The sequence below is a fragment of the Tursiops truncatus genome, chromosome 19 (genome assembly GCF_011762595.2).
Source record: "Tursiops truncatus isolate mTurTru1 chromosome 19, mTurTru1.mat.Y, whole genome shotgun sequence".
In the NCBI taxonomy this organism is placed as follows: Eukaryota; Metazoa; Chordata; class Mammalia; order Artiodactyla; family Delphinidae; genus Tursiops; species Tursiops truncatus.
The window spans coordinates 37205423-37277511 of NC_047052.1; positions in this window are offsets into that span (position 1 = coordinate 37205423).

The window sequence follows — 72089 nt, forward strand, 5'->3', positions numbered from 1 at the left end:
TGTTTTCACATTTAAGGGCTGGTGTGGCTTTCAGAAAGTCACTTAAACTCTCAATTCCTCAGTTGCCTTAATTATAAAATGAAGAGAGTCAACTCTTAGATAGTTATTTGCCAATCAAATAAGATGGTGCATTTGAAAGTTGTAAGTGTTATGTTTAAGATCACAGATTAACAATGGTAACATTAAAAGCCACAACAACCTATTATTTTTACACAATAAAAATATTGAAGAAAATTTAAATTGTTTTTATAATGAAGAAAATTGCCTTCAATCAGAGGACATTTTTTTAAAAAATTCATTTTGGCCCCAAGAATGGAAGGAAGATAGGAAGTGAGAAGAAAGTAAAAAGTTTATTAAGGAAATTGTGATTTTTGTTTTTGTTTTTTGCAACAGCAACAGAGTGGGGGGTTTGACCCTTTCCTATTAACAAGCAAAACAAATTATTGAGCAGGGACAACTGACATGGGAGCCTGATATAGACTTTTGCCACTGCAGTGTGTTTACAGCATTCTGGTTGTCAACCTGTCAACCTGACAATCCTTGGTTACTGGCAACTTATTATTCAAGCAAATAAATGAGAGTGTGTGTAATCTCAGAATACGTATAAAATTCCATGGATCCTAAAAGAAATTCGACTCTGGGTGAGGGAGAATGTCAGCATTCAAAGAAATGGATGACAGTGTTGCTGGTTTTGTTTCATCTATTAGAACAAATGATATAAAATTGTCATTTCTGTAAGTAAAAGATGACAGAATATTGGCAATAGCATATGATTCCAACTTGTTTTAGTCTGTTTAGGTTGCTATAATAGAATACGACAAACTGTGTGTCTTTTAAACAATATCTATTTATCTTTTACAGTTCTAGAGCCTGGCCAATTTATTGGCTAGTGAGAACCCACTTCCTGTTTCGTAGTGGTCATCTTCTTGCTATTCCCTCACATGGTGGAAGGGGTAAGGGATCCCTCTGGGGCCTTTTTCACAAGGGCACTAATCCCATTTATGAGGAGTCCACCTTCATGGCCTAATCATTTCCCAAAGGTCACCACTTCCTAATACCATTACACTGGGAGTTAGGATTCCAACTTATGAATTTGGGGGAACACAAACATTTAGTCTATAGCACAATGAATATTAAAACAAAAACTATTAATTTTGTATCCTGCAACTTTACTGAATTTATTGATGAACTCTGGTAGTTTTCTGGTGGCATCTTTAAGATTTTCTATGTATAGTGTCATGCCACTTACAAACAGTGACAGTTTTACTTCTTCCTTTCCAACTTGGATTCCTGTTATTTATTTTCCTTGTCTGATGCTGTGGCTAGGACTTCCAATACTATGTTGAATAAAAGTGATGAGAGTGGGCATCCTTTTCTTGTTCCTGATCTTAGAGGAAATGTTTTCAGCTTTTCACCATTGAGTATTATGTGGGTTTGTCATATATGGCCTTTATTATGTTGAGATATGTTCCCAATATGTTCATTTTCTGGAGAGTTTTTTTTAAATACCATAAATGGATATTGAATTTTGTCAAAAGCTTTTTTTGCATCTATTGAGATGATCCTATCGTTTTTATTCTTCAATTTGTTAATGTGGTGTATCACACTGATTGATTTGCAGATATTGAAAAATCTTTGCATCCCTGGGATAAATCTCACTTGATCATGGTGTATGATTCTTTTAATGTATTTTTGGAGTCAGTTTGCTAGTACTTTGTTGATAATTTTTGTATCTATGTTCATTAGTAATATTGGCCTGTGATTTTCTCTCATTCTTTCCTTTTGTTTTTTGGTATCTTTGTCTAGTTTTGGTATCAGGGTGGTGGTGTCTTCATAGAACGGGTTTGGGAGTGTTCCTTCCTCTGAAATTTTTTGGAATAGTTTGAGAAGGGTAGGTGTTAACTCTTCTCTAAATGTTTGGTAGAATTCACCTGTGAAACTATCTGGTCCTGGACATTTGTTTGTTAGTTTTTAAATTACTTATTCAATTTCATTATGGTAATTAGTCTGTTAATTTCTATTTTTTCCTGGTTCAGTCTTGGCAGATTTCTAAGAATTTGTCCATTTCTTCTAGGTTGTCCATTTTATTGACATATAGTTGTGCAATTCCACTCCTGGGTATATGTTCAAAAAAACCAAAAATAATAATTTGAAAAGATACATGTATCTCAATGTTCATAGCAGCATTATTTACAGTTGCCAAGATATGGAAGCAACCTAAGTGTCCATCAACAGATGAATGGATGAAGAAGATGTGAGATGCACATTGGAATACTACTCAGCCATAAACAATGGAATTTTGCCATTTGTAACAACATGGGTGGATTTGGAGAGTATTATGCCAAATGAAATAAGTCAGACAGAGGAAGACAAATACTGTATGACATCACTTATATGTGGAATCCAAAAAATAAAACAAACTAGTGAATATATAAAAAAGAAGCCAACTCACAGATATAGAGCACAAACTAGCGGTTAGCAGTCGGGAGAAAGAAGCGGGGAGGGACAATATAAGGGTAGGAGATTAGGAGGTACAAAGTATTATATATAAAATAAAGTACAAAGACATATTGTACCACACAGGGAATATAGACAATATTTTATAATAACTATAAATGGAGTATAAACTTAAAAATTGTGAATCACTATATTGTGCACCTGCAACTTATATAATATTGTACATCAACTATACTTCAATAAAGATTTAATTAATTAATTTACTATTAAAAAAATTACTAAAATAACTAAGAGCTGACTTTGCCCTATTGGACTAGGGTGACATGTGAAGAAACAAGGCTGAATCAGATCTGGACTCTTCCCTCCAGAAACAGCCCTGTTTATGGCCAACCAGGAGAAGGCCCATGGCCGAGCTCAGCAATTACAGTGACAGAGAAGCTAATCTTGTCTGGGGCAATCTGGGAGAGCCTGCTGGAGAGAGTGAACTGTGAACTGGTTCTTGAAAGAAGAGCAAGAGTGTGGAGTAGGGCTGGGTGATGGTGGTGATGGAAAACATGAGTTTCTCCTTTAAATCCTGTTATTAGCTCATAAAAACACTTATTTCTAGCAACTGGCACGGCAATACCTAAGCCCACAGAGTCTGGGAACATCTGGAAGAAAAGAAAGATGGTTTCAACCAACTCTCCCAGATCCTAAGTCTGTAGAAGAGCATCTGTATGTTAGTCAACATATGAATATTAATATTAAAGTAAAAATTAAGGTCCAATATAGTGACCAGGAAAGGGGTGCAGATTTATTGAGAAATAACTCAGTCCCTGCATTGGTCAGAGAAATGTGTACAGAGCACATAGTACAAACACATTCACATTTCTATTTGCTCCCCTTCCCCCCCCCCCCAAGATTTAATCTTTCAGCACTGACAGCATAGAAAGGAACTTAGATTTATTTTTATCTTATAGTCTGAGATGTGGGTACAACTTAACTTTTTCATTCTGACTTAAATAAAAATAACTCATGTGCATTTCCATCTCAGCAGCCAGGATCACTCTGATAGTATCTTCATTTTTTTTTTGGTACCATTTTCCACTGGGGGTTGTTGCCAGAACTCTAATAAGAACAGTAATCATGAAAAAAATGTATATAAATCCTTAGGGACTTGTCATATTAGAAAGAATTTAACTTCACGGTATGAGCAAAACTTTGTAGAATCAATGATAATAGTAAATAAGAAATAGCAGGTGGTTTAAATTGATATTGACATTGTACAATGCCAGCTATCTCTACCCCATTACACCTGCCCTAACCCTGGAGGGATGCCTAGGATCACTTATACTGTGTCAAGAGAAGAGAGTTTGAAGAGCATCAGTTTTGAATATGTTATATTTTAGTTCTTTTGTGCACCTAAGGGGGACGCTATAATTCATATTTTAACTTCAAGTCTCTTAAAGATGTAGAGATTGTCACTGCTTGAAAACAGATGGGGATTTCAGACAAAGCTAGGTATCCTTGAAAATGTGCTTAGTGTCAGTCAGAATAAATCTGTGGTTGGAATTCTAGGCAGATTGACTTTTTCTTTAAAAGATTAAAATTTCCAGGTGGAAAGAAAGAATGATGGTGTAAAGGACCTGATGAAGGATTCCCCTGCTATTTCTAGAAAGGAAAGTATATTTCTAGTAATTAAGAATTTCTGAAATGAAATCCCTGCCCAGACCTGCATGGGAGGATGTTGAATAGGGATTTCTGGAACCTCTAGGGCTGGCTATGAAACTGGTGTGAAATGCACAAATCCAGCATGGTGAGGTGTGGCTGTGAGCCAGTGTTTCTGCTTTCACATGTTTAATTGAGGAGTAAACTGACAGAGGGGCAAAAGTTTAGCTTGGTCATTTGGAAGTTAGAAAGTATGTTCTTTATTATTTTTTCTTGGAGTACAATTGCTTATAATGTTGTGTTATATTCTGCTGTACAACAAAATGAATGTGCTATGTGTATACATATATACCCTCCCTCTTGAACCTCCCTCCTACCCAACCCTTCCCACCCATCTAGGTCATCAGAGAGCTCCTTGTGCTATACCGCAGGTTCCCACTAGCTATTTATTTTACATACGGTAGTGTATATATGTTAATCCTAATTTCCCAATTGATCCCATGCTCTCCTTCCCCCTACTGTGTCCACACATCAATTACCTACATCTATGTCTCTATTCCTGCCCTGGAACTAGGTTCATCTGTAACATTTTTCTACATTCCACATACATGTGTTAATATTTGATTTTTTTTTCTATTTCTGACTTACTTCCCTCAGTTTATTTTTCTTATGTCAATGTTACTCTCTCACTTCGTCCTAGCTTACGCTTCCCCTTCCCTGTGTCCTCAAGTCCATTCTCTACGTCTGCATCTTTATTCCTGTCCTGCCCCTAGGTTCATTAGAACCATTTTTTTAGATTTCATATTATGTGTTAGCATACAGTATTTGTCTTTCTATTTCTGACTTACTTCACTCTGTATGACAGACTCTAGGTCCATCCACCTCACTACAAATAACTCATTTTCGTTTTCTTTTATGGCTGAATAATATTCCATTGTACATATGTACCAAATCTTCTTTATCCATTCATTTGTCAATGGACACTTAGGTTGCTTGCATGTCCTGGCTATTGTAAATAGTGCTGCAATGAACATTGTGGTACATGACTGTTTTTGAATTATGGTTTTCTCAGGGTATATGCCCAGTAGTGGGATTTCTGGGTCACATGGTAGTTCTATTTTTTGTTCTTTAAGGAATCTCCATACTGTTCTCCATAGTTGCTGTATCAATTTAAAACCCCACCAACAGTGCAAGAGTGTTCCCTTTTCGCGACACCCTCTCCAGCATTTATTGTTTGTAGATTTTTTGATGATGGCCATTCTGACTGGTGTGAGGTGATACCTCACTGGAGTTTTGATTTGCGTTTCTCTAATAATTAGTGATGTTGAGCACCTTTTCATGTGCCTCTTGGCCATCTGTATGTCCTCTTTGGGGAAATGTCTATTTATGTCTTCTGCCCATGTTTTGTTTTGGTTTTTTCTTTTTTTGTTATTGAGCTGCATGAGCTGTTTATATATTTTGGAGATTAATCCTTTGTCCATTGCTTCATTTGCAAATACTTCCTCCCATTCTGAGGGTTGTCTTTTCATCTTGTTTATGGTTTCCTTTGTTGTGCAAAACCTTTTAAGTTTAATTAGGTCCCATGTGTTTATTTTTGTTTTTATTTTCATTATTCTAGGAAGTGGGTCAAAAAAGACCTTGCTGTGATTTATGTCAAAGAGTGTTTTTCCTATGTTTTCCTCTAACAGTTTTATAGTGTCCGGTCTTACTTTTAGGTCTTTAATCCATTTTGTGTTTATTTTTCTGAATGGTGTTAAGTAGTGTTCTAATTTCATTCTTCTACATGTACCTGTCCAGTTTTCTCAGCACCAGCTATTGAAGAGACTGTCTTTTCTACATTGTATGTTCTTGCCTCCTTTGTCATAGATTAGGTGACCATAGGTGTGTGGGTTTATCTCTGTGCTTTCTATCCTGTACCATTGATCTATATTTTTGTTTTTGTGCAAATGCCATACTGTCTTGATTACTGTAGCTTTGTAGTATAGTATGAAGTCAGGAAGACTGATTCCTCCAGCTCAGTTTTTCTTTCTCAAGAATGATTTAGTTTTTCAGGGTCTTTTGTGTTTCCATACAAATTGTAAAATCTTTTGTTCAAATTCTGTGAAAAAAATATCATTGGTAATTTGATAGGGATTGCATTGAATCTATAGATTGCTTTGGGTAATATAGTCATTTTGACAATATTGATTCTTCCAATCCAAGAACATGGTATATCTCTGTTTGTGTCACCTTTGATTTCTTTCATCAGTGTTTTACAGTTTTCTGAGAACAGATATTTTGCCTTCTTAGGTAGGTTTATTCTTAGGTATTTTATTCTTTTTGTTGTGATGGTAAAGGGGATTGTTTCCTTAATCTCTCTTTCTGATCTTTAGTTGTTAGTGTATAGGAATGCAAGAGATTTCTGTGCATTAACTGTGTATTGTGCCACTTTACCAAATTCATTGATGAACTCTAGTAGTTATCTGGTGACATCTTTAAGATTTTCTATATATAGTGTCATGTCATCTGCAAACCATGACAGTTTTACTTCTTCTTTTCCAATTTGGATTTTTTATTCCTTTTTCTTCTCTGATTTCCATGCCTAGGAATTCCAAAACTATGCTGAATAACAGTGGCGAGACTGGACACCCTTGTCTTGTTCCTGATCTTAGAGGATACACTTTTAGGTTTTCACCATTGAGAATGAGTTTGCTGTGGGTTTATCTTATTTGACCTTCATTATGCTGAGCTAAGTTCCCTCTGAGCCCACTCTGGAAAGTTTTTATCATAAATGGGTGTTGAATTTTGTCAAAAGTTTTTCTGCATCTACTGAGATGATCATATGGTTTTTATTCTTTAATTTTTTAATATAGTGTATCACATTGATTGATTTGCATATATTGAAGAATCCTTGCTTCCCTGGGATAAATCCCACTTTATAATGATGTATGATCCTTTTAATGTGTTGTTGGATTCTGTTTGCTAGTATTTTGTTGAGGATTTTTGCATCTATCTTCCTCAGTGATACTGGTCTGTAACTTCTTTTTTGTGATCTCTTTGTCTGGTTGGGTATAACGGTGATGGTGGCTTTGTAGAATGAGTATGGGAGTTTTCCTCCTTCTGCAATGTTTTGGAAGAATTTGAGAAGGATGGGTGTTAGTTCTCCTCTAAATGTTTGATAGAATTCACTTGTGAAGGTATCTGGTCCTAGACATTTTTTTGTTGGAAGATTTTAGATTACAGTTTCAATTTCATTACTTGTTATTTGTCTGTTTCTATTTTCTAATTCTTCCTGGTTCAGTCTTGGAAAGTTTTATCTTGCCAAGAGTTTGTCCATTTCTTCCAGGTTGCCCATTTTATTGTCATATAGTTGCTTGTAGTAGTCTCTTATGATCCTTTATATTTCTGTGGTGTCAGTTGTAATTTCTCTTTTTTCATTTCTAATTTTATTGATTTGAGTCTTCACCTTTTTCCTTGATGATTCTGGCTAAAGGTTTATCAATTTTATCTATCTTCTCAAAGAATCAGCTTTCATTTTTTTGATCTTTGCTATTATTTTCTTCATTTCTATTTCAGTTATTTCAGTTCTAATCTTTATGATTTCTTTCCTTCTACCAACTTTGGGTTTTGTTTGTTCTTCTTTCTCTAGTTCCTTCAGGTATAATGTTAGATTGTTTATTTTAGATTCTTCTTGTTTCTTGAGGCACGCTTGTATTGCTATAAACTTCCCTCTTAGAACTGCTTTTGCTACATCCCATAGGTTTTGTATCATCGTGTTTTCTTTGTAATTTGTCTCTAGGTATTTTTTTTATTTCACCTTTGGTTTCTTCAGTGATCTTTTGGTTATTTAGTAATGTATTGTTTAGCCTCCATGTGTTTGTGTTTTATACTTTTTTTTCCCTGTAATTGATTTCTAATCTCATAACGTTGTGGTTGGAAAAGATGCTTGATATGATTTCAATTTTCTTAAATTTACCAAGGCTTGATTTGTAACCCAAGATGTGATCTATCCTGGAGAATGTTCTGTGCACACTTCAGAAGAAAGTGTAATCTGCTGGTTTTGGATGGAATGTCCTATAAATATCAATTAAATCTATCTGGTCTATTATGTCATTTAAAGCTTGTGTTTCCTTATTAATTTTCTGTTTGGATGATCTGTCCATTGGTTTAAGTGAGGAGTTAAAGTCTCCCACTATTATTGTGTTACTGTTGATTTCCCCTTTTTTAGCTGTTAGCAGTTGCCTTATGTATTGAGGTGCTCCTATGTTGGGTGCATATATATTTATAATTGTTATGTCTTCTTCTTGGATTGATCCCTTGATCATTATGTAGTGTCATTCCTTGTCTCTTGTAACAGTCTTTATTTTAAAGTCTATTTTATCTGATATGAGTATTGCTACTCCAGCTTTCATTTGATTTCCATTTGCATGGAATATCTTTTTCCATCCCCTCACTTTCAGTCTGTATGTGTCCCTAGGTCTGAAGTGGGTCTCTTGTAGACAACATATATGGGTCTTGTTTTTGTATCCATTCAGCGAGCCTGTGTCTTTTGGTTGGAGCATTTAATCCATTCACGTTTAAGGTAATTATCGATATGTATGTTCCTATGACCATTTTCTTAATTGTTTTGGGTTTCTTTTTGTAGGTCCTTTTCTTCTCTTGCGTTTCCCACTTAGAGAAGTTCTTTTAGCATTTGTTGTAGATCTGGTTTGATGGTGCTGAATCCTCTTAGCTTTTGCTTGTCTGTAAAGCTTTTTTTTCTCCATTGAATCTGAATGAGATTCTTGCTGGGTAGAGTAATCTTGGCTGTAGATTTTTCCCTTTCATCACTTTAAATATATCCTGTATTCCCTTCTGGTCTGAAAATTTTCTGCTGAAAAATCAGCTAATAATGTTATGGGGATTACCTTTTATGTTATTTGTTTCCTTGTTGCTTTTAATATTTTTCTTTGTATTTAATTTTTGTTAGTTTGATTAATACATGCCTTATTGTGTTTCTCCTTGAGTTTATCCTCTGTGTGACTCTCTTCGCTTTCTGTACTTCAGTGACTATTTCCTTTCCCATGTTAGGGAACTTTCCTACTATAATCTCTTCAAATCTTTTCTCAGGCCATTTCTCTTTCTCTTCTTCTTCTGGGACCCCTTCAATTCGAATGTTGGTGTGTTTAATATTGTTCCACAAGTCTCTGAGACTGTCCTCAATACTTTTCATTGTTTTTTTTTTATTCTGCTTCTCAGCAGTTATTTTCACCATTCTATCTTCCAGTTCACTTATTCATTCTTCTGCTTCAGTTATTCTGCTATTGATTCCTTCTTGTGTATTTTTTCATTTCAGTTATGTTTTTGTTCATCACTCTTTGTTCTGTAGTTCTTTTAGGTTCTTGTTAAATATCTCTTGTATTTTCTCAATCCATACCTACATTCCATTTCCGAGATTCTGGATCATCTTTACTATCATTACTCTGAATTCTTTTTCAGGTAGGTTGCCTATTTCCTCTTGATTTATTTGGTCTTGTAGGTTTTTTATCTTACTCCTTCATCTGTAACATATTTTTTTGTCATCTCATTTTTTTATTGTGTGGGGCTGTTTTCCCATCTTACTGGTTATTTGACCTGAGGTGTCCAGCAGTGGAGTTTGCAGGTAAGTATGTAGAGCAAGGTCTTGGTGCTGAAATGAGAACCTCTGTAAGACCTCACTCTGATTAATATTCCCTGGGGTCTGAGATTCTCTGTTAGTCCAGTAGTTTGGACTCAGCACTCTCACTATAGGAGCTCAGACCTGACTCTCAGCTTGGGAACCAAGATTCTGCAAACCAAGTGGCACTGAAAAAAAGCAGAACAGTAACAAAGAATAAAAAATAAAATAAAATTAGAAAAATAAAAAATATTATATATTAGAAAAAATAAAACTATTAATGAAAAACAACAAGAAGGCAAAACAGAACCACAACAGCAAAAAAACCACAAGGGGCCAGAAAAGGTCTGGCTGTGGGGGATGGGGCCTAGTTCAGGACCAGCATATCAGGTAAAGGTCCTGGGTGTGTGGTGGGCATGGGGCTTAGTCTCAGTGTGACCATAGGGGCCCTCGGAGTGTGAAGGTTTAGGCCCAGGACACCACAAGGCTTGCTGGTGACCGTGTAGGCAGGAGAAATGCTGGCTGCATTCCCCTCTGATCCCCTAATTGCCCAAATGTCTCTCACCTTCCATGCTGATCCCCTCACCGTAAGTGGGCCCCTCCAGAGCATGGGAACCCCTCACCTCCCCCTGCTACCCCTTAGGGGCACTGGTCCATCTTACCTCTTCTTTTCCTCCCCTCTTCCCTCCTTCCATGCCCCTAGGACTGCACAGACAGATGGGGCCTCGGAAGTTGGAGGCTCAGTTCTGGGACCCCAACACACTCCTCAGGGCCTGAGCAGGTGGGGAAACACTGTCCACATTCCCTTCCAATCCTCTGATTCCCCTGAAGGTCTCTCCCTGTCCCTGCTGATCCCCTTGCCGTGAGTGTGCCTCTCCAAGCATGGGAACCCCTCCCCTCCCCCAGCTGCCCCTCAGGGGTGCTGGTCCCATCCTGCCTCCACTTATCCTCCCTCTCTCAGCCCCCCTTCTACCCAGTCACACAGGGGTTCCTTCCATACCCTTAGGTGTCTGAGGTCCCCCAGCAGTTCCTGGTAGGTGCCCTAGTTGTGAGGAGATGCAAACTCTGTGTCCCCCTACTCTGCCATCTTGTAGAAAGTATTTTCATTTCTCTGACGTCCCTCAATCCTGATCTCTTTTGTTGTCTGTTCAGTTGTAAAACAGACCATTCCATATACCAGGAGCTGGAAACAAACCTGTCTGTCACATTTAATAGCAGTTTGAAACTAGTGGTGAATTGGAATTGGACTTAAGTGGTCATGTGAATGATCAGCCTGTACAAACAGATCTTTCATGCAAAGTAATGAACTTTCTGTTGGATTTATGAGGTGGGGTGAGGCCATTCATCCCCAGACCATGGTATTGCTGCTTGATGGAATACTCATTTCCTATTTGTGTTTCATGTTTTTCTGTAGCAGTTTGTCAGCGTCAATTTTACAGGCTCAGGCTCCTTGAGGCATTTAACAAAGGGTTGTGTTCTCTGTGGAAGCTTTTCCTGGAGGCACTGTAATTCAGAAATCATAGACTATTTTCCACCTTTGGATGGGGGGAAATGGACTCCAAGCATCCTGCTACAATGAAATATTATGAGAAAAGCAACCAGTAATATGGACAATTATTTTAAATATTCTAGATGCACAGATCATCTAGATTCCACTTCTTATGAGTTTTTGAAACAAATGTGATGTTTGGTAAATTAACCTTTCTGTTGCATTTTGCTAGAAAATCTGGGGATTACTGCTTGATGCTGACATTCATTAAAATGTCATTGCAGTTAATGGATGCAAATATTAGTACACTTAATGTTATCCCAGAGGTCTCTTAAACTTTCCTCATTAAAAATAATTCTTTCTTCTTTTTGCAGTTCTGATGGAACGATTTCCACCGTTCTTATTCCAGGTCAGTTTTCTCTTCTGTATTATCTAATCTGCTGTTTATTTCCTCTAGAATAATTTTTACTTAAGATATTTTATTCTTTGGTTCTGATTGATTTTTTATTATATTTTAAAGTCTTTGTTGAAATTCTCACCAAGTTCCTCCATTCTTTTCGTGAGTTCGGTGAGCATCCTTATGACCGTTTCTTTGAACTCTTTATCAAGTAAATTACTTATCTCTATTAGGGGTTTTTTCCCCTGGACTTTTTTTCTTTCATTTGGAATATATTCATCTGTCTCCTTATTTTGTTTGACTTTTGGCTTATGGCCCCTACTTGGAAACACACAGTGCTACACCCAAGGACAACTTAGTGGAGTGACTGGTGCTGGAGTGGTCTTAGCCTGGGGGCAGTGCCTTGGGAACACTGTGCTTGAGACTTCCTTGGTGGAGTGAGGAGCCACATTACTTTTTGAAGATGTGAAGGGAACTGCCTACCCCAGTCTGTGAGTAGTTTAAGACCTACTTGGGAACACCTAGCACCCCTCTCTGTCTCCACATATATACCAGAAGTGCTGGATCAGAGTTGTTATTCCAGCTTCATTTCCTAGAAACTGAAATTAATGTTTAAGGGAAACTGCTAGAGAGTCTCAGAGTTGCTGGTGGCCAAGTCAGGGAAAGGAGAGCTAGATGGTGGCAGACTCAAAGAGGATTTTAGAGAAAGGAGAGGAGTCAGACACTTTGGTCCTGATTCAAAGCATCACTGCTGTCTACCCCCACCCCACCTTAACCTAGGCCCACACAATGCCAGCCACAAGGAATGATTTAATGCATATACAATAAAATATGAATAAGAAAGTCATTGATTAGCTATTTTCTTGTAAATCTTAACCAGTGATGTGACAATAATGATAACATTATTATTATTTGACATTACTGAGAAACTACTCTGGGCCAGGTCCTAGGCTAAGTACTTTACATGCATTATCAGGCTTAATACTTATATACACAGTCTATGAAGTCCATGAAGCCATTTTTTCCCTCTACAATGAAACAGACATTAAAAAATTTGAGTAACCACCTGAGGTCATATACATAAGAAACCAGAAGGAACCAGGATTCCAGGGACCATGCATGTTCATAACCATGATGCTCTACTGCAATGTCTTGAAGTTCCTACTGGGGTGGCCTCTGTACAATAATTTCTACTTCTCTGCAATGCAAGCTACATGGGTCATGTTACTGTCGTGTCCCCAGGATTTGGTGCAGTGCCTGGGACATAGTACACATTCATTAATGCCTATTGACTGGATGTTGGAGGAATGCAGACCCCCTGTTGCAAAATGGAAGGCTCCCAGTGGCCATGGCTATGCTGGAAGATCCTGCCCTTTTGCCTTAGCTCAGGGACAGATCTCTTCCTGCAACCCACACTGTTGGTGTCCTTCCCAGAACCTTTTTAGCTGGCCAGCGTCTTCCCCATCTTCTGTGGGTGTTGGATGGAAATGGCTCACACTTGCACCTTTTTCAGGAGGATTATTCTCAGCTGACAAGCGCTGTCTTGTCTGGTGATGTCTAGGGGGGTTTATGTGCTGCCACCTCCTAACACGCCTCACAGGAATGGACCTAGCAAACATCTCTAGTGCATTCACACTCTAGAGCACCCCATAGAACCAGGTTAGAGATAGTCTTCTCCTAAAAACACATCATTGCTATGCTTCTTCTCCTTCTTTCATTTCCTAACAATCTTTCCTGAGAATATCCCTCAGTAAGTCACTTATACAAGAATTATCATCTTAGTCTTTGCTTTTAGGAAACATGAACTAGGATACCCTAGAATTTAAAATGTGAAAGGAAGATATCTGTGTATTCCCTACTACCTTTCTCTCATATTCATGAAATACTCTAGCATATTTCTAGACATTTTGCTGAGGCCAACTGGGGTGGATTTTGTTGCCAGTAAGCAAAATAAACTTGAAATATGCAAACCCATCTCTCTGTTTTTAATCAGTCAGTAAAGAGATTTAAAATTCAGAGACTGAACAGAGTTCCTATAATACGACCATACATTGAGGTTGTGGGTATCTTGATCTAAGATGGTGAGTTAGATCTGATGATAGTCCTGATAATCTCAAAATATGTCCTTGCTACAGGCTAGGACTTGTGTCTGTCACATCAGAGAAGCTTAATTATCTGAAAGCACCACTCAAAAGAGCCTTTATAAACTTCCTGTGGAAGAAAGATTGCTGCTGCCACCAGCTTTTGTTCTTGCTGACAAGGTTGCATTAGCAGCCTTGGATTCTATCCAAATTCATCAAGATCTTAAAGTAGTTAATGGGATCTTTGTACTAATAAATACAGAGTGTCCAGAATAAGGGAGGAGTAACCCCACTTTTCCTGTTGCTGTTCAGATACCAGATGAAGTGTTATAGTCAGTTAGGAAAGCATCAATTAAGTTGGTGGTTGACAATCTGGATGGAGAAGGACCAGGAGGAAAAGGGCCTGAAAATCATGCCACCTGAAGAACTAAGGATGCTGTGCCTCTTTTTAAAAAAGAGACATCACTGGGACATACCTAGGTCAGTCTTCATGTTTTGGAAAGGCTGTCATGTAGCTGCAGAGGAATAATTAAGTGGTTGGAAGCTATGCAGAAATCATGCTGTCCTAACATAAGGAAGTGTTTCTAACAAACAAAATCATTGAAGTACTTGAATTCCCATCACTGACCCGTTGGAGCTGATGTCTGAGGACCATTTACCCCACTGTATAACAAGACAGTGTGTGTTGTGCAGAGGTCTATATTAGGCGGCCTCTGGGTTCCCTTTAAACATGAAAGCCTCAAATTCTATGAATTAGGTTTAAACAGAGAAACATACCTGTTAGATATGATCTGGCAATTTACACAACTTTTGTTGGGCTACTTTTGGGGATAACAGTTGAGATAAACCAAAGAAAAGACAATACATTGCATTTGTAAGATTTTTAGGCTCTAGTCCTCTAGCTTGGGAAGTGAGGTTGTCACTGCTGGGGCAGTTGGATATGTATCCTAACCCTATCAGGCAGCCGTTCTATTTTAGGGATGATTCACTGTGGTTAAATAAGGCTTCCTCAGCACACGTTGGGAAACACCATCAGTGCCAAACCTGGGGGTGCTGGCTCTTCTGCTCATTATCTTTCTGACATTGAGAAAGTTCTCTAAGCTGTTTCCTGAAAATTTCTGCCATGTCTACTGATGAGATAAAAGAGGATATGGGAAGATACCCAGAGATGACTTCAAATTTCCAGGCTTGGCAGTAGCAAAACTGAAGCCCAGTTACTGATAGAAATGCCACATTTTCTGTGTAAATTGCTGAGCTCCTCTTGAGACGTGCTGAGACTGCTGGAGAGATGAAGAGTTAGGTAAGTAACCCTGAAGCACAATTAAGAGGAAAATCAGGGCTGGGGCTATGAATGTGGGAGCCACTAAGTATTTACTGAGGCCATAGAATGGATGATACCTGAGAAAAAAAGTATGCAGAGAAAGAGCAGATGCTTGAGACAGAACTTGGATAAGGAGGGGAAGCCAGGTAATGGAAGGATTTATAGGGTTATCAAAGGAATTCAAGAGAGTGATTTAGAGCCAGAGGGGTCAAAGAGGGGAAGAAGAAAAGCCACCAAGGTGTGGATTCATGGACCAAGTGTATGATTTTTTTTTATTAATTTTTATTGGAGTATAGTTGCTTTACAATGTTGTGGTAGTTACTGCTGTACAGCAAAGTGAATCAGTCATGCATATGCATATATCCACTCTTTTTTAGACTTCCTTCCCATTTAGGACACCACAGACCATCGAGTAGTGTTTCCTGTGCTATACAGTAGGTTCTCATTAGTTATCCATTTTATACAAGGTAGTGCATAAATGTCAACCCAGTCTCCCAATTCATTCTACCACCACCCCCTTCTCCACTTGGTAACCATAAGTTTGTTTTCTACATCTGTCACTCCATTTCTGCTTTGCAAATAAGTTCATCTGTACAATTTTTCTAGATTTCATATATAAGTGATATTATACAATAATTGTCTTTCTCTTTCTGACTTACTTCACTCTGTATGACAATGTCTAGGTCCATCCATGTCACTTCAAATGGCATTATTTCATTCCTTTTTATGGCTGAGTAATATTCCATTGTATATATGTACCACTTCTTTATCTATTCCTCTGTTGATGGACATTTAGGCTGCTTCCATGTCCTGGTTATTGTAAATAGTGCTGCAATGAACACTGGGGTGCATGCATCCTTTCGAATTATGGTTTTCTCCGGACATATGCCCAGGAGTGGGATTGCTGTATCATATGGTAGCTCTATCTTTAGTTTTAAAGGAACCTCCATACTGTTCTCCATAGTGGCTGTACCAATTTACATTCCCACCAACAGTGTAGGAGTTCTCTTTTCTCCACACTCTCTCCAGCATTTATTGTTTGAAGATTTTTTTAATATAAATTTAATTATTTATTTTTTGCTATATTGGGTCTTCATTGCTGTGTGCAGGCTTTCTCTAGTTGTGCAATTGAGGGCTACCCTTTGTTTTGGAGTGCAGGTTTCTCATTGTGGTGGCTTCTTTTGTTGCCGAGCATGGGCTCTAGGTGCATGGGCTTCAGTGGTTATGGCATATGGGCTTCAGTAGCTATGGCATGCAGGCTCAGTAGTTGTGGCACACGAGCTTAGTTGCTCCACGGCATGTGGGATCTTCCTGGACCACGGCTTCAACTCATGTCCCTTTCATTGGCAGGTGGATTCTTAAGCACTGCGCCACCACGGAGGTCCTATTGTTTGTAGACTTTTTGATGATGGCCATTCTAACCGGTGTAAGATGATACCTCCTTGTAGTTTTGATTTGCATCTCTCTAGAAAATAGTGGTGATAAGTATCTTTTCATGTGCTTTTTGCCCATCTGTATGTCTTCTTTGGAGAAATGTCTATTTAGATCTTCTGCCCATATGTCGATTGGGTTATTTGTTTTTTTTCATATTGAACTGCATGAGCTGTTTGTATATATTGGAGATTAAAACCTTGTCAGTTGCTTCATTTGCAAATATTTTCTCCCATTCTGTGGATTGTCTTTTCATTTTGTTTATGATTTCCTTTGCTGTGCAAAAGCTTTTAAGTTTAATTAGGCCCATTTGTTTATTTTTGTTTTTATTTTCATTACTCTAAGAGGTGGATCAGAAAAAGATCTTGCTGCAATTTACTTCAAAGAGTGTTCTGCCTATGTTTTCCTCTAAGAGTTTTATAGTATCCAGCCTTACATTTAGGTCTTTAGTCCATTTTGAGTTTATTTTTGTGTATGGTGTTAGGGAGTGTTCTAATTTCATTCTTTAACATGTAGCTGTCCAGTTTTCTCAGCAACACTTATTGAAGAGACTGTCTTTTTTCCATTGTATATTCTTGCCTACTTTGTCATAGATTAGGTGGCCATAGGTGCGTGGTTTTATTTCTGGACTTTCTATCTTGCTCCACTGATCTATGTTTCTTTTTTTTATGTGTGTGCCAATACCATACTGTCTCAATTACTGTAACTTCTGGTAAGAGTCTGAAGTCAGGGAGAATGACTCTTCTAGCTCTGTTCTTCTTTCTAAAGATTGCTTTGGCTATTCAGGGTCTTTTGTGTTTCCACGCAAATTGTAAAATTTTTTGTTCTAATTCTGTGAAAAATGCCATTGGTAATTTGATAGGGATTGCATTGAATCTGTAGATTGCTTTGGGTAGTATAGTCATTTTTACAATGTTGATTTTTCCCATCCAAGAACATGGTATCTATCTGTTTATGTCATCTTTGATTTCTTTCATCAGTTTCTTACAGTTTTCTGAGTACAGGTCTTTTGCTTCCTTAGGTAGGTTTATTCTTAGGTATTTTATTCTTTTTGTTTCAATGGTAAATGAGATTGTTTCCCTAATTTCTCTTTCTGATCTTTTTGTTGTTAGTGTATAGGAATGCAAGAGATTTCTGTGTATTAATTTTGTATCCTGAAACTTTACCAAATGCATTGATTAGCTCTAGTAATTTTCTGGTGGCATCTTTAGGATTTTCTATGTATAGTATCATGTCATCTGCAAGCAGTGACAGTTTTACTTCTTCTTTTTCAATTTGGATTCCTTTTGTTTCTTTTTCTTTTCTGATTGCCATGGCTAGGACTTCCAAAGCTACGTTGAATAGAAGTGGTGAGAGTGGACATCCTTGTCTTGATCCTGACCCTAGAGGAAATGCTTTCAACTTTTCACCATTGAGTATGATGTTAGCTGTAGGTTTGTCATATACGGCCTTTATTACATTGAGGTAGGTTCCCTCTAAGCCCACTTTCCAGAGAGTTATTATCAAAAATCAGTGTTGAATTTTGTCAAAAGCTTTTTCTGCATCTATTGAGATGATTGTATTTTTTTTACAATAATATATATTTATTGGAGTATAGTTGATTTACAATGTTGTGTTAGTTTCTGTTGTACAGTGAAGTGAAATAGCTATATGTATAAATATATATCCTCCCTCTTGGACCTCCTTCCCACTCCCCACCCATCTAGGTCATCACAGAGCACCAGGCTGAGCTCCCTGTACTATACTGCATGTTCCCACTAGCTATCTATTTTACACATGGTAAGTGTATATATGTCAATCCTAATTTCCCAATTCATCTCACACTTCCCTTCCCCCAAACCCCCATGTCCACATGTCCATCCTCTACAACTGACCTCTGTTCCTGCCCTGCAAATAAACTCATCTGTACCATTTTTCTAGATTCTACATATATACCTTAATATATGAAAATTTTTTTCTCTTTCTTACTTCACCCTGTATGACAGACTCTAGGTCCATTCACATCTCTACAAATGACCCTGTTTCATTCCTTTTTATGGCTGAGTAATATTCCATTGTATATATGTACCACATCTTTATCCATTTATCTGTCAATGGACATATAGGTTGCTTCCATGACCTGGCTATTGTAAATAGTGCTGCAGTGAACACTGGGGTACATGTGTTCTTTTGAATTATGGTTTTCTCAGGGTATATGCCCAGTAGAGCATTTTCTGGGTCATATGTTAGTTCTATTTTTATTTTTTAAAGGAACCTCCATACTGTTCTCCATAGTGGCTGTATCAATTTACATTCCCACCAACAGTGCAAGAGTGTTCCCTTTTCTCCACACCCTCTCCAGTATTTATTGTTTGTAGATTTTTTGATGATGGCCATTTGACCAGTGTGAGGTGATACATCATTGTAGTTTTGATTTGCATTTCTCTAACAATTAGTGACGTTGAGCATCTTTTCATGTGCCTCTTGGCCATCTGTATGTCTTCTTTGGAGAATTGTCTATTTAGGTCTTCTGCCCATTTTTTGACTGGGTTATTTTGTGTTTTTATTTTTTAATATTGAGCTGCATGAGCTGTTTGTATATTTTAGAGATTAATCCTTTGTCCATTGCTTCGTTTGCAAATATTCTCTCCCAACTGAGGGTTGTCTTTTCGTCTTGTTTATCATTTCCTTTGCTGTGCAAAACATTTTAATTATAGATCAATGGTACAGGATAGAAAGCCCAGAGATAAACCCACACACCTATGGTCACCTAAAATATGAAAAGGGAGGCAAGAATATACAATGGAAAAAAAGACAGTCTCTTCAATAATTGGTGCTGGGAAAACTAGACAGCTCTTGTAAAAGAATGAAATTGGAACACTACCTAACACCACACAGAAACTCAAAACGGATTAAAGACCTAAATATAAGGCAGACACTATAAAACTCTAATAGGAAAACATAGGAAAAACACTCTTTCACATAAATCACAGCAAGATCGTTTTTGACCCACCTCCTAGAGTAATGATAATAAAAACAAACAAATGGGACCAGATTATATGTTTTTTATTCTCCAATTTGTTAATGATGTGTATCACATTGATTGATTTGTATATATTGAAGAATCCTTGCTTCCCTGGGATAAATACTGCTTAATCACGGTGTATGAACATTTTAATGTGTTATTGGATTCAGTTCGTTAGCATTATGTTGAGGATATTTGCGTCTATGTTCATCAGTGATATTGGCCTGTAAATTCCTTTTTTGTGATATCTTAGTCTGGTTTGGTATCAGGGTGATGGTTGCCTCACAGAATGAACTTGGGGGTATTCCTCCCAATGCAATTTTTTGGAAGAGTTTCAGAAGGGTAGGCGTTAACGCTTCTCTAAATGTTTGATAGAATTCACCTGTGAAGCACGTGGTCCTGGACTTTTCTTTTTTGGGAGTGTTTTAACCACAGTTTCCATTTCGTTGCTTGTGACTGGTCTGTTTATATTTTCTATTTCTTCCTCCTTCAGTCTTGGAAGGTTTTACCTTTCTAGGAATTTTTCCATTTCTTCTAGGTTGTCCATTTTATTGGTGTATAGTTGCTTGTAGTAGTCTCTTATGATCCTTTCTATGTCTGTGGTGTCTGTTGTAACTTCTCCTTTTTCATTTCAAATTTTATTGATATGAGTCCTCTCCCTTTTTTTCTTGATGAGTCTGGCTAAAGGTTTATCAATTTTGTTTTTCTTCTCAAAGAACCAGCAGTTGGTTTCATTGATCTTTTCTATTGTTTTCTTCATCTCTATTTCATTTATTTCTGCTCTGATCTTTATGATTTCTTTCCTTCTATTGTACTGTTTGGGTCTTGCTTGTTCTTCTTTCTCTAGTTACATTAGATGTAAAGTTTGATTGTTTTGGGTTTTTAATTTTTTTACATCGTTATTGGAGTATAATTGCTTTGCAATGGTGTGTTAGTTTCTGCTTTATTACAAAGTGAATCAGTTATACATATACATATGTTCCCATATCTCTTCCCTCTTGTGTCTCCCTCCCTCCCACCTCCCTATCCCACCCCTCCAGGTGGTCACAAAGCACCGAGCTGATCTCCCTGTGCTATGGGGTTTTATTGTTTTTTGTGGGTTTTTTTTGAGATTTTTCTTGTTTCTTGAAGTAAGCTGGTATTGCTATAAACTTCCCTCTTAGAACTGCTTTTGCTGAGTCCCATAGGTTTTGGATTGACGTGCTTTCATTGTCATTTGTCTCCAGGCATTTTTTGATTTCCCCTTTGATTTCCTCAGTGACCCATTGGGTATTTAATAACATTGTTTAGCATCAATGTGTTTGTGTTCTTACAGTTCTTTTTTTCCTTTAATTGATTTCATATCTCATAGTGCTGTGGTCAGAAAAGATGCTTGATATAATTTCAATTTTCTTAAATTTATCAAGGCTTGATTTGTGTCCCAAGATGTGATCTACCTTCCAGAACATTCTGGTGTACTTGAGAAGAAAGTGTATTCTGCTACTTTTGTATGGAAAGCCCTATTAATATCGATTAATTCTATTTGGTCTAATGTGTCATTTAAGGGTTGTGTTTCCTTATTAATTTTTCTGTCTGGATGATCTGTCCATTGGTGTTAGTGGGGTGTTAAAGTCTCCCACTATTATTGTGTTATTGTTGATTTCCCCTTTTATGGCTGTTAGCATTTGCCTTATGTATTAAGGTGCTCCTATGTTGGGTGCCTATATATTTACAATTGTTATATTTTCTTCTTGTATTGATCCATTGATCATTATGTAGTGACCTTCCTTGTCTCTTGTAACAGTCTTAATTTTAAAGTGTTTTTGTCTGATATGAGTACTGCTACTCCAGCTTTCTTTTGATTTCCATTTGCATGGCATATCTTTTTCCATCCCCTCAGTCTGTTATGTGTCCCTAGTTCTGAAGTAGGTCTCTTGTAGACAGCATATATAGGGGTCTTGTTTTGGTATCCATTCAGCCAGTCTTTCAGTTGGAGCATTTAATCAATTTACATTTAAGGTAATTATCAACATGTATGTTCCTATTGTCATTTTCTTAATTGTTTTGGGTTCATTTTTGTAGGTCTTCTTTCTTCCCTCCTCTTTTGTTCTCTTCTCTTGTGGTGTGATGATTATTTTTAGTGCTGTGTTTGGGTTCTTTTTTTCTTTTGTGTGTGCATATCTATTGTAGTTGTTTGGTTTGCATTCCCCATGAGGTTTTTTTTTCTTCTTTTAACATCTTTATTGGAGTATAATTTGTTTACAATGTTGTGTTAGTTTCTACTGTATAAAAAAGTGAATCAGCTATATGTATACATATAGCCCCATATCTCCTCCCCCTTGTGCCTCCCTCCCACCCTCCCTATCCCACCTCTTTAGGTGGTCACAAAGCACTGAGCTGATCTCTCTGTGCTATGCAGCTGTTTCCCACTAGCTATCTATTTTACATTTGGTAGTGTATATATGTCAATGCTACTCTCTCATTTTGTCCCAGCTTACACTTCCCCTCTCCGTGTCCTCAAGTCCAATCTCTATGTCTGTGTCTTTATTCCTGTCCTACCCCTAGGTTCATCAGAACCATTTTTTAAAATTCCATATATATGTGTTAACATATGGTATTTGTTTTCTAGAGTCTGTCATACAGAGTGAAGTATGTCAGAAAGAGAAAAACAAATCTCATGAGGTTTTGATAAAGCAGTCTATATGTATACAAGCTTGTTTTAATTTGCTGGCCTCTTCGTTTCAAATGCAATTCCCTTTTCCTGCATTTGTACTCTTCTCACTGTTGCTGGTTTTTATATCATATTTGTGTTTGGTTGATTTCCTGTTTTTACTGTATGTTTGCCTTTACCAGTTAGTGTTCCTATTTGTGATTTTCTTGTTTCTAGTTGTGGTCTTTTTTTTCCCCCTGCCTAAAGGAGTTCCTTTAGCATTTGTTGTAGGACTGGTTTAGTGGTGCTGAATTCTCTTAGTTTTTGATTGTTTGTAAATGTTTTGATTTCTCTGTCAAATCTCAATGAGAGCTTTCTTGTTAGAGTATTCTTGGTTGTAGGTTTTCCCTTTTACTACTTGAATTATATCATACCACTTCCTTCTGGCCTGCAGAGTTTCTGCTGAAAAATCAGTTGATAATCTTATGGTGACTCCCTTATATGTTATTTGTTGATTTTCCCTTGTTGCTTTTAATATATTTTCTTTGCATTTAATTTTTGTTAGTTTGATTAATATGTGTCTCGGCATTTTCCTCCTTGGGTTTATCCTGCATGGGACTTTCTGCACTTCTTGGACTTGGGTGACTATTTCCTTTCCCATGTTCAGGAAGTTTTTGACTATAATCTCCTCAAATATTTTCTCAGACCCTTTCTCTTTCTCTTGTTCTTGGACACCTATAATTCAAATGTTAGTGCATTTAACGTCCCAAAGGTCTCTGAGACTGTCCTCATTTCTTCTTATTTTTCTTTATTCTGTTCCATGGCAGTGATTCCCACCATTCTGTCTTCCAGCTCACTTATCTGTTTTTTTTGCCTCAGTTATTCTGCTATTGATTCCTTCTAGAGTATTTTTTTCATTTCAGTTATTGTGTTGTTCATCTCTGTTTGTTCTTTAGTTCTTCTAGGTATTTGTTAAACTTGCCTTACATCTTCTCAATCTATGCCTCCATTCTTTTTCTGAGATCTTGGATCATCTTTACTATCATTATGCTGAATTCTATTTCATATAGATTTCCTATCTCCTCTTCATTTATTTGTTCTTGTAAGTTTTAATCTTGTTCCTTTGTCCACAAGAGATTTCTCTGTCATCTAATTTTGTCTAACTTATTGTGTTTGTGGTCTTTCTGCAGGCTGCTGGATTGTAGCTCCTCTTCCTTCTGCTGTCTGCCCCCTTGTGGTTGAGGTAGATATTGAGCGAGGTCTCCCCTTTGCTCTGTGGTTGTCACTGCCCTGTCAGAGGCGTGGTGTTGTCCCTAGTTGTTGAAGTAGAGGCCTCAAGATTTGTTTCTTAGCTGTGTTTCTGATCTTCCATGTGAATTAGGTGGGATTGGAGCACTCCCACTGGGAGAGAAGGCTCCTAGTATTCCTTCTCTGGGACTGTTCACCTCCGAGTGTGCTCTGTTGTGACCCCTTTTTCCCATTGTGCAGTCTCACAAAGTACACTGTTGCTGACACTGCTCAGTCCCACCTTAACTGTGAGAAGGCAGGCAAATTGTTCTCAGGTGTTGTTTTCACCAGGCCACTAGTGCAGATCCACTGAGGTCAGGTCCCAGGATTGCATTTGTCATGCACGTGGGCCTGCTGTGGGAGCAATGGAGGTAGCTCAGACTTTGGACTGTCTCAACCTCCATGTGTACATGCCCACAAAGCCTACAGCTGTTAAAGCCAGACTTGTCTCAGCTACAGGAGTGCTTGTTTTGTCCATTCAGATGTTCCACAGGTTCTGAGTATAGGAAGCTGTCAGCAGAGGTGTAACTCTGTGGTTCATGTAGCTGCTAGGAGAGATTTCAGCTTGTCTTCCTTAGTTGCACGACCTCTGGGGCTCAGCTGTGGTTTCAGCACCTCCTCTGTGTTTGTTCCTCCTACCAGCATCTCTTCCCAAGGATGCCCCAGAGCACACATGCCCACACAGGCAGGCAGGGGTGGAGGCGTCATTAGGCATGACCACTGGGACAGGCATGGCCCAAGGAGTTTGGTGGGGTTGGCACTTGGGCCGCCAGGGCCTGCACAGTTGGAGGAGGCTTTGGCTTGAGGGGTGGGTGAGACTGCTCAGGCAGGCATGCCTACTAGTACCTGCAGAGGCAGGGGCTGGTGCATGGGGAAGGGGGTTGCAATGGCAACCCTGCCTCTTGTACACTACTCAAAAATGGCACCTTGCTTCTATGGTGTCCCTGGCTTCTTCTGCAAATTACCCAGTTGTGGAGCTCCTTACTCCCATCCCTTCAGGCTGTCTCTTCACAGCCAACACTGTCCCCTTCCTGGGCCCACTCTCGAAATCCCACATTCCAGCACCCCCACACACACCAGGAGACACACAATTCAAGCTGGGATGCTCAGGGATGCGGCATGGGCCATGCACCTAGGTCTTACTCTGTCCTGCCTTCCACAGACCAGTTGTTGCATTCCACTCCAATCTCTTGAAGCTCCCTCTCGCTCCCAGTTGATCTCCCTGCTGTGAGGATGCTTCCCTGCATCCAGGAATCTCTCCTCTCTTTCAGCAACCCCCAGGGGTGCTGCTCCCATGCCATTTCCGATTTTTCTTTCTTTCTTTCATCCTATCCAGTTGTGTGGGGATTTTTCTTGTCCTTTTAGGTGTCCAAGGTCCTCCGCTAGTGTTCAACAGGTGCTCTGTGAGAACTGTTCCTTTTGTAGATGTATTCTTCATGCGCTTGTGCGGAGAGGTGAACTCCACGACTTCCTATTCTGTCATCTTGACTCTTCCCCCTAGTGTATGATTAACAGTGTTATATTTTCAGGCTTTCAAGGAGGCTGAGGACTAAGAAAGGAATACTGGTCTGGTTGACTGGGGAGTCACTACTAGTGAGTGAACAGCATAGGACTCTCTTAGCTGAAACCTAACAGAAATTAGGAGAGTTAAATCGGGAATGTAATAGCTCTTAAAATCACAGGAAGGACTGATTCAGCAAATCACAAAGAGGGCGAAAGGTGTAGATATCTTTGGATAGCTGGAACCGAGAACTCAGGCCACCAAGCCTCTCTAGCTTTCACTCTTGCTTCTCTCTGCATATTGGCTCCATTCTTTCAGATTGACTTTTTCACAAGGCCAGAAACCTGACAAAAGCAACTCTACACTAACCCGAACTTTTCCACAATGTAGTATAGGCATCACTTTTCAAGCCCACGTAAATTTCATAGAGAACACACCGGGCCTCGGTGTGCCTTCTTGTGGTAAGGAAACTTTGCATTTCATTCCTTGGGTGGCACACTGGCTCAGGACTGCCCTACCCCAGAGACTCACAGCGCGCAGCCCGACTGGTTGAGATCAGCCCCCTTGGCGCTTCCAAGGATGAAACCAACTCGGGAAAGAGCCGTTCAAAAGCTGGGGACCGTGGTGGCTTTCACTAGTCTTCACAGCCTGAGCACCCTGAAGGAGAGGAGCTGCTGAAGTCCCCTAGCAAAGTCTTCTAATCCGAAGAGGAGCCTTTCCTTTAAAGGGGCTTCCAAAGGCCGTGATGCATTTTCGCCGTTATCTAGAGTGGAGGCCTGTCGCCTGGCAGACTCCCCCAGTGGCCTGCTTCCCTGGCTGGGATACGGACACGCCGCCTGCTGCAGCCGAAAGGGACAGCTTAGAGTAAAGGTAAAAACGCAGTGTGTAAACGTTCTTGCCTAGCCCTCGCCACAAGCACAAGCGTACAGGCCTCTGGTCAAAGGCTTTCGCCACAAGCTGAACACGTTTGGTCTCATCTAGCCTCTGAAGCCCGAGTTTACCCAGCAACGAATCAAATTTCAGAAAACGTACTCAGGGTGGTTCGGACTGCCAAGTATTTCACCAGGCAGCCCAGATCGAGTACAAATACTTGTGTATTAAACAGGCAGAAGAAATGGTGTCAACAGCACGCCTCCATCTGCCGGGTGACGTACAAATTTTCTCCATAAGATGCAAGCCCTTCCTTCAAGTGTGAAAGGCCTCTACTCCTCTTCGCGCTCACAGCACAGAGGTGCCACCAGCTCTGAAAATCTTCCAAAGGCACAGGGTCACACAACGTGTGAACCACCGAGCGGGTGCAGCACACACCTAGGTCTTCTCTGTCGGCCTGAGAACACCCGCGGCACAGGGCTTCTTGGGTGCACACACGTGGTGGCGGTCGGTGATGCATTCTGCTACATGAAACCTTCTCGCGGACACATAGAATGAGCGCACGTAGATTAGCCCTACACCTCATTCCTGTTTCTTGAGTGAGTTGTACTGCTACAAGGCAAAACTCCCCGCTGGAATCTCAGTGTGGCGTAAGTATCCTCCGGGAAGCGATCGCTGCTAGAGACACTGTGCTGGTATCTAGGATAACGGTCTGTGCCTCCACTGCGCTGTTGTTGTCTCCAAGCCATTTGCAAAGGCTTTTTGGAAGAGGTTGCTCACAGTGTCGTTTCTTTAGAGTAACCCACAGGCATACGAGGATACCGGTTCTGTGAAGTAAAATGCTACCTGCCTCAGCCACTTGGGCGCAGTTTTGTACAGGAAAGGACACTCCGCCTTGAAGGTTCTTCCTTCCGGATTGCCACTTGCACTGGCAGTGTCTCCTAAATCTCGCAGGGTTTCCAGCCGTCACAAGGTCCATATCTCAGGCCTAGAACGGCAGAGCATCCGGCAGCTTTGAAAGAGACCTTTGGCATTCTGGCCCTTTGGCTCCCTCCATGAGGAACAAGGCCCTCAGCACCATCCGTCTTTAGTTCTTTCATGTCAGAACGGCTGTGGGCGACCTCATTCCTCCCCCCACGTAAGAGACACACAGACTTGCCATTAGGGGTGGAAGGTTTCAGAGTCCAGAAGGGAGGCTGGCGCTCCCACGCAACATTCCTACACGGAACTGAGCCCGGGTGCGTGAGACCGTGAGAGGGGGCAAGACAGGCGTACCAGCGAGCTGTTCACAGTGTGCTATGACGCATCACCCTTCAAGCTCACGTTCATTTCATGGAGAGAACACGAGGCCTTGATGCGCTTTCCTGTGGTAAGTAAACTTTGGTTGCGTCCCCTGGTGGGCACATCGGCTCAGGACTGCCCTGTCCCAAAGGTTCAAGGTGTGGAGCCCGATTGTTGGAGATCAGCCTCCCGTGGATCTTGCATGGATGAAACCGGCTCGCAATGGGACCGTTCCCACGCTGGGGACCGTGGTGGCTGTTAGGCGTCGGCACACCAAGAGCACTCCAAGGGAGAGGAGCTGCTGACGTTTGCCAGCACAGTCTCCAATTCCGAATTGGAACCTTTCCTTGTAAGTGGCTCCCGAAAGCCTCGACGCATTTTCTCAGTTAGCTATAATGGAGGCCAGTCACTTGGCAGACTCCCCCAACGCCCTGCCTCCCAGGCTGCGAAACAGACACGCCGACTGCTTCAGCCAACAGGGACAGCTTAGAGTAAAGGTAAGAATCCTGCATGTCAAAGTACTTGCGTGACGCTGGCCAGAAGCACAAACATTTAGGGCAGGGCATCAAGGCTCTTCGCCGCACGCTGAGCAAGTTTGTTCTCATCTCGCCTCTGAATGCCGAGTTTAAGCAGCTAGGAAGCAAACTTCAGGAAAGGTACTCAGGGTGCCGCCGATTCAAAATTCTTTCACCAGGCAGCCCAAATCGTGTCCGCCTGTTTGTATTTTCCATGGGCAGAACAAAATGGTGTCAACCTGCACGCCTCCAGCTGGGGGTGGTGTGGTGTGGGGTGGGGGGTGGGCGACGTACACTTTCTCCCTGGGAAACAAGCCCACGCCTTCAGTGTGAAAGGCCTCTATGCCTCTCTGCTTTCGCAGCCCAGGGGTAGCCCCAGCTCTGAAAAGCTTCCAGAGGAGGAAGGTCAGAGAACCTTTGAAGCACCCAGCAGGTGCAGCACAGAACAAGGACTTCTCTCTTGGCCTGAGAACACCCAGTGCCCGGCGCTCCTTTGGTGTACACACGTGGTGGTGGAAGGGTGCTGGATTCGGCTCTGTGAGAACTCCTCCGGGCCACGTAGTGTGAATGCAAGTTGATGAGCCCTACCTCTCATGCCAGTTTCCTGTGCAAGTTGGACAAGGCAAACTCCCTGCTTCAATCCCTGGGTGGGTTAAGTACCCTCCAGGGAAGGATCGTTGCTTGGGACACGGGGCTGGAATTAAGGTGAATGCGCAGAAAGGTGAGGAACCCAGGCAGGATCAGACTCTCACCACAGGGCCCACATTACCAAGGGGATGGGAACCAGGCAGGAGTGTCCTCACACCAGTGGGGCCACATCCACATCATCGAAAGTTGTGGAACCCAGCACATGTGGCCTCAAACCAGAGGACCCACATCACCAAGGGGCTTGGAGTGAGGCAGGCAGGAGGAGCCTCACAACAGAGGGCTCACGGAATAAAAAGGTGAGGAATCCAGCAGTTGGAATCCCCCAGCAGGCGGCACGGAGCACCGAGGCTATGGGATCCAGGCTGCAGTGAACTCACACCAGAGGGCTCCACACCATGAAAGTGTGAGAAAGCCAGCCGTTGAGACCTCAGAGCATAAGGCTCACAACCCCATGGGGATGGGAACCTGGCAGGGGTGTCCTGGCAACACTGGGCACACATCAGGAAACGTGGGGGGTGCCCAGCAGTTAGGGCAACAGTCTTGCCTCTTATGCTGATGCCATTATGATGTGTCTAACTCAGGCCCTGAATTTAGTCCCAAGGCCGTGGCACTGTCCCTAACTGAGGCCTAGATGCTCTTCCTAAATCTGGCCCAGAACTGTCCCTCACTAAAGCCCTAACACTATTCCTAACTCAGGTCCTGATACGATATCTAACAGAGGCCCAGATGCTAGTCCTAATGCAGGCTCTGACACTGTCTCTAACTAAGGCCCTGCTGCCATCAATGTCTAAAGTCCTGACATTATCCTGAGGTAATATCCTGAACCAAGTCTCACCAAGGTCTTGAAATTGTCCTAAAGTATGCCCTGACGCTGTCCCTAACTGAGGCCCTGAAGCTGTGCCTATCAGAGGCCCTGAGAAGGTCTTTAACGAAGACCCTAATACTGATACTACAGAGGCCATTATACTACTAAGTCATGCCCTGACACTGTCCCTCACTCAGGCTCTAAAGATAGGCCTCACTTAGGCCCTGTTGCTGCACCTTAGTTAGGCTCTGACGCTGTCCCTACATCAAGCCCTGACACTGTTCTTGATTAAGCCCCTCACACTGGTCCGAACTAAGGCCCTGATGCTTTCAATAACTAAGGTCTTCGCGCTATCCCTGGCTCATTTACTGACACTATCCCTGGCCTGGAACCTGACTCTGTCCCGAGATAATTTCCTGCATCTTATCCTCACTGAAACCCTTATGCTCTCCCTAACAAAGGCCCAGAGTAGTCCTAACTAAGGCCCTGACACTGTCTCTAACTAAGCCCGGAATCTGTCCCTAATATAGGACTTCCTGCTGGCAACAACAAAATCCGGACACTATCCTGAGTTAATAAACTGACACATTTCTAACCAAGGTCCTATCACTGTCCCTAATAAAGCTCTGTCGCTGTCCCTATGTGAAGTCCTGAGGCTGTACCTAACTCAGAACCTGATCATGTCTTTAACTAAGATCCTATTGCTGACCCAACAAAGGCGCTGATGCCGCTCCTACATCATGCCCTGACAATGTCCCCAGCTAAGGGCCTGACGCTAGGCCTCACTCAGGCCCTGTGGCTCTCCTTAAGTCAGGCTCTGACGCTGTCCCTACCTGAAGCCCTGACACTGGTCCTAATTAAGGCCCTGATACTCTCAGTGACTAAGGTCTTGACACTACCCCTAGGTCATTTCCTGACATGATCCCTATAATTTACCCTAAGCCTGTTCCTTGCAACTGTCCTGCATCTTATGCTAACTGAAGCCCTTCATCTGTGCCTAACTCAGGCCCTGAATTCAGTCCCAAGGCCGTGACACTGTCCCTAACTGAGGCCTAGATGTTCTTCCTAAATCTGGCCCAGAACTGTCCCTCATGAAAGCCCTAACACTATTCCTAACTCAGGCCCTGACACGGTACCTAACAGAGGCCGAGATGCTAGTCCTAATTCAGGCCCTGACACTGTGTCTAACTAAGCCACTGCTGCCATCAATATCTAAAGTCCTGACATTATCCTGACCTAATATCCTGAGCCATGTCTTACCAAGGTCCTGAAACTGTCCCAAAGTAAGCCCTGACGCTGTCCCTAAGTGAGGCCCTGAGGCTGTCCCTATCAGAGGCCCTGAGAATGTCTTTAACGAAGACCCTAATGCTGACCCAACAAAGGCCCTGACGCAGCTCCTACATCGTGCCCTGACAGTGTCCCCAGCTAAGGGCGTGACGCTAGGCCTCACTCAGTCCCTGTGGCTCTAAGTCAGGCTCTGACGCTGTCCTTACCTGAAGCCCTGACACTGGTTCTAATTTAGGCCCTGATACTCTCAGTGACTAAGGTTTTGACAGTATCCCTAGGTCATTTCCTGACACGATCCCTAAACTTTACCCTAAGCCTGTCCCTAGCAACTCTTCTGCCTCTTATGCTAACTGAAGCCCTGATGCTGTGAATACCTCAGGCCCTGAATTTAGTCCCAAGGCCGTGACACTGTCCCTAATTAAGGTCTAGATGCTCATCCTAAATCCTGCCCTGATACTGTCCCTAACTATGGCCCTAACACTCTTGCTAACACAGGCCCTGACATGGTACCTAACAGAGACCCAGATCCTATCTAAGGCCTTGACACTGTCCCTAACTAAGGCCCTGCTGCCGTCAATATTTAAAGTCCTGACAGTATCCTGAGCTTATTATATCCTGACCCATGTTTTATTAAGGTCCTCAAACTGTCCCAAAGTAAGTCTTGACGCTGTCCCTACGTGAGGCTGTGAGGCTGTCTCTCACAGAGGCCCTGAGAATGTCTTTAACAAACCCCTTAGGCTGTCCTACTGAGGCCCTTATGCTGCTTCTAAGTCATGCCCTGACACTGTCCCCAGCTAAGGCACTGACTCTAGGCCTCACTCAGTCCCTGTCGCTCTCCCTAAGTCAGGCTCTGACGCTGTCCCTACCTGAAGCCCTGACACTGGTTCTAAATTAGGCACTGATGCTCTAAGTGGCTATGGTCTTGACACTATCCCTACGTCATTTCCTGATGCTATTCCTAGACCTTAACCTAACCTTGTCTTTAGCTAATGTCAAGTCTCTTATGCTAACTAAATCTCTGATGCTGTCCCTAACTAAGACCCTGAATTTAGTCCCGAGCCCGTGAACCTGTCTCTAACTGAGGCCTGGAGGCTGTCCTTAACAAAGGCCCTCAACTTATCTTTAACTGAGGCCCTGACACTCTCCCTAATTAAGGACTGAGGCTGTCTCTGACTAAGGCCCTGAGTCTGTCTTTAACTACTGGCCTCACTCTTTCCCTAACAAAGGTCCTGAAACTTTCCCTAACTAAGACCCTGACACGATCCCTAATAACTTGAGCTGTCCCTCATTACTGCCCTGATGTGGCCCATAAATGATGTACTGAAGATGGCACGAAGGTCCAGACGATGTCACTAACGACCCAAAATGTCTCTTACTAAGGCCCTCAAATTACCTCTAACTGAGGCTCTAAAGATGTCCATAACTAAGGCCCTGACACTATCTCGAACTAAGACCCTCAAGTTATCTTTAACTGAGGCCATGACAGTGTCCCTAACAAAGAACCTGACACTGTCTCTAACTAAGGCCCTGAGTCTATCTTTACCTAACGGCCTCACTCTTTCCCCAACTACTCCCTGATGCTGCCCCTACTAAAGGCCCTGACGGTGTGCCTAACTGCCTGAGCTGTCTTTCACTAATACCCTGACCCTGTCCATAACTAATGCCCTGATGATGTCCCTAACGAACAGCCTGAAGCCTCTCTTACTAAGGCCCTCAAGGTTTTCTCTGAGGCCAGGAAACTCTCCCTAATTAAGGCCTTGACACTGTCTGTAAGTAATGGCCTGATGCAGCTCCTACCTGAGATGCTGATGCTCTCACTGAGACCCTGAAGTCTCTACCTGAGAAGCTAACACTGTCTGTAACTAATTTTCTGGCTTTTTCGTTAACTAACATCCTAATTTTGTCCCTAAATAAGGCCCTGACACTGGTCCTAACTACGGCCCTGATGCTGACCCTATCTAAGGCCCTGACGATGTCCCTAATAGACTTAGATGTCCCTTACTGTTGGCCTGAACCTGTCCTTCACCAAGGCCCTGACCCTCTTCCTAACTAAGGCTGTGATGATGTCTCTACCTGAGGCACTGTCACTGTCTATAATAACAGCCGACTCTTTCCCTAACACTCTGATGCTGTCCCAAATAGCCTCATGTATCTCTCAATAATGCCCTGATCCTGTCCATAACTAAGGCCCTGAATATGTCCCTAAGTATGTCTCTGACGCTGTCCTTTACTAAGGCCCTGATGCTCTCTCTATGTAAGGCACTGACACTATCTATAATAATGGCCTGACTCTTTCCCTAACTAATACCCTGATGTTATCGCTAATTGAGGCCCTGAAGATGTCACTAATACGCTTAGGTGTTCCTCTCTATGACCCTGATCCTGTCCATAACTAAGGCCCTGAATATGTCCCTAGGTAAGTCTCTGACCCTGTCCCTAACTAAGGACCTGATGCTGTCTCTACCTCAGAATCTGAAATTCTAATGTCCTGACTCTCCCTAACTAACATCCTGACGCTGCTCCTAAGTGAGGCTCTGACACTCTTCTTAACTAAGGACTTGCCGCTGTCCCTACGTAAAACCCTGACACTGTCTGTAACTAATGACCTGACTCTTTTCCTAACTAACACCCCAGTTTTGGCCCTAACTAACGCCCTGACACTGGTTCTAATTATGGCCATGATGCTGGCTCTAAGGCCCTGAAGATATCCCTAAGTAACAGCCTGAACTGTGTCTAACTAAGGCTCTCACGTTATTTCTAAGTAAAGCACTGACACTGTCCCTAACTTAGTCCATGATGCTGTCCCTTATAGTCTAAGCTGTCACTAAATAATGCCCTGATCCTGTCCCTAAGTGAGGTCCTGAATATGTCCCTAAGTGCATCTCTGACGATGTCCTTAACAGCCTGAACTCTCTTCAAGTTACCTCTGAGGCTCTGACACTGGCCCTTCCTAAGGCCTCACCCCAGGGTTGTCCCAGGCGGCTGGGCGGTTTTCTCTTCTCCGCATCTCTAGCCAGCTGCCTGCCATCGGCCACTCTAAGATTCTGCGATACAGTGGTCCCACGTGGGATGTGCCTGTGTAGGCTCACCTGTGGGAGGAGAGTCATGGCCACTCCGCCTTCCAGGGGACTGCGGCTCAGGGTAGGAGCCTCACAGCCAGTGTCTGGACACAGGGTTCTGTGTCCTTGTTTGTTGTAATTCCCTTGGAGTTACCTCTAACATTTTTGAATGGATATCGCCCCCTCTGCATATTTATAATATAAATTATTTACCACATTAAAATCCAGGAATGACATTCTTAGAACGAGCAGGAGAACACTGGATGCCCCCCCAATGATCTATTACTTGGAGGATTTAAAATTCTAATGAGAAAACACTCACCCTCCTCACCCTCTTGGGCGTCAGCACAAGGCGGGAATCAGCTGCGTCCTTTATTTATCCTTCTGATTTTCCAGAACCTTTCCTTCCAGGAGAAATCTCTGGGCTCTTCAGGAGCTGTGAGTGGTGGCCGTCAGGTAAATCTGAGACTGAAAAGCAAGAGAAAGACAGACAGAGGAGGAGATGAGAATTGGTGACAGGGAGAAGCAGGGGCGTCCACGTTCAATCGCAGGCTGAGAGTCTGGGTTAGTCTCCAGCGAAGCTAAGGACCACCAGGGTCTGGCCGCACTGGCCTTGTCACCTGGTGTGGGGACTGGGGACAGCCAACCCCCCATGGCCACTCTCAGAGAAATCAGGGAGGTGGGAAGGCACCCCTGAGAGCCAGATTGAAAATGGTCATGCTGTGAAATAATAAGATGCCCTTTCAGAAAAGTGGAGACTGTTCTCTTGGTTCTCAAAGACTTGCAAATACTCTGTGTCCTTCTGGAGGCATGCTGAAGCCTTCAGCCTTTGAGGGCAGTAATGGGAGTGCATCTGGGCTCAAAACCATCCAGCACTCACTCCCTGAGGGTGCTGAGGATGACCCGTGTCCACCCCTCGGGTGCTGTGGGGCCTGAAACCCCCTGATCACCGAGGACGGGAGGGGCCGCACAGACACTCCACTGCACCACCGGGGGCTTGGCTGCTGGGCTACAGTCCTTTATCAGATACATGGTTTGCAAACATCTTGGGCCATTTTGGATGGTGGATTATCTTATTCCTTGCTCCTTTTATACACAACTGTTTTTCATCTTGAGGAAGTCCAGTTCATCTATTTTGTCTTTTGTTGCTTGTGCTTTTGGTAGATCTAAGAAATCATGACCAAATCCAAGGTCATGAAGATTTACTCTCATGTTTTCTTCTAGGAGTTTTCTAATTTTGGTTCTTGCATCTAGGCCTTCGGTTGATTTTGTATATGAGGTGGGGGGAGGTAAGGGTCCAACTTTACTCTTCTGCATGTGGGTATCCAGTTGTTCCGGAACCTGTGCTCATTCTTTGGGAGAAAATACCTGCAAATGACGTGACCAACAAGGGCTTAATTCTAAAATATACAAACAGCTCATACAACTCAAAAGAGAAAAAAAATCAAAAAATAGGCAGAATTTTGGAAGGTCTAAATAGACATTTCTCCAAGGACATACAGATGGCCAAGAGGCACGTGAAAAGATGCTCCACATCGCTAATTATGAGAGAATGCAAATCAAAACTACAGTGAGTTATCACCCTGTAGTGGTCAGAATGGCCATCATTAAAATGTCTAGAAATAAATGCTGGAAAGGGTGTGGAGAAAAGGGAACCCTCCTACACTACTGGTGGGAATGTAAATTGATGCAGCCGCTATGGAAAACAGTATGGAGGTTCCTCAAAAACTAAAAATAGAATTACCATATGAACCAGCAATCTCACTCCTGGGCACACATCCAGACAAAACTATAATTCGAAAAGGTACGTGCACCCCAGCATTCACAGCAGCACTCTTCACAATAGCCAAGACACGGAAGCAACCTGAATGTCCCTCAACAGATGAATGGATATAGAAGATGTGGTACATATATACAATGGAATATTAGCCATAAAACAGAATGAAATAATGCCATCTGCGGCTACATGGATGGACCTAGAGATTATCATACAAAGTTTAGTAAGTCAAACAGAGAACAACACATACCATGTGATATCACTTATATGTGGATTATAAAATGAGACCCAAATGAACCTATATCCAGAACAAAAACACACTCACAAATATAAAAACAGACTTGTGGTTGTCAAGGGGAAGACAGGGGAGAGGGATGGATTGGGAGTTTGGGATTAGTAGATGCAAATTATTATATATAGGATGGATAAACAAGGTCTTACTGTACAGCACAGGGAACTGTATTCAATACCCTGTAATTAACCATAATGGAAAAGAATATGAAAAATATGTATATATGTATGTTTCTATATATGAATCACTTTGCTGTACAGTAGAAATTAACACAACATTGTAGGAGCACGGACACTCCGGTCAGACTCAAGGTGACCTCTGGAGCCAGGACAGAGGCCCGGCCTCTCTGTGGGCAGAAGAACCCACACCACACAGGCCCTGGTGCAGTGCCCGTTCCGTGGGGTCAGGTGGGTGCACGCAGGTCAGCCAGTGTCTGTGTGTCTCAGCCTGTAACCACAGACCACACTGTCCTGCTCTGCTCACAAGAGCGAGGCCAATGGAGGGACAACAGGGGTGGGAACAAAGCCGGGTCATGGTCTGGCCGGGTGAGAAAGGGTCCAAGGAGCGAGAACCCAGCTGCCCTTGCCTGGTGAGCCGAGAGCTGACGTCCACCCTGTGGGCAGCCCCTCTCCCCACGTCCCGAGTTAAGGCTACATTTCCTGCACCCTGGGCAGTGTCATGCCCGTGTATACAGCAGGACGCACAGCAATGCACGCAGCAGGCCTGATGCCTGCCCTTGCCATGTACTTGGGGGTTTCCTGAGGGTGGAACATCCCGACAGGACACGGGCCGACCCAGGGGAGGATGTAGGGGTGAAGCATTTGGGAGCCTCTGGAGGGGATCCTCACCTGTCTGCACAGGTGGACTGAGGACACCGACCAAGGGTGAGCAGGTGGGGAGCCCCGCAAGGGTCCTAGGACTTCCCAATATAAAGGACTTCCCTTTCCTCCCTGTTGTGGATGACTTGGATGTGGTCGAAAAAGCGGGATTTTGGAAGTTCAATTTTCCACATCATTCCACCAAAAAATACTGTTAGAAATAATAAATGAATTCAGTAAAGACACAAAATCAGTACACACAGCTCAACTGCATTTCTAAACACTAATAATGAACCATCAGAAAGAGAAAAAAACCCTATTTACAACCGCATCAAAAAGAACAAAATACCAAGGAATAAATTTAACCGAGGATGTGAAAGACCTGAAAACTTTAAGACACTCATGAAGACACTGAAGAAGACACAAGTCGGTGGAAAGACTCCCCGTGCTCATGGAATGCAAGAAGTACTGTCGCTAAAATGTCCATTCTACCCAAAGCGGTGCACACAGGGAAGGCAGGCTGTCCTGAAATTCCAATGGTGTTTTTCACAGAAATGGAGCAAATCCTCCTAACATGTGTGTGGAGCCACAAAGGACCCCGAAGAGCCAAGGCGACCCTGAGAAAGGAGAACGGGCCGCAGGCATCTCCCTCCCTGACTTCACACTTCATCACGAAGCTACAGTCCCCAAAACAGTGCGGAACTGGCTCAAAACAGGCACACAGACCAGAGGGAAGGGTCGGCGAGCCCAGAACACATCCTGCACGGTGGGGGGGGGCCATTAAGTTACGACAAGGGGGCCAGGGACACACCAAGCGGAAGGGCAGCCCCACGGTAAACGGCGCAGGGAAGACTGCACACCCCATAACCCACGCGGCTCAACCGCACACCAGCCTGACCAAAAACCCAGCTTTGCACACCAAGGCCTTCCTGGGTCGCATGAAGACGGACCCCCGCAGCCATCAGTCGCCCCCAGGAAGCTTCTCCCCACTGTTCCTCACTGTCTCCTCACCTGTTTCTCCGGCGTCGCCTGCGTCCTCAGGAAACCCAGCTCCCGCCAGCGTGGACGCAGCCCCACGTTGTCCTGAAGCCGAAACCACAGCGAGTCCTTGAGGAGACCGAGCGCCCGTCAGCAGCCACAACCCGGCGGTGCCTGAGGAGACACAACTCCCCTCAGCGGCGCTCAGAGCGGGGGCCGCAGGGAACGCGCATGCGCTGTGGGTCAGAGAGGCGGGATCAGCGCCACCCTGTGGTCGGTGCGGAAAGTGCAGGCCGCCCTTCCCTCACGGGTCACTGGAGACAGAGACCCTGCTGGCAGAACTGCTGAACCCATTAAATGGTGGAAATTCAAACAAATGAAGACAATATCCCATAGCTTCTCTAAAGTAGTTAATGAACAATGAATTGGAAACCAGATGGAATAAAATGAATGTAGACACAAGCTTTACAACTTACACCAAATTCACTCAAAATGAATCAGACAAGTTTGAAATGCAAAACTATTCAAAATTATAGGAGAAAACATAAAAGAAAATTGATATGAGCTTGGGCTTGGTCATGCCCATCACAAGATTTGTGGTTTTAACACACAACACAAAAAAGGAGTCCAGAAATAAAAACAAGGGATTCTGTGGACGTTATAAAATTAAAGATTTCTACTGTCTGAAAAACCTCATTCAGAAAATCAAAAGACAACACACACTGGGGGGAAAAAACTGCAAACATATCTAATAAAGAATTTGTCTCAAAATATACAAAGAACTACAACACAACCCCATTAAAAATAGGGAAAGCTCTAAATAGACACTTGGTCAAAGAAGGTACAGAGATAGTATACAAAACTATGCCCAGGACTGTGGGGCAGAGAAACAGTGGTCCAGTTCAACTCCCTGAGTCATGTGTGACCCAGGACTAGTCCTGTCTTTCCTGGAAGCCTCAGAGTGATGGGGAGGGAGGAAGGGGAAGAGGGCGGATTCTGCTTAAACCTAACTCTAACCCCGACTACTCTCACCACTTTCATTCAACATGGTCTAGGAAGTCCTAGACATAGTAATTACATGAGAAAAAGAAATAAAAGGAATCCAATGGCAGAGGAAAAGGTAAAACTGTCACTGTTTGTAGATGAGATGATGCTTTATATTTCATTTATTTATTCATTCATTTATTTATTCTGGTTTCGCTGGGTCTTAGTTGTGGCAGGTGAGCTCCTTAGTTGTGGCAGGCAGGCTCCTTAGTTGTGGCATGCGAACTCTTAGTTGTGGCATGCATGTGGGATCTAGTTCCCTGACCAGGGATCGAACCCACACCCCCTCCATTGGGAGCATGGAGTATTAACCTCTGGACCACTGGGGAAGTCCCGACATGATGTTTTATTTAGAAAATCCTTCAGATGACCCCCCAAAACAAATAGAATTCATTGGAAAATTCAGTTAAGTTGCAGGATACAAAATTCACCTATAGAAATCAGTTGCATCTCTATCCACTGGCAACAAACTTTCAGAATGAGAAATTAAGAAAACAAACCCATTGACAATGGTATTAACAAAAATGAAATACCTAGGAATACATCTAACCCAGGAGGTAAAAGACCTGTACTCAGAAAACTGGAAGACACTGATGAAAGAAACTGGAGATGACACAGACAAATGGACAGATATAATGTGTTCATGGATTGGAAGAATTCATATTGTTAAAATGATTCCACACCCCAGAGCAATCTAGAGATTTGATGCCATTCTTATCAAAATACCAATGGAATTTTATGAGAACTAGAACAAAGAATTCTGATATGTGTAAGGAAACAGAAAAGAACCTGAATAGTCAATACGATCTTAAGAAAGAAGAACAAACTTGGACATATCACACTCCCTGTTTCAAACTAGACGACATATGTAGAGTAATCAAGACAGTATGGTACAGGAACAAAAGAAATACACATAGATCCACGGAACAGAACTGAGAGCCCCAAAATAAACATAGGCATATATGGTCAATTCATCTATGATAAAGGAGGTGAGACTATACAATGGGGAAAAGATAGCCTCTTCAATGAATGGTGGTGGGGAAACAGGACAACTACATGCACAAGAATCAAACTGGAATCCTTTCTTATACCACCTACACAAGCAACCTCAAAATGAATCAAATACTTCAATGTAAGACCTGAAGCCATAAAGCTCCTTGAAGAAAACATAAGCAGTCTGCTCTTTGACATCCGTCTTAGCACTATTTTCTGGATCTGTCTCCTCAACAAGAGGAACAAAAGCAGAATAAACCAATGGGACTCCATCCAACTTTAAAGCTTTTCAATGGCAAAGGAAACCATCCACAAAATGAAGAGGCAGCCTACCGAACGTGAGAAAATAGTTGCAAACAATCTGTCTGAAAAGGGGTTCATATCCAAAATAGACTAAGAACTCACACAACTCAACCTCCAAAAACCGAAAACCCGATTAAAACATGGGACCGAACATGTTTCCAAAGAGTACTTACAGATGGCCAAGAGACATAGGAAAAGATGACCAATATCACTTATCATCAGGGAAACGCACATCAAAAGAACAATGAGATTATCACCTCACACCTAAAACTTTGGCTATCGTCCAAAAGACGACACTGTACCTAACAAAGGCTCTGATGCTCGTCCTAAGTCAGGCCCTGACACTGTCTCTAAGACCCTGCGGCCATCAATATCTAAAGTCCTGACATTATCCTGAGCTAATATCCTGACCCATGTCTTACCAAGGTCGTGAAACTGTCCCAAAGTAAGCCCTGACGCTGTCCCTAAGGGAGGCCCTGAGGCTGTCCCTAACAGAGGCCCTGAGAATGTCTTTTACGAAGACCCTAAGGCTGATCTTACAGAGGCCCTTATACTACTCTACGCCATGCCCTGACACTGTCCCTCACTCAGGCCCTAAAGATAGGCCTCACTTAGGCCCTGTTGCCGTACCTTAGTTAGGCTCTGACGCTGACCCTACATCAAGCCCTGACACTGGTCCTGATTAAGCCCCTGACACTGGTCCTAACTAAGGCCCTGTTGCTCTCGATCACTAAGGTCTTCACGCTATCCCTAGCTCATTTCCTGACACTGTCCCTGGCCTGGAAGCTGACTCTGTCCCGAGCTAATTGCCTGCCTCTTATCCTCACAGAAGCCCTAATGCTCTCCCTAACTAAGGCCCAGATTAGTCCTAACTCAGGCCCCCACACTGCCTCTAACTAAGGCCCAGATTAGTCCTAACTCAGGCCCCCACACTGCCTCTAACTACGGCCCGGAATCTATCCCTAATATAGGACCTGCTGCCGGCAATAACTAAAATCCGGACACTATCCTGAGTTAAGAATCTGACCCATTTCTAACCAAGGTCCTGATGCTGTCCCTAAGAAAGCCCTGTCTCTGTTCCTAAGTGAAGGTCTGAGGCTGTGCCTAACTCAGGCCCTGAAGCTATGCCTACCTGAGGTCTTGACGCTGTGACTACCTCAGGCCCTGATCATGCCTTTAACTAAGACCCTGTTGCTGACCCAACAAAGGCCCTGATGCACCTCCTACATCATGCCCTGACAGTGTCCCCAGCTAAGGGCCTGACGCTAGGCCTCACTCAGGCCCTGTGGCTCTCCCTAAGTCAGGCTCTGACGCTGTCCCTACCTGAAGCCCTGACACCGGTTCTAATTAAGGCCCAGATACTCTCAGGGACTAAGGCCTTGACACTACCCCTAGGTCATTTCCTGACACGATCCCTAGACTTCACCCTAAGCCTGGCCCTTGCAAAGGTCCTGCCTCTTATGCTAACGGAAGCCCTTATGCTGTGCCTAACTCAGGCCCTGAATTTAGTCCCAAGGCCGTGACACTGTCCCTAACTGAGGCCTAGACGCTGTTCCTAAATCTGACCCAGAACTGTCCCTCACTAAAGCCCTAACACTACTTCTAACTCAGGCCCTGACACGATATCTAACAGAGGCCCAGATGCTAGTCCTAACGCAGGCCCTGACACTGTGTCTAACTCAGGCCCTGCTGCCGTCAATATCTAAAGTCCTGACATTATCCTGAGCTAATATCCTGACCCATGTCTTTCCAAGGTCCTGAAACTCTCCCAAAGTAAGCCCTCACGGTGTCCCTAAGGGAGGCCCTGAGGATGTCCCAATCAGAGGCCCTGAGAAGGTCTTTAACGAAGACCCTAATGCTGATCCTACAGAGGCCCTTATACTACTCCTAAGTCATGCCCTGACACTGTCCCTCACTCAGGCTCTAAAGGTAGGCCTCACTTAGGCCCTGTTGCCCTACCTTAGTTAGGCTCTCACGCTATCCCTACATCAAGCCCTGACACTGGTCCTGATTAAGGCCCTGACACTGGTCCTAACAAAGGCACTGATGCTCTCAATAACTAAGGTCTTCACGCTATCCCTAGCTCATTTCCTGACCCTATCCCTGACCTGGAAGCTGACTGTGTCCCGAGCTAATGTCCCGCCTCTTGTCCTCACAGAAGCCCTAATGCTCTCCTTAACTAAGGCCCAGACTAGTCCTAATTCGGGCCCTCACACTGTCTCTAACTAAGGCCTGGAATATGTCCCTAATATAGGCCCTGCTGCCGGCCATAACTAAAACCCGGACACTATCCTGAGCCAATATCCTGACCCATTTCTAACCAAGGGCCTGATGCTCTCCCTAAGAAAGCCCTGTCTCTGTCCCTAAGTGAAGGCCTGAGGCTGTACCTAACTCAGGCCCTGAAGCTGTGCCTACCTGAGGCCTTGAAGCTGTGACTACCTCAGACCCTGATCATGTCGTTAACTAAGACCCTATTGCTGACCCAACAAAGGCCCTGATGCACCTCCTACATCATGCCCTGACAGTGTCCCCAGCTAAGGGCCTGACGCTAGGCCTAAATCAGGCCCTGTGGCTCTCCCTAAGTCAGGCACTGGAGCTGTCCCTACTGGCAGCCATGATAGTGGTTCTAAATAAGGCCCTGATACTCTCAGTGACTAAGGTCTTGACACTATCCCTAGGTCATTTCCTGACATGATCCATAAACTTTACCCTAAACCTAGCCCCAGCAAATGTCCTGCCTCTTATGCTAACTGAAGCCCTTCATCTGTGCCTAACACAGACATTGAATTTAGGCCCAAGGCCATGACACTGTCCCTAATTGAGGCCTAGATGCTCGTCCTAAATCTGGCCCAGAACTGTCCCTCATGAAAGCCCTAACACTATTCCTAACTCAGGCCCCGACACGGTACCTAACAGAGGCCCAGATGCTGGTTCTAACGCAGGCCCTGACTCTGTGTCTAACTAAGGTCCTGCTGCCATCAATATCCAATGCCCTGACATTATCCTGAGCTAATATCCTGACCCATGTCTTATCAAGGTCCTGAAACTGTCCCATAGTAAGCCCTGACGCTGTCCCTAAGGGAGGCCCTGAGGCTGTCCCTATCAGAAGTCCTGAGAACGTCTTTAACGAAGACCCTAATGCTGATCGTACAAAGGCCCTTATACTACTCGTACGTCATGCCCTGACACTGTCCCTAACTCAGGCCCTAAAGATAGGCCTCACTGAGGCCCTGTTACCGTACCTTAGTTAGGATCTGACGCTATCGCTAAATCAAGCCCTGACACTGGTCCCAACTAAGGCCCTGATGCTCTCAATGACTACGGACTTCACGCTAGCCCTAGGTCTTTTCCTGACCCTATCCCTGGCCTGGAACCTGACTCTGTCCCGAGCTAATTTCCTGCCTCTTATCCTCACTGAAGCCCTAATGCTCTCCCTAACTAAGGCCCAGACTAGTCCTAACTAGGGCCCTGACACTGTCTCTAAATAAGACCCGGAATCTGTCCCTATGATAGGTCCTGTTCCCGGCAATAACTAAAATCCGGACACTCTCCTGAGCTAAGAATCTGACCCATATCTAACCAAGGTCCTGAAACTGTCCCTAAGAAAGCCCTGTCTCTGTCCCTAAGTGAAGGCCTGAGGCTGTGCCTAACTCAGGCCCTGAAGCTATGCCTACCTGAGGCCTTGCCACTGTGACCACCTCAGGCCCTGATCATGCCTTTAACTAAGACCCTGTTGCTGACCCAACAAAGGCCCTGATGCACCTCCGGCACCATCATGCCGGAACGGTGTCCCCAGCTAAGGGCCTGATGCTAGGCCTCACTCAGGCCCTGTGGCTCTCCCTAAGTCAGGCTCTGACGCTATCCCTACCTGAAGCCCTGACACTGGTTCTAATTAAGGCCCAGATACTCTCATGGCCCAAGGCCTTGACACCACCCCTAGGTCATTTCCTGACACGATCCCTAGACTTCACCCTAAGCCTGGCCCTTGCAAAGGTCCTGCCTCTTATGCTAACGGAAACCCTTATGCTGTGCCTAACACAGGCCCTGAATTTAGTCCCAAGGCCGTGACACTGTCCCTAACTGAGGCCTAGATGCTCTTCCTAAATCTGGCCCATAACTGTCCCTCGCTAAAGCCCTAGCACTATTCCTAACTCACGCCTTGACACGGGACCTAACAGAGGCTCAGATTCTAGTCCTAACTAAGGCCCTGAGTCGGTCTTTACCTAACGGCCTCACTCTTTCCCCAACTACTCCCTGACGCTGCCCCTACCCAAGGCCCTGACGGGGTACCTAATTGCCTGAGCTGTCTTTCACTAATACCCTGACCCTATCCATAACTAACGCCCTGATGATGTCCCTAACGAACAGCCTGAAGTATCTCTCACTAAGCCCCCCATGTTTTTCTCTGAGGCCAGGAAACTCTCCCTAATTAAGGCCTTGACACTGTCTGTAAGTAATGGCCTGATGCAGCTCCTACCTGAGATGCTGATACTCTCACTTAGACCTTGATGTCTCTACCTGAGAAGCTGACACTGTCTGTAACTAATTTCCTGACTTTTTCCTTAACTAACATCCTAATTTTGTCCCTAGATAATGCCCTAACACTGGTCCTAACTATGGCCCTGATGCTGACCCTATCTAAGGCCCCGACGATGTCCCTAATAGACTTAGATGTCCCTCACTGTTAGCCTGACCCTGTCCCTCACCAAGGCCCTGACCCTCTTCCTAACTAAGGCTGTGATGATGTCTCTACCTGAGGCACTCTCACTGTCTATAATAACAGCCGACTCTTTCCCTAACACACTGATGCTGTCCCTAATAGCCTCATGTATCTCTCAATAACGCCCTGATCCTGTCCATAACTAAGGCCCTGAATATGTCCCTAAGTATGTCTCTGACGCTGTCCTTAACTAAGGCCCTGATGCTCTCTCTACGTAAGGCACTGACACTATCTATAATAATGGCCTGACTCTTTCCCTAACTAATACCCTGATGTTATCGCTAATTGAGGCCCTGAAGATGGCCCTAATACCCTTAGGTGTTCCTCTGTATCACCCTGATCCTGTCCATAACTAAGGCCCTGAATATGTCCCTAGGTAAGTCTCTGACGCTGTCCCTAACTAAGGCCCTGAGGCTGTCTCTACCTCAGAATCTGAAATTCTAATGTCCTGACTCTCCCTAACTAACATCCTGACGCTGCCCCTAAGTGAGGCCCCGACAGTCTTCTTAACTAAGGACTTGCCGCTGTCCCTACCTAAAACCCTGACACTGTCTGTAACTAATGACCTGACTCCCTAACTAACACCCTAGTTTGGGCCCTAACTAACGCCCTGACACTGGTTCTAATTATGGCCATAATGCTGGTTCTAAGGCCCTGAAGATATCCCTGAGTAACAGCCTGAACTGTGTCTAACTAAGGCTCTCACGTTATCTCTAAGTGAAGCACTGACACTGTCCCTAACTTACGCCCTTATAGTCGAAGCTGTCACTAAATAATGCCCTGATCCTGTCCCTAAGTGAGGTCCTGAATATGTCCCTAAGTGCATCTCTGACGATGTCCTTAACAGCCTGAACTCTCTTCAAGTTACCTCTGAGGCTCTGACACTGGCCCTTCCTAAGGCCTCACCCCAGGGTTGTCCCAGGCGGCTGGGCGGTTTTCTCTTCTCCGCATCTCTAGCCAGCTGCCTGCCATCGGCCACTCTAAGATTCTGCGATACAGTGGTCCCACATGGGATGTGCCTGTGTAGGCTCACCTGCGGGAGGAGAATCATGGCCGCTCCGCCTTCCAGGGGACTGCGGCTCAGGGTAGGAGCCTCACAGCCAGTGTCTGGACACAGGGTTCTGTGTCCTTGTTCGTTGTAAATCCCTCGGAGTTACCTCTAACATTTTTGAATGGATATCGCCCCCTCTGCATTTTTATAATATAAATTATTTACCACATTAAAATCTAGGAATGACATTCTTAGAACGAGCAGGAGAACACTGGATGCCCCCCCCCCCAATGATCTATTACTTGGAGGATTTAAAATTCTAATGAGAAAACACTCACTCTCCTCACCCTCTTGGGCGTCAGCACAAGGCGGGAATCAGCCGCATCCTTTATTTATCCCTCTGATTTTCCAGAACCTTTCCTTCCAGGAGAAATCTCTGGGCTCTTCGGGAGCTGTGAGTGGTGGCCGTCAGGTAAATCTGAGACTGAAAAGCAAGAGAAAGACAGACAGAGGAGGAGATGAGAATTGGTGACGGGAGAAGCAGGGGCGTCCACGTTCAATCGCAGGCTGAGAGTCTGGGTTAGTCTCCAGCGAAGCTAAGGACCACCAGGGTCTGGCCGCACTGGCCTTGTCACCTGGTGTGGGGACTGGGGACAGCCAACCCCCCATGGCCACTCTCAGAGAAATCAGGGAGGTGGGAAGGCACCCCTGAGAGCCAGATTGAAAATGGTCATGCTGTGAAATAATAAGATGCCCTTTCAGAAAAGTGGAGACTGTTCTCTTGGTTCTCAAAGACTTGCAAATACTCTGTGTCCTTCTGGAGGCATGCTGAAGCCTTCAGCCTTTGAGGGCAGTAATGGGAGTGCATCTGGGCTCAAAACCATCCAGCACTCACTCCCTGAGGGTGCTGAGGATGACCCGTGTCCACCCCTCGGGTGCTGTGGGGCCTGAAACCCCCTGATCACCGAGGACGGGAGGGGCCGCACAGACACTCCACTGCACCACCGGGGGCTTGGCTGCTGGGCTACAGTCCTTTATCAGATACATGGTTTGCAAACATCTTGGGCCATTTTGGATGGTGGATTATCTTATTCCTTGCTCCTTTTATACACAACTGTTTTTCATCTTGAGGAAGTCCAGTTCATCTATTTTGTCTTTTGTTGCTTGTGCTTTTGGTAGATCTAAGAAATCATGACCAAATCCAAGGTCATGAAGATTTACTCTCATGTTTTCTTCTAGGAGTTTTCTAATTTTGGTTCTTGCATCTAGGCCTTCGGTTGATTTTGTATATGAGGTGGGGGGAGGTAAGGGTCCAACTTTACTCTTCTGCATGTGGGTATCCAGTTGTTCCGGAACCTGTGCTCATTCTTTGGGAGAAAATACCTGCAAATGACGTGACCAACAAGGGCTTAATTCTAAAATATACAAACAGCTCATACAACTCAAAAGAGAAAAAAAATCAAAAAATAGGCAGAATTTTGGAAGGTCTAAATAGACATTTCTCCAAGGACATACAGATGGCCAAGAGGCACGTGAAAAGATGCTCCACATCGCTAATTATGAGAGAATGCAAATCAAAACTACAGTGAGTTATCACCCTGTAGTGGTCAGAATGGCCATCATTAAAATGTCTAGAAATAAATGCTGGAAGGGGTGTGGAGAAAAGGGAACCCTCCTACACTACTGGTGGGAATGTAAATTGATGCAGCCGCTATGGAAAACAGTATGGAGGTTCCTCAAAAACTAAAAATAGAATTACCATATGAACCAGCAATCTCACTCCTGGGCACACATCCAGACAAAACTATAATTCGAAAAGGTACGTGCACCCCAGCATTCACAGCAGCACTCTTCACAATAGCCAAGACACGGAAACAACCTGAATGTCCCTCAACAGATGAATGGATATAGAAGATGTGGTACATATATACAATGGAATATTACTCAGCCATAAAACAGAATGAAATAATGCCACCTGCAGCTACATGGATGGACCTAGAGATTATCATACAAAGTTTAGTAAGTCAAACAGAGAACAACACATACCATGTGATATCACTTATATGTGGATTATAAAATGAGACACAAATGAACCTATCTACAGAACAAAAACACACTCACAAATATAGAAAACAGGCTTGTGGTTGTCAAGGTGAAGACAGCGGAGAGGGATGGATTGGGAGTTTAGGATTAGTAGATGAAAATTATTATATATTGAATGGATAGACAAGGTCTTCCTGCACAACACAGGGAACTGTATTCAATACCCTGTAATTAACCATAATGGAAAGGAATATGAAAAATATGTATATATGTATGTTTGTATATATGAATCACTTTGCTGTACAGTAGAAATTAACACAACATTGTAGGTCAACTACACTTTAATATCAATTGGTTTGAAGGCACTTTTATAAATTAGGTCTTATTTCTCTTGTCCTTTCATCCTGGGACAAATGTATAACAGAAACTAACCTGGATTACTCCGGGATGAACTCGTATCACAGAGAACTTTAATTGTTGAACAAACCATGAATACGAGTTACACCATGGGATGTCCTGACCCAATATGAAGTTTGTAAACCTTGTATCAAGCCGGCAGAATCTACTAAATTTGGAAATTCAAACTGAAATGAAGCCACCTATCCCATGACTTCTCCACAACTAGTTATACAACATCAATTGGAAACCATATACAATCAAATGAATGTAGACAAACAACTATAGCCTTCCTTTTTTTGCCTTTTAAATGAAGACGGTATTTAAGGTGATGTCTTGGGCCGTTTCAGGGTGTTACTCAATTTCCTGGGTATCTGCCATGCACACAGGGGGTACACATGTTAGTTAACTTGTTTGTGCAACTACATGAAGGTAGTTAAGACCACAAAACTGTATACGTAAAGTGAATTAAATGCTAAAGTTGTGTTTTGTATTTTTAATGACAATGAAAAAAAGTGCAGCGCTGATATTTGTTACAAAAATGAACATTAAAAACATTCTTGGGCTTCCCTGGTGGCGCAGTGGTTGAGAGTCCGCCTGCCGATGCAGGGGACACGGGTTCGTGCCCCGGTCCGGGAAGATCCCACATGCCGTGGAGCGGCTGGGCCCATGAGCCATGGCCGCTGAGCCTGCGCGTCCGGAGCCTGGGCTCCACAACGGGAGAGGCCACAACAGTGAGAGGCCCGCGTACCGAAAAAAAAAAAAAAAACATTCTTAGTGAAAAAAGTCATACAGAAAAGGCCACCTAGATCCCATACTCATCTTGTCTGCTTCAAATCCATCAAGGTTGTCCAAAGGAGGGAAAAACTCAGTAATGGTTCCAGAAAAAGAAAACTGGATCAGGATGGATAAAGACATTTTCATACAGTTGGGAGAGTAGGTGAAAGTTGAAGTGGGGCTGAGTATTAAATTATAATGTGGACATCCGGATTTCTTCATTTAGGGGTTATGTGCTGGTTCCTTGGGCAAAACACACTGTGCATTTTGTGTGAAGTGGCAAACGTGAGTACTTTTTGCCATTATTGCAACTTCTCGGTACATTTTAAATTACTGGAAAGTAAATTACTTTTCTAGACAACCATGTCAGTACCATGCCAGAAAATCAGATAAGATGGACATCAAATTTTGTTATAGAGGCTAAGACTTACCCAGACCACGTTCAACCAAAGTTGTGATACTTATTTCCCTTGTCGTAGTCCGCATGGTATGAAGAGGCACCGTGGGAAGAGTATATTAGTAGCTACCATCTCTTGGGTCCTGTGGATTACCTGGGGTGCAGTAGAAACTGTGAGATTTTAGTATTGCAATTTTTCACATTACTTCAAAAAATATGCTAAAAAATAAATTCAGTAAAGTTGCAAAATATGGATCAATATACACAAATCAGTTTTGTTTCTATACACTAATAATGAACCACCAGCAAGAAAAATTAAGAAAACAATCCCATTTACAATTCCATCGAAAAGAACGAACTATTTAGCAATAAATTTAACCAAGGACATGAAAGACCTATACTCAGAAAACTATAAAGCATTGATAAAGAAACTGAAGACACAATAGAAAACAATACTCCATGCTCATGCATCAGAAAAAATTACTATTATTAAAATGTTTGGGATGGGGGAAGATGGTGGAAAAGGAAGACGCGGAGATCACCTTCCTCCCCACAGATACACCAGAAATACATCTACACGTGGAACAACGGATACAGAACACCTACTGAACGCTGACAGAAGACCTCAGACCTCCCAAAAGGCAAGAAACTCCCCACGTACCTGGGTAAGACAAAAATAAATAAATAAACAGAGACAAAAGAATAGGGACGGGCCCTGCACCAGTGGGAGGGAGCTGTGAAGGAGGAAAGGTTTCCACACATTAGGAAGCCCCTTCGCGGGTGAAGACTGTGGGTGGCAGAGGGGGAAAGCTTCAGGGCTGCGGAGGAGAGTGCAGCCACAGGGGTGCGGAAGGCAAAGCAGAGAGATTCCCGCACAGAGGATCGGTGCCGACCAGCACTCACCACCCGATAGGCTTGTCTGCTCCCCGGCCTGGGCAGGCGGGGCTGAGAGCGGCGGCTCGGGCTTCGATCGGAGCGCAGGGAGAGGACTGGGGTTGGCAGCATGAACACAGCCTGCAGAGGACTAGTGCACCACGGCTACTCGGGAGTCCGGGGAAAACTCTGGACCTGCCGAAGAGGCAAGAGACGTTTTCTTCGCTCTTTGTTTCCTGGTGCGCGAGGAGAGGGGATTCAGAGCGCTGCTTAAAGGAGCTCCAGAGGCGGGTGCGAGCCACGGCTAAGAGCGCGGACCCCAGAGACGGGCATGAGACGCTAAGGCTGCTGCTGCCACCACCAAGAAGCCTGTGTGCGAGCACAGGTCACTATCCACACCCCCCTTCCGGGGAGCCTGTGCAGCCCGCCACTGCCAGGGTCCTGGGATCCAGGGACAACTTCCCCGGGAGAACGCACGGCGCTCCTCAGGCTGGTGCAGCGTCATGGCAGCCTCTGTCGCCGCAGGCCCGCCCCGCACTCCATGCTCCTCTCTCCCCAACGGCCTGAGTGAACCTAGCCCCCCAATCAGTGGCTCCTTTAACCCCGTCCTGTCTGAGCGAAGAACAGATGCCCTCCGACGACCTACATGCACAGGCAGGCCAAATCCAAAGCAGAGCCCCGGGAGCTGTGCGAACAAAGAGAAAGGGAGATCTCTCCCAGCAGCCTCAGAAGCAGCGGATTAAAGCTCCACGATCAACTTGATGTACGCTGCATCTGTGGAATACCTGAATAGACAACGAATCATCCCAAATTGAGGAGGTGGACTTTGAGAGCAAGATTTATGATTTTTTCCCCTTTTCCTCTTTTTGTGTGTATGTGTATGCTTCCGTGTGAGATTTTGTCTGTATAGCTTTGCTTTCACCATTTGTCCCAGGGTTCTATCTGTCCTTTTTGTTTGTTTGTTTTTTCTACTTTCTCAAAAATTTTTTCTTAATAATTATTTTTTATTTTAATAACTTTATTTTATTTTACCTTAATTTATTTTCTATTGTCCTCTTTCTTTCCACATTTTCTCCCTTTTATTCTGAGCCGTGTGGATGAAAGGCTCTTGGTGCTGCAGCAGGAGTCAGTGCTGTGCCTCTGAGGTGAGAGAGCCAACTTCAGGACACTGGTCCACAAGAGACCTCCCAGCTCCATGTAATATCAAACAGCGAAAATCTCCCAGAGACCTCCATCTCAACACCAACACCCAGCTTCACTCAATGACCAGCAAGCTACAGTGCTGGACACCCTATGCTAAACAACTAGCAAGACAGGAACACAACCCCGCCCATTAGCAGAGAGGCATAGTAAGTCCACAGACACTCCAAAACACACCACCAGACGTGGACCTGCCCACCAGAAAGACAAGATCCAGCCTCATCCACCACAACACAGGCACTAGTCCCCTCCACCAGGAAGCCTACACAACCCACTGAACCAACTTTAGCCACTGGGGACAGACACCAAAAACAACGGGAACTACGAACCTGCAGGCTGCAAAATGGAGACCCCAAACACAGTAAGATAAGCAAAATGAGAAGACAGAAAAACACACAGCAGATGAAGGAGCAAGATAAAAACCCACCAGACCTAACAAATGAAGAGGAAATAGGCAGTCTACCTGAAAAAGAATTCAGAATAATGATAGTAAAGATGATCCAAAATCTTGGAAACAGAATAGAGAAAATGCAAGAAACACTTAACAAGGACCTAGAAGAACTAAAGAGGAAACAAGCAATGATGAACAACACAATAAATGAAATTAAAAATACTCTAGATGGGATCAGTAGCAGAATAACTGAGACAGAAGAACGGATAAGTGACCCAGAAGATAAAATAGTGGAAATAACTACTGCAGAGCAGAATAAAGAAAAAAAGAATGAAAAGAACTGAGGACAGTCTCAGAGACCTCTGGGACAACATTAAACGCACCAACATTTGAATTATAGGGGTTCCAGAAGAAGAAGAGAAAAAAGAAAGGGACTGAGAAAATATTTGAAGAGATTATAGTTGAAAACTTCCCTAATATGGGAAAGGAAATAGTTAATCAAGTCCAGGAAGCACAGAGAGTCCCATACAGGATAAATCCAAGGAGAAACACGCCAAGGCACATATTAATCAAACTGTCAAAAATTAAATACAAAGAAAACATATTAAAAGCAGCAAGGGAAAAACAACAAATAACACACAAGGGAATCCCCATAAGGTTAACAGGTGATCTTTCAGCAGAAACTCTGCAAGCCAGAAGGGACTGGCAGAACATATTTAAAGTGATGAAGGAGAAAAACCTACAACCAAGATTACTCTACCCAGCAAGGATCTCATTCAGATTTGATGGAGAAATTAAAACCTTTACAGACAAGCAAAAGCTGAGAGAGTTCAGCACCACCAAACCAGCTTTACAGCATATGCTAAAGGATCCTCTCTAGGCCTGAAACACAAGAGAAGGAAAAGACCTATAGTAACAAACCCAAAACAACTAAGAAAATGGGAATAGGAACATACATCTCGATAATTACCTTAAATGTAAATGGATTAAATGCTCCCACCAAAAGCCACAGACTGGCTGAATGGATACAAAAACAAGACCCATATATATGTTGTCTACAAGACACCCACTTCAGACCTAGAGACACATAGAGACAGAAAGTGAGGGGATAGAAAAAGATATTCCATGCAAATGGAAACCAAAAGAAAGCTGGAGTAGCGATTCTCATATCAGACAAAATAGACTTTAAAATAAAGACTAGTACAAGAGACAAAGAAGGACACTACATAATGATCAACGGATCGATCCAAGAAGAAGATATAACAATTGTAAATATTTATGCACCCAACACAGGAGCACCTCAATACATAAGACAAATACTAACAGCCATAAAAGGGGAAATTGACAGTAACACATTCATAGTAGGGGACTTTAACACCCCACTTTCACCAATGAACAGATCATCCAAAATGAAAATAAATAAGGAAACACAAGCTTTAAATGATACATTAAACAAGATGAACTTAACAGATATTTATAGGACATTCCATCCTAAAACAACAGAATACAGATTTTTCTCAAGTGCTCATGGAACATTCTCCAGGATAGATCGTATCTTGGGTCACAAATCAAGCCTCGGTAAATTTAAGAAAATTGAAATTGTATCAAGTATCTTTTCTGACCACAACGCTATGAGACTAGATATCAATTACAGGAAAAGATCTGCAAAAAAATACAAACACATGGAGGCTAAACAATATAATACTTAATAACGAAGTGATCACTGAAAAAATCAAAGAGGAAATCAAAAAATACCTAGAAACAAATGACAGTGGAGACACGATGACCCAAAATCTATGGGATGCAGCAAAAGCAGTTCTAAGAGGGAAGTTTATAGCAATACAATCCTACCTTAAGAAACAGGAAACATCTCGAATAAACAACCTAACCTTGCACCTAAAGCAATTAGAGAAAGAAGAACAAAAAAAACCCCAAAGTTAGCAGAAGGAAAGAAATCATAAAGATCAGATCAGAAATAAACGAAAAAGAAATGAAGGAAACGATAGCAAAGATCAATAAAACTAAAAGCTGGTTCTTTGAGAAGATAAACAAAATTGATAAACCATTAGCCAGACTCATCAAGAAAATGAGGGAGAAGACTCAAATCAATAGAATTAGAAATGAAAAAGGAGAAGTAACAACTGACACTGCAGAAATACAAAAGATCATGAGAGATTACTACAAGCAACTCTATGCCAATAAAATGGACAACCTGGAAGAAATAGACAAATTCTTAGAAATGCACAACCTGCCAAGACTGAATCAGGAAGAAATAGAAAATATGAACAGCCCAATCACAAGCACTGAAAGTGAAACTGTGATTTAAAATCTTCTAACAAACAAAAGCCAGGGACCAGATGGCTTCACAGGCAAATATTATCAAACATTTAGAAAAGAGCTAACACCTATCCTTCTCAAATTCTTCCAAAATATAGCAGAGGGAGGAACACTCCCAAACTCATTCTACGAGGCCACCATAACCCTGATACCAAAACCAGACAAGGATGTCACAAAGAAAGAAAACTACAGGCCAATATCACTGATGAACATAGATGTAAAAATCTTCAACAAAATACTAGCAAACAGAATCCAACAGCACATTAAAAGGATCCTACACCATGATCAAGTGGGGTTTATTCCAAGAATGCAAGGATTCTTCAATATACGCAAATCAATGGGATACACCATATTAACAAATTGAAGGAGAAAAACCATATGGTCATTTCAATAGATGCAGAGAAAGCTTTTGACAAAATTCAACACCCATTTATGATTAAAACCCTCCAGAAAGTAGGCATAGAGGGAACTTTCCTCAACATAATAAAGGCCATATATGACAAACCCACAGCCAACGTCTTCCTCAATGGTGAAAAACTGAAAGCACTTCCACTAAGATCAGGAACAAGACAAGGTTGCCCACTCTCACCACTCTTACTCAACATAGTTCTGGAAGTTTTAGCCACAGCAATCAGAGAAGAAAAATAAATAAAAGGAATCCAAATCGGAAAAGAAGTAAAGCTGTCACTGTTTGCAAATGACATGACACTATACATAGAGAATCCTAAAGATGCTACCAGAAAACCACTAGAGCTAATCAATGAATTTGGTAAAGCAGCAGGATACAAAATTAATGCACAGAAGTCTCTGGCATTCCTACACACTAATGATGAAAACATCTGAAAGTAAAATCAAGAAAACACTCCCATTTACCATTGCAACAAAGAGAATAAAATATCTAGGAATAAACCTACCTAAGGAAAGAAAAGACCTGTATGCAGAAAATTATAAGACACTGATGAAAGAAATTAAAGATGATACAAATAGATGGAGAGATATACCATGTTCCTGGATTGGAAGAATCAACATTGTGAAAATGACTCTACTACCCAAAGCAATCTACAGATTCAATGCAATCCCTATCAAACAACCACTGGCATTTTTCACAGAACTAGAACAAAAAAATTCACAATTTGTATGGAAACACAAAAGACCCCGAATAGCCAAAGCAATCTTGAGAACGAAAAATGGAGCTGGAGGAATCAGGCTACCTGACTTCAGACTATACTACAAAGCTACAGTAATCAAGACAGTATGGTACTGGCACAAAAACAGAAATATAGATCAATGGAACAGGATAGAAAGCCCAGAGATAAACCCACGCACATATGGTCACCTTATCTTTGATAAAGGAGGCAGGAATGTACTGTGGAGAAAGGACAGCCTCTTCAATAAGTGGTGCTAGGAAAACTGGACAGGTACATATAAAAGTATGAGATAACATCACTCCCTATCACCATATGCAAAAATAAGCTCAAAATGGATGAAAGACCTAAATGTAAGGCCAGAAACTATCAAACTCTTAGAGGAAAACATAGGCAGAACACTCTATGACATAAATCACAGCAAGATCCTTTTTGACCCACCTCCTAGAGAAATGGAAATAAAAACAAAAATAAACAAATGGGACCTAATGAAACTGCAAAGCTTTTGCACAGCAAAGAAAACCATAACAAGACCAAAAGACAACCCTCAGAATGGGAGAAAATATTTGCAAATGAAGCAACTGACAAAGGATTAATCTCCAAAATTTACCAGCAGCTCATGCAGCTCAATAACAAAAAAACAAACAACCCAATCCAAAATTGGGCAGAAGACATAAATAGACATTACTCCAAAGAAGACATACAGACTGCCAACAAACACATGAAAGAATGCACAACGTCATTAATCATTAGAGACATGCAAATCAAAACTACAATGAGGTACCATCTCATACCAGTCAGAATGGCCATCACCAAAAAATCTAGAAACAATAAATGCTGGAGAGGGTGTGGAGAAAAGGGAACACTCTTGCACTGCCGGTGGGAATGTGAATTGGTACAGCCACTATGGAGAACAGTATGGAGGTTCCTTAAGAAACTACAAATAGAACTACCATATGACCCAGCAATCCCACTACTGGGCATATACCCTGAGAAAACCATAATTCAAAAAGAGTCATGTACCAAAATGCTCATTGCAGTTCTATTTACAATAGCCAGGAGATGGAAACAACCTAAGTGTCCATCATCGGATGTATGGATAAAAAAGATGTGGCACATATATACAGTGGAAAATTACTCAGCCATAAAAAGAAATGAAACTGAGCGATTTGTAATGAGGTGGATGGACCTAGAGTCTGTCATACAGAGGGAAGTAAGTCAGAAGGAGAAAGACAAATACCGTATGCTGACACATATATATGGAACTTAAGAAAAAAAAAATATCATGAAGAACCTAGGGGTAAGACAGGAATAAAGAAATAGACCTACTAGAGAATGGACTTGAGGATATGGGGAGGGGGAAGGGTTAGCTGTGACAAAGTGAGAGAGTGGCATGGACATATATACACTACCAAGCGTAAAATAGATAGCTAGTGGGAAGCAGCCGCATAGCACAGGGAGATCAGCTCGGTGCTTTGTGACCACCTAGAGGGGTGGGATAGGGAGGGTGGGAGGGAGGGAGACGCAAGAGGGAAGAGATATGGGAACATATGTATAACTGATTCACCTTGTTATAAAGCAGAATCTAAAACACCATTGTAAAGCAATTATACTCCAAGAAAGATGTAAAAAAAAAAAGTTTATTCTACCTAAAGCAATCAACAGACAGTGCCAGGAAAAGTAGACACCAATCTCCAAAGAACGACACTGGTCACCATCTACACTGCACATAAAACTAACTAAAAGTGCACAGTATTCCACATTAAACCCTTTCTCTCCTGAGTCCCCTGAAGATACACCCCACCCAGCCAGCAGTCAGCTGCACAGGAAGATTCTCCACACTTGCTCATTTTTTCCTCTTGTGGAGTCTCCTTACCAGTGGTTCCTGAGAAAACCCAGCTCCTGTCAGTGTGGACAATGCCTCATGGTCCGGAAACCTAGGCCCTGACAGGAGACAAAGCTCCTGTCTGCTTGTCACAGAGCAAAGTCTGTGGGCAGGGTGCACCTGTGCCCCCAGGGTCACACAGGTGGGTTCGGCGCCCCCTGTGGGATGTGAGAAAAGTGCCGGGAGTGCTGCACTCACAAACCCAGAGGCCTCATCTGGGAGGCAGTTCTGCTATATGTACTAAGTTTGGAAATCCAAACTGAAATGGAGCCAAGTATCTCATTGTATCTTCTCAAAAGATGGTTAAGGAGCAATTAATTACAAACCATATGTAATGAAATGAATGTAGACACAAACTTTACAACTTAAACCAAAATTCACTCAAAATGCCCGTAGCCAAATTTAAATTACCAAACTATAAAAATCCTAGGGAAAAAAAAAGATAATCTACATGACTTTGGGTCTGGTGACCTTATTCAGAAAACCAGAAGACAAACCACAAACTGCAAGAAACTATTTCCAAAACACATATCTGATAAAGGATTTGTACTCAAATTATGCCAACAACGCCATTAAAAACTGGTAAAGATTGAAACACACACCTGGCCCAAGAAGATAAACAGGCAGTAAATAAGCATACAAGAATAAACTCAAGATGCTGGTGGAATGCATGTACAACCAACTTTGAAAGACAGTTTGGCAGATTTTTCCAAATCAAAAGTCTCACCTTAGGATCCAAGAAGTGTACCTCTTGTATTTAGACAACGGCTTTGAAAAACTGTATTCAAACCAAAACTAGCATCAAGTAATGCACAGCAGCTCTATTCATAATTGTTAAAAACTTAAAGATATCAGGATATCCTTCTGTAGATGAATTCATAAGCAAATTAGGGCACATACATGTCAAGGGGAGCAGAATACACCACCCCAAAATATGCCCATTTGACAAAAGGATTATTTTGGACTGATTAATTTAAGAAACAGCAGACCCAGGAGAATCTTTCAAAACCAAGTAGAAAATGCCCTTTTAGTAGGTAAATTTACATTTATTAAGAATATCTCCATTTGTAAGGGTATGTCCCTCTCTGGACCAGGAATTGAATGATGACTAAATATCAAGGAAAGCTTGTTGGGACCTCCCTGCTGGTCCAGTGGTTAACACCCCATGTTCCCAATGCAGGGGACCAGGGTTCAATCCCTGGTCAGGGAACTAGATCCCGCATGCTGCAATTAAGAGCCCGCATGCCGCAACTAAAGATTCCACAGGCCGCAACTAAGACACGGTGCAGCCAAATAAATAAATGTTTTTTTTAAAAAAAAAAAGCTTGTCAACGAAATAGGCCTGGATGTAAATCTGTGTAACAACCTTACCCTTGTTTACTGGGCTTTGCCTAATAACATCCCTTAAATGGCTGCCTCCATTCCCTGACATCTTTTTTTTTGTTCTCAGCAGAAGTGTCTAAGGTAACGGCTTGGGCCATTTCAGGGAGTGACTCAGTTTTCCTGGGTATCTTTCAAGTATACAGGAGGTATGCATGGTATATATTAAACTTCTGATTGTTTTCTCCAGTTCGTCTCTTTTTCATTACAAGGGGGATCTCAATAAAGAACATAGAAGTGTAGAGGGAAAATTATTTTTCCTCTCATATACATGCAGTGCAATAGTATTCAGAGATATAAAGGAACGGATCATCAACCCGTGCCCCCCCCCAAAAAAAATAATACATGCATCTAACACTTACATTGCTAAGTGAAAGAATCCAGTCTGAAGTGCTACACAGTGTATGACCTCATTTATATGACATTCTAGAAAAGGCAAAACTGACATGGTAAACAGTTTACAGAATATGTGCTTGAAAATAGTCCATATGATACTTCAGTGGTGAATACCTGTCACTGCATTTGGCTATACCCACAGATTTTTACAACCCAACAAGTAATTTACAATCTATTCAAACTTAACTACTTAGGATATGGGAGTGTCAAAAACTGGGATACAGAATGTAACAAAGAATCTAACTGATTCAGAAATGTATGAAAAAACTCACAGTTGGTAGTGGGACAAATGGGCTGACCTAAGTTAACTTTGGAAATGTACAGAATCTTAGGCCAAAGACAAAATGTGCCATACATACACAGTGGACTCTATGTTCTTTCCCATGAGGGGTAGCAGCTAACAGTACTGAAACTACTATATCAGTCATCAAATGGAACAAGCACTGAATTTAATAAATGACAAATGGTGGAAGCCAGGTTTCTTACCACTGGAGTTGGATGTTACAGTCAAACGAAGGGAGAAGGTTACAATATCCATGTCATAACAGATCCACTTGGAGATATCAGTATAAACTATCTTTAGCCTACACATAGTTCCACATGGAAATCTTTGTAATTATGTGTATATGCATAGGCTGGGATACATGCATATATTTCTATGTACTGTCAGCTGAGCATATTTAGCTCCCACATGTAAGTTTTTAATACCATTCTCTAATAAAAGGAACTAGGACTCTTTGAAGAAAGGGCTGCTGGTAGGACTGAGACAGTAAATATATGAAGCAGGATAATCTTAAAATATCAGAAAGTAAAGAAGTACCAAAAATTTTTTAAACCCACAAAAGAAAAAATATGTAAAATGAAAACAAGAGCAAATGGAAGAAGCTCTCAACAGCCAAAGCAACAATGAACTAAGCAGTCTAATAATGCAGTGCTGGATTATAACCAAAAGTTTACAATAATTATTCACGTGTCCAAACTGGTATAAATAAATTACATAGTTTTTGATGAATGGTGTTAAATAGAAATCTCCTATGCAGAAAGCTTCTAAACAATGTATATAGCAAGTCAGCTGTCCATCAGGGATGTGAAGCTAACCCCTCTCCTCAAGTGTGGCTTCTGCATTATGACTGCCTCCTACATAAGACACACAGGATGGACATGGGAAAAAATTAACCTCACTGTGGGAAAACATGACAAACATTACCTCAGCTAGGTGACCAAAATTAAGAATATAAGGGAGAAGTTCCCTTAAGAGCCTGTCCTCTTGATATATAGTGAAGAGGAAGCACTTCACATCTATGGTCTGCTTTTGCAAAGCCAAGTCTAACCACGACAAAACCACCAAGCAAATCCCAGCGCCCAGCAGTCTATACAATACCTGAGCAGCCCTCCTCCACGCTGTCAAGGTCATGGAAACAAGGAGAATCTGAGCAACTGTCAGAGCCCAGAACAGACTAAACAGACATGATGACCCCATGTCCTCTGAGACCCTGGAACAAGGAAAGGTATAACAAAGGGAACGTGAATAGAGACTTCAGTTAATAGTAAAGTATCAGTATATTGTTCATTATTTGTCATGATTCTGTAGAAAATTAGACAGGAACAATTAAACGTCAAAATAAGAGAGATCTACTGTAACAAACTGGAAATCTAGAGGAAAAGGGGGATTTCTTTGTAAAAACACATTACCAAAATGGACCCTAAATGAAGGAAAACACAAAAAGGCCAATTAACCACTGAGGAAAGACAGAGCTGTTTGCCAGCTCCCCTAGTTTATGACCCCACCCAGTGTTTTCACCTACCCCAGCCACGCCTACCCAGTGAGGACACCTGAGGAAGGGTCAGGGATTATTGACTCAGATGTATCAACCAGGACTTTTTCTTTTCCCAGTGACTGGACACACTTACGGAAATAAAATAAATTAGTATTTATTGTAAGGGTAGAAATACGTTAATATTTACAAGTGGCAAGTTGAAGAATGGGTTTGGACCTGGCAGGTCCAGGGGCTCACACTGTCTCAGTGTGACCTTGCTTCTCTCCAAACCTTTGTCCCGCTCAGTGCCTTTGGGGGAGCCCATTCATAGGCACAGGCTCTCTCACTGCACTTGGACCAACAGCAGTTCTAGGCTGACAACCACTCACCATCCATTTTCCGAGGAAGAGTTTCTCCTTTTCTTGGATTCCAAGAAAGTCATGGTTTTAAATGCCTTTGATCTGGCTTGGGTTGCACTCTCATCCTTGACCGATCACCAGAAGATGGAAAATGGGACTGGCTAGATGTGGGTTGTAAACCCATCTTCGAGCTGGGTGGAATATGGGGTCATCCTTCTGCAACTGTTTGGACTGGAAGCAGGTGACATGTAATTCCCAAAGGAAAACTGAGGCACTTGGGCCTGAGAACAGATGCTGGCTGGGAGAAAGCAACAGATTCTATGTCAATGACAGCTCACTGCACAGCACAGAATCTGACACAAAAGGAGGAAAGGGGTTCACTTAGGGTCAGGGGCTGCAGCGACTCATCCAGTGCTCTTACTGTCCCTCCCAAGACTGCAAAAAGTTCTTTCACTTGCTGAAAAGTCAGGATCATTGGTGGTGGTAAACTCAAGTCTCTTTCCTTGGGCATCAGGTCCTCACATCTCAGAGGCTGGCCCAGAACAGCCCATGTGTCCTGAGAAGACACACAGACCTCATTCCTGCCCCTGAGAGGTGGGAGCCCTGAGTTATGCCATCTCCCTGGCCATATTAATTGCCCATCCCTGAAAAACAATACTGCTCCTTTTCCAGTTTCTTCTCTCTCCTTTACTAAGAGGAAGAAACCAAATGCTAAGGTGGTAAGGACACTTGAGCAATGAAGTAACGGGAGGCTCGAGAATTATTCCATGCCATGGAACCCATAATTGGCAGGCTTTCCAGAGGCCACATGGATGCATGTGGCTCTCCAAGACAATGGCAGTGGCAGTGTAAACCTCACACTGGGAGGTCCAGTTGCTCCCATATCTTTGATTCTTAATGAATATGCATGTCAAAAGTTTCTAACGACTGAAAGGACAGAGGATTGCAGGGCCATGGTCTGCTGCATGGGTGTTGCATCAGGGCCACACTCCAATGTCTTAGAGGATTACTCCCTCGCTTGGCAGCCTATGAGGCCATGAGCGGGAGGTCTTTTTCTCAGCCACATGCATGTTGGTGGCTGAAACTTCTCAAAGGAATGTCTACACTGCCCAGGTAGCTCTTGAATTGCCCAGCATCATGGTCAGCTCCATAGCTGTACATGAGGGCATGACAATGCCCAGGCTGGACTGAGCTAGAGGACCACAGATGCCTGCCTGGATAGTCAGAGGTCGAGGGATGTCCTGCCTGAGACTTGATCATCTATTCATGCCCACTCAGATGGGACAAAGGATGCCTCCAGTGCCAGGAGGGCCCCAGCAGCCCTCAAGAAGGCAGCATCTGGGGGCTGGCAGGTCACTGCACCCAGTCCTGTATAAATCCACACATGTCCACTGAGTGCCCTCCTGTCTGGGCTGTGCTGGAACCTGGGGCTGCCCAGGCAGAGTAGGGCCAGCATCACCCTTCCCAGGTAGGAGGGCAGAAGGAAACCATGCATGACTTCTGACACCCTCCCCAATGCTTGACAGAGGTTGAGGTGGATAAGAAACAGTCCTAGACAAGAACAGACAGTTCATTCTTCTCTCAGAGCCCAGGACTGGGGGAAGGGAGGCCAGAAAAACAGTTATTGACCTCAGCTCCCTGACTCCTGTTTGACCCTGGGCAAGTCCTACCCATTCTGGAGGCTTCACAGAGAAGGAGAGGGGAGGACAATGAGGGCCAATTGTGCTTAAACCTAACTCTAACCTTTACCCTAAGAACCCTAACCTCTAACCGTAACCCCCTAACAACCCTAGCCACAGACCCCTAGACCCTCACCACTGACCCCTAAACTCTAATCCCTGACCCTTTAACCACAACCCTCTACCATGACTCTCCAACGATGACCCATAACCCTAAACCGTGACCGCTGAACCCTCACACTGACTCAGCCCCAGGCCTAAAACCTGGCCTAGTGGGCGCCGAGGGATGACTGAATGAACTCTCAAATAAACCGAGGAATTAAATCTTCCCGACCATGAATTTAGCAATGGTTTCTTAGATTTGACAGTAAAGCATAAGAAATGAAAGAAAAAAATAGATAAATTGGATTTCCTCAAAATTACAAACCTTTGTGCATCAAAAGAGGCTATCCAGAAAGTAAAAAGACAGCCCACAGAATGGAAGACAATATTGGCACATTATATATCTCATAAGACTCTTTACCTAGAATGTACCCAGGACTTTTCCAACTCATCAACAAAAAGACAAACAATACAATTTTTGAAACAGACAAATAACGTGCATGGACTGCTCTCCAGGCAAGACATACAAATGGTCAACAAGGACATGAAAAGATGTCAAATGTCAGGAGTCATGATGAAAATGCAAATTAAGGCCACAGTGTGATGCCCCTTCACACACACTAGAATAAAAATAAAATTTTAAATAAATTTTAAAATATGTAAATAAAAATAACAAACGTTGGCAACAATGCAGAGGAATTGGAACCCTTAAAAGTTACTTATGGAGATGTACAATGGTGCAGTCTATGTGTACAAACCTTTAGCATTTACTCAAAAATATAAAATATAATTACCATGTGGTTCAACAACTCCACTCCTAGATATATACCAAAAAAATGGAAAACAGGCATTCAAACAAAAACTTGTACACCAATTATTCACAGCAGCACTGTTCACAATAGCCTAGGGTAGGAAAGATTTAAATGTCCCTCAGCAGGTAAACGGATAAGCAAAATAAGGTAGATCCATAAGCTGCATTATTCTGTCATATAAAGGAATAAAGTAAAATTATACAGCCGCTGTGGAAAACTGTATGGTGGCTCCTCAAAAACATGGAAAATGTATGATTCCTTGATTCCACTCCAGGGTGTACACCCAGAATATTAGAAAGCAAGGACTGGAACAGATATCTGTACCCCATATTCATAGCAACATTATTCACAATAGCCAAAAGGTGGAAGCAACACAACACATCCTTCAACAGATGAATGGATAAGTACAGTGTAGTATATACGCAATGGAATATGATTCAACCTTTAAAACTAAGGTAATTCTCACACATGCTACAATGTGGATGAACCTTGAAGTCATTATGCTAAGTGAAACCAGCCAGACACAAAAAGGACAAACGTTCTATGATTCCATTAGTATGAGGTATCCAGATAAGTCAAATTCAAAGACAAAGTAGAATAAGGTTGCCAGGGGTTGAGGTGAGTTAGTGTTTAATGGCTACAGTTTCACATGGGGAAAATAAAGTTCTGGAGATGGATGGTGAGGATATTTTTACAACAATGTGAATGTACTTAAGGCCATAGAACTATATACTTACAAATGGTTTAAATGGGGCTTTCCTCGTGGCACAGTGGTTAAGAATCCGCCTGCCAATTGCAGGACACACGGGTTCAAGCGCTGGTCCTGGAAGATCCTGCATGCCGCAGAGCAACTAAGCTCGTGAGCCACAGCTATTGAGCCCTCGTGCCACAACTACTGAAACCCGTGCGCCTAGAGACCGTGCTCCGTAACGAGAGAAGCCACCGCAATGAGGAGCCTGCACACGGCAATGAAGAGTAGCCCCCGCTGGCCGCAACTAGAGAAAGCCTGCGTGCAGCAGCAAAGACCCGACACAGCCAAAGAATAGAAAATCATTTTTTTAAAAAGCTTTTAAAAAATGGTTTAAATGGCAAATGTTATGTGTTTTTAATCACAATGGAAAAATGAATGAAATAATGATCAATGTTACAATGCGGATAAACAGTGGAAACATCCTAAGTGAAAGAAGCCATACAGAAAAACCACCCAGATCATGCTCATCTTGTACACTTTCAATCCAGCAAGGTTTTTAAAGTGAGGAAAAGCCCTAGTGATGGTTCCAAGAAGAGAAAACTGGATTCGAATAGAAAAATACATTTCCACAAAGCTGGGGCAGCTGGTGAAAGTTGAAGCGGGTCCGTGGATAGGATTATAATGTGGAAACCTTAATTATTCCTCACTTTGGGGTTATGTGCTGGTTCCCTGGGAGAGTGGCCCTCCCACTCTCACAGGGTAAAACAAACTGGAGTATTTTGTGAAGATGGAAAACTTTATACTGCTATTTAAAGTCTTTTATACACTTGAAATTTACTAGAAAATAAAGTACTTATCGAAACAACCACGTCATACCATGCCAGAAATACAGACATCAAACTCTGTTATAGAGGCCAAGCCCTACCCAGATCCAGTTCACCCACAGTGGGGAGGCTAATCACCCTTGTAGGAGTCCACATACTACAAGAAGCACCATGGGAAGATTATATTCGGAGCCACTATGTCTTGGGTGCTGTGGATGACCTGGATGTAGATGAAACAGTGGGATTTCTGAATTCTAGTTCTCCACATTCAACCACCAAAAAACTGTTACAACTAAAAAATGCATTCAGTAAAGCTGAAGGATACAAAAAAAAAAAAAAAAGAGAAAAATCAATGCACAAAAATCATTTGTGATTCTATACACTGATAATGAACCATCAGAAAAAGAATTTTAAAAAAATCCCACTTACAGTTGCATCCAAAAAGATAGCTAGGAGTAAATTTAACCAAGGACATGAAGGACTGGCACACTGAAAACTGGGAGACACTGATAGAGGACACTGAACAGACGAAAATAAATGGAGGGGCTTCCCTGGTGGCGCAGTGGTTGAGAGTCTGCCTGCCGATGCAGGGGACGTGGGTTCGTGCCCCGGTCCAGGAAGAACCCACATGCCGTGGGGCGGCTGGGCCCGTGAGCCTTGGCCGCTGAGCCTGCGCTCTGCAACGGCAGAGGCCACAACAGTGAGAGGCCCGCATACCGCAAAAAACCAAAACAAAACAAGGGCTTCCCTGGTGGCGCAGTGGTTGAGAGTCCGCCTGCCGATGCAGGGGACACGGGTTCATGCCCCGGTCTGGGAGGATCCCACATGCCGCGGAGTGGCTGGGCCTGTGAGCCATGGCCACTGAGCCTGCGCTTCCGGAGCCTGTGCTCCGCAACCGGAGAGGCCACAACGATGAGAGTCCCGCATACCGCAAAAAAAAAAAAAAAAAAAAAAAAGAATACTGTGAAAATATGCATTCTATGGTGGGAATTCCCTGGCTGTCCATGGGTTGGGACTCTGTGCTCCCACTGCAAGGGGCGCGGGTTCGATCCCGGGTTGGGGAACTAAGATCACGCACCCTGCATGCTACATGGTGTGACCCAAATTTTTGTTTAATTTAAAACAAATATGCAGTCTAGCCAAATTAATGTACGCATTCAATGCAATCCTTACCAAAAGTCCAATGACATTTTCCATAGAAACAGAACAAATAATCTTAAGTTGTGTGTGGAACCACAAAGGACCCAGAAGAGCCAAAACGACCTTGAGGAAGGAGAATGGGCTGGAGGTGTCTCCCTCCCTGATTTCACACTACATTACGAAGCTACAGTCCCCAAAAAGTGTGGAATGGGCACAAAAACAGGCACACAGACCAGAGGAACAGAGCAGAGAACCCAGGAATCAACCTACAGGTATGTGGTCAGTTAATTCACAAGAAAGGAGCCAAGAACATACACCAGGGAAAGGACAGTCCCCTCAATAAATGGTGCTGGGAAAACCAGACGCCACACGCCAAAGAACAACACTGCACTCTGTCTACACCACACACAAAAGGGGCCAAAAACCCAGTTTTCCACATCAAGCCCTTCCTCTCCTGGGTCCTCTGAAGACAGATACCCTCAGTGGTCAGCCACGCACAGGAACCTTCTGCCCACTTTTCCTCACCTTCTCCCTCAGCAGCATCACCTCCCGGCAGGTCCTGAGGAGACCAGGCTCCTGTCAGCATGAACTGGACCCCACAGTGTCCCAAAGCTGAAGGCCCAGCGGGTCCTGAGGAGACACGGCTTCTGTTAGTGTGGATCCGACCCCGGCTTGTTCCGAAGCCCGGCCATCAGCGTGGACTCAGCCCCACGTGTTCCAGAAGCCAAAGCCCCAGCAGGTCCTGAGGAGACAGGGCTCCTCTCAGCATGAACATGAACAGCATGATCTGAACAGACATTCCGCCAAAAAAGATATACAGATAGTAAAAGTCATACAGAAACAAGCTCAAGGGCTTCTCTGGTGGCGCAGTGGTTGAGAGTCCACCTGCCGATGCGGGGGGCACGGGTTCTTGCCCTGGTCCGGGAAGATTCCACGTGCCACGGAGCAGCTGGTTCCGTGAGCCATGGCCGCTGAGCCTGCGTGTCCAGAGCCTGTGTTCTGCAACGGGAGATGCCACAACAGTGAGAGGACCGCATACCGCAAGAAAAAAAAAAGAAAAAGAAACAAGCTCAACATCATATACCATTAGGGAATTACAAATTAAAATCATGAGCTATCACAGCACACCTATTAGGATTGCTAAGCTCCAAAAATATGACAATACCAATTGCTAGAGGGTGAGGAACAAAAGGAACTCTCCCTCATACCTGGGGGGATGCATGTGCAGCCACTTTGTAAGACAATTTGGCAGTTTTTTCCAAAGCTAAACAAGTCTCATGTTGGGATCCAACAATCACACTTCCAGTATTTAGGCAACTGCTTTGAAAATCTACGTCCAAATGCAAAGAAGGATGCAATTATGAAGAGCAGCACTTCCATAATGGCTAAAAACTTGAAGAAATCAGGATATCCTTCAAAAGATGAATGCATAAGCAAATTGGGGTACATCCATGTCAACGCGAGTAAAATATGCCACCCCAAAATATGTCTCTCTGGCATGAGGATTATTGGTCTGCTTTAAAAAAAAGGGCTTCCCTGATGGCTAAGTGGTTAAGAGTCCACCTGCCGATTCAGGGGACACAGGTTCGAGCCCTGGTCCGGGAAGATCCCACATGCCGCAGATCAACTAAGCCTGTGAGCCACAACTACTGAGCCTGCGCTCAAGAGCCCGCGAGCCACAACTACTGAGCCTGTGTGCCACAACTACTGAAGCCCACACGCCTAGAGCCTGTGCTCCGTGACAAGAAAAGCCACCACAATGAGAAGTCCGCACACTGCAATGAAGAGTAGCCCCTGCTCGCCACAACCAGAGAAAAGCCTGCACGTGGCAATGGAGACCCAATGCAGCCAAAAATAATAAATTTTTTTAAAAATCTTAGAAAACTGAGATTGCCGTTTTATGAAGGACATTTACAACAGAGAAATCTCCATTTATAAGGGTATGTCCCTCTTTGCACCCAAAATAGAAGGATAATTAAATATTAGGTAACTCTTTTCAATGGGGAAGTCCTGACTTAAATGTGCAAACAGTCATACCCTTGTTTACTGTGCTTTGCATGATAACCTGCCATAACTGGCCTTCCCCCCTTCCCCAGCATCTTTCTTCTGTTTTTAGCTGAAGACAGTATTTAAGGGGATGGTTTTGGTCATTTCAGGGCGTGACTCAGTTTTCCGTGGTATCCCCCCTGTATTCAGAAGGTATACATGTTATTAAACTTCGGCTTTTCTCCTGGTAATCTGTCTTTTATTACAGGGGCGGGGGGGGGGCCTCAACCAAGAACCTAGAAAAGTAGAAGGAAAATTGTTTTTCCTCCCATACACGTGCAGTGGAATACTACTCAGCAGAAAAGAACGCACAACCAACCTATGGAAAGACATTGATAAATCTTTAGTATATACTGCTAAGTGAAAGACTTCAGTCTGTGGAGGCTGCACACAGTATGACCCCATTGATGACATTCCGGGAAAGGCAAAGCTACGTAGACAATAAGCAGATCATGGGGTGGGGTGTCTGAAGTAGTCCACGTGATACTCTAGGGTGGATACCTGTCACTATGCATTTGTCTAAGCCCACAGATGTGCATAGCCCAAGGGGCCAATCATAATCTATTCAAATTTAGTTATTTAGGATGTAGGAATGTTGCAGGATGGAATACATAATGTCACAGAATCTAACTGTATTAGAAATATATGGAAGCAACTCACTGTAGGGGATGGGATAAAAGGTGCTGACTTAAGTCACCTTTGGAAATGAATGGAATCTGTAGACTAAAGGCAAAATGGACCGTATATAAACAGTGGGCTTTATTCTATGAAGTTCTTTCCAGGGTGTAGTAGCTAACAATTCTGAAACCTCTGCACATGTATCCTGGAAAGGAGCAATGCACAGATAAACGGCAGATGGTGGGAGCCAGGGAGCCAGCCACAGCCTTGCTGTGGGAGTGGGAAGTTACAGATAAGCAAGGGGAGAGCCTTTGCCCTCGTAATACTGGATCTGGGCTTCCTGGGAGGATGCTGACTGGCCAGGGGAAACACAGAGATCTTCACGCTGGGAAGACCCTGCAGGCACAGGAAGTTCACGCCCCATCTTTCCACCCATACCTGCTGGAAACACTCAGCCCTCCATAATCAGTCAATTGCAGCGTTTAAGACATTCTCACCCCCAGGCAGATAAAGGAGCGTGAGGGTCTTGCTTACCCCTAAGCTGTCTCAGAATCCAGGCCCTGGGTGTGGAGCCAGGTTGGGGGTTCCTGGGCCTCTGACCAGCAGGTGAGAGGAGGGAGGAAGACCGGTCCTGAGGACAGAGGTTCCCTCAAGTCTGTGAGCCCAGGAGCCCCGATGGGGCTCATTCCCAGTGCGGACATGGGCGGGACCTGCAGTGGTTGTCTTCCCCCTGGGCCCTTTGATGAAGCCATGGCAGCACTGGGCCCTGACATCTCCTGGCGGTGTCTCAAACTCTTACACAGCAGTTTTACAAAGGAACAGGAGAATGGAGCTGAGCCCCTGACGGCCACTCCTTTGTGGCTCTGAGTTGCTTCCACCAGGACCGCAGTCACCTGCACATAGTCCACTGTGACCTACCTGCCCCCATTGGCCTTTCCTCTCCCTCCCTGTGATGATTCCCGTGACATTTCCAGCCTGGACCCCTCTCCCAGGCCAGACGTCTCTGTCCAGCCACTGCACCCCCATCTCACCTTGGGGGCTAACAGGCCCCTCAGAGGACTGGGCCCACAGCTCCCCACACCCAGGAGCAGCCCCACCTTCCCAGGTTGCCGAGCCCAGGCACCGGGTGTAACCAAGCAGGACCCTATTGGGCCTTCCCAGGACAGGCCCCTCCCCCACATGCTCTGCTGTAGCTCCTCTCTGAAGTACCTGGATAACAGTATCTGATACACACTTCCTGAGTTGTTTTACAGATGCTAAAACCACCACCAAGTGGAAGAACTTAACTACTTGATGATCATGAACATGTAGCCCCGGAACTTCTAGCGCCTAAGAATTTATAATGTTAACCGCCTGTTACCTCACCATCAACCAGAGAATTGTGCACCAGCTGATCACATACCCTGCGACGCCCCTCCTTCACCTGGCCTTTAATATTGCTTTACTGAAATCCTTCAGGGAGCTTGGGGTTTTAGAGCACAAGCCACCTGGCCTCCTTGTATTGGCACTTTTACAACTAAAGCTGCACTTTCCTTCACCACACCCGGTGTCAGTAGATTGGCTTTACTGCACTCGGGCAAGGGGACCCAAGTTTTGTTCGGTAACACTGGGGCCTCCCAGGCTCCCACCCTCCTTGTGCCCCAGTGACTGTCATCTGCTCCTCCAGTCTTGTTGCAGCAAAAGTAGAAATGAAGTTTTCCTTCCCCTGAGAACAAGGAAAACAAAGGGAACTGCAAACAGGCTAGAGAAGAAACATAACCTGGCCTGAAAGAGTTCATCACTCCTTGTTATACTTTGTCACTAATCTGTAATAACTACATTTGTACTTTACAAAGCTAACCTCACTCCCTGACACTATGTAATTTACATTCGGCACCCATCACCCCTGACTCTGTGAGTTACATCCCCTGCCTCTCACTCCCTAACCTTATTATGTCCAGCACTTACATTCTATACGCCCCTCATAACAAATCACCCCCTATAGCTTTTGCATTTCAGAAACGAGGTCACCGCCGATAAACCAGAGGCAAACGTATGCAATTACCAGACTGCTGGACCCCAATTACCACGCGGCCTGATGCCAGCTATGACTGTTTTGAAATAATGCAAAGGAAAGGAAGAATGCAAGACATTCACTACTTTTATACTCACCCTATACCCCGGACTGCGAGAGCCCCACGCATAAAATTTTCCCTGATTCTCAAGGAGAGTGGGGTGCCCAGTTCTTGTGGCGCTAGCCAGCTGTGTCTTCCCTTCTGCCTGGCAGAAAAATAAAGCCATCGCTCTCTTCCTCCAAAATTCCTGTCTCCGTATTTCTGTCTGGCCTCGGTGCACGGGGAAGCCGAGATTTCGACAACAGTCTGTGGCCAGTTCCCACACTAATTCCCCTCTACGCCCACAACCCTGGCCCAAGCCCGAACTTGTGCCTGGTTCCTCCATCAGGCCTGACAAAGCTCCCTGCCCGCACAGTGCGTCTCACATCCCACCCCAACCTGGTCTTTCTGAAGCATAAACGAGACTGACTCTCCCCCGCCTGTAATCCCCCAAATGTTTCCCCACTTTCGCTAGGGTATCTGCCGGGAGAGACATCTGCCAAGGGCCTGAGAGTCCCCGGCATCCCCACTAGGCTGCTGGCTCCTGAGTTCCCTGACAATGAGCACCTCAGCAGGCCGGGATACACGGCAGGAAACCCCAGAACTGCTCATCTCAGGACAGGGCAGGCACTGCCATGGCCTGATCAGAGAGAGCAGAGAAGGGCTCCCCAGCTGGGACACAAACTCTGCACGAGTGGCCTCTCCTTCAGCCATTACATCGCCTCGTGTGACTGGAGGGAAGGAAGGACCGAGGCACATGTTAGTTCCTAAGCAGGATGGTATAGGCTCAGTCACGTCCCTCCAAATTCACATGCTGAATCCCTAACCCCCAGGACCCCAGGATGTGGCTGTATTTGGAGATGGGATTTTTAAAGAGGTGATCAAGGTAAAAATGAGGTCACCAGGGTGGATCCTAATCCAATAGGATTGATGTCCTACAAGAAGAGATTAGGACACAGATAGGCACAGGGGGAGACCATGTGAGGACCTGGGGAGAAGATGGCTGTCTAAGCACCAAGGAGAGAGGCCTCAGGAGAAGCCAGCGTGCACACACCTTGATCTCCGACAGCATCCAGGACTGGGAGATAGGTCTGTTACCCAAGCTGCCCTATCTGTGCTATTTGTTACGGCGGTCCTGAGCAGACTCACACGCAGGGTTAACTCAGAGCTCAGACTGGACAGAGCCCACTCTCCATCCCCCTGTACGTGGGTTACAGGAACCCCAGGAACTGAGGAGGGGGTCCCTGAGGGGAGGCACAAGATAGAAGATGCTAGGCATTAACATGGCTGCATTCATGTTAAACGTGCCTGAAGTCCAATCACACGAGATGGTTTTGTCCTGTATGTACATCGGCACCTTCAGTCTGAACTGCAGATCTTTGGCTTCACCAGCTCCACTGAGAGCATTAGCTTCACCTGCTGTGGACCGTCTCCTACAGGATTTCCAGAACCACAAAGCACTGAAGCTTCACAGGACCCAATGTCTGTGTGCTACCGTCCAGGTGACCG